Genomic DNA, 72,089 nt, shown 5'->3' on the forward strand with positions numbered 1-72,089 from the left:
TCCTCTGGCCCACAAACATACGGGGCAGAAATATTGGAGGCAGGGAAGGGAGACACAATCACCTCACACGCATATTGTCGGGCGGGGTGGAGTAAGTGTACGGAGGAAATCCTCGTACATCACCAACTCTGTAACCTTCTGCATGGTAGACATACCCCATGTATCACAATGTGTCCCAGTGAAGAGAGGGCAATGTAGTTGTACAATTACACATCACCCTCTGGCTCTGGGGGTTTTAAGGAGCTCAGCAGTGAGAGAGATAGTGACTGTGGAGCAGCAATGGAATGATATGATAACACAAACAACACTCAATAAATGCTGATCTATCACAGCTAGAACATAAACAGCATATGTCCCTCAAAATGCTTGTTTTATTTTAGTTAGTTAGTTTTGTACTATTTCAGTGCAAACTAAATGTAATACTGAAAATAAATAGATATAAATATCTTAACCCAGCCTTGATAATTATGGTAGACACAACCTTGATCACACATCATATCAAATCAATCCACTGACAGGATTCTGGCACATTTTGACCTCTGCATGTTGACATTGTGGCTAAAATGTTAGTTTATATCTCAGGCTGGTCTTTAGAGTGGGGAAATAATGACAGATGTGAGAGCAGACTGAGGGGCTACTGAGCCTCAATCATCCCTGATGGAGAAAGTGGAGCAACATCCTGTTCTTCAATCCAGACAACAGAAGCTGAGCTGACCAGTGAGAGCATCTCTAGGTTGCTGGTTTGCAAGGTTTCTTTATTGCTTTAGGTTGACTTGGTTATAAGTAGGATCGTTAGTAGTGAATAGGTGGTCATACAAACTGGAATCCTTACAGGATGAAGCAAGACCCATGTTGTCTTCATGTCAGGTTTCTGCTCACCCTGTCATGATTTACATAACCACCCATTCACCATACATTATCCCTTTACTTGTATTGGAGGTATGGCTGCTTAAGGTGCCAAGGCTAAATATTGCCTATGATGAGTTCTTCTTAAAAACTTTGTGAACTGTTGCTCTACCTTCTGGTGTTGTAACTGTTAAATAATTGAAATAAAATAATTGAATTATAAATGAATAATAATTGAGGCATTTACAATCAATGAAACTTCTATCAGCTACTGTCAGTTTTGTTATCTGCTCTGTGTTGTATCATTAAAGATATTTCATTGGTTACAGCTGTTCACAGAGTAAACTGTTTCTCAGATATCACTTTAAACTCATAATGTGTGATTAGCATTTATTATAGTTTCAATCAGGGATGATCATTGGTATTCATTTTACCCCTGCTCATCAGGGTTGTGTTTGTGTTGTTCCTAATCTGACAGTAATCTGACGATGACTTGTCAATAACTACATGAGTCTATATGCGGCTGTTTGGCCTGTTAAATATGTAATATGTGATAAATGCAGACACATAGCAACATCCACAGAATGTCAACTGGTTCCTGTAGTTACATAGCAGGACAATACAATTCCACATAAATATTATATGAACACAAGTGTTTGCTGAAATGTATTTAAAGCTCTGAGAAGGGCCAATAATTAGACAATGATTCTAATTTTAGATTGAGCACATTTCACCTCTCAACACCTACTGTTTGACCCTAAATGATAAGAGACTTTTCATAGGAGTGCCACAGCCTCAAGGTAGTGTGAAATACTGACCAGCACATAACAAAAAAAATACATCTTTGATGAGTTAACCTGGCATAAACAGGAGGGTACCCGTAGTTAAACAGTGCAAATGTCTGTTTAGTTGTTGGAGACAGAAATGCTGGACACCTCTGGAGCTGGATTATTTGAGGGAACAGTTTCAGTGACTCTGACAGCATTTGCTCTCCCAGCCAGAGCCTCATGGGAGCGAAAGAGAGGGCAGCGATCGATCCAGAGATCTGCTCTGCATGTGGGCAGGGAGGCAGGAGTGCAATACGCTCCTTTATTTCCCACTAACCGACATGAATGGGTTTTATGGCAGGAGGAGGCAGGAGAGCTTTAGAGTTTGCAGGGAGGTCAGAGCTGAGTCCAGCTCCCTGCTGCAGTAAATGGCTTCATGCCAGGCGCAGAGAACAGATCTGGATGCTGCTGTTGATTTTCTGTCACACCTTTCTCATCTGTTTCGGTCCAGAACAACATCTGCCAGAACCACTGCAGGATCAAGAAGGTCACCAGGGACAGATGTTCCCTCTTTATATAACTGAGTGTTTACAGTGAATGACCTTTTGTTGGCTTTGATAACTGGACTTTTTGGGCAAAATTTAGCATGACTTTATTGACGGTAAGGAACCTAGCAACTGTTTAGAAGGGTGAGGAACTGGTACACAATATTTTTTATATTGTTGATACAAGAACAAGGCCAAAATCACTGAGGTGTTGTTGCATCCCTCATTCATTTTTGACTAACCTCTCTCTATAAACAGATTCTGCATATGAATACAGAGCCTGTTGGGACATCATGTTGGTTAAAAGAAGAAAATCATTCAGGTTTGTGTTTTTTTTTGTGTGTGTTTGTGTCGTATTGTCCAAACCTGTCAGCTTGCTTTGGTTCCATGCAAGAAAACAGTCCATGTGGAGAGCTAAAGCAACACATTCTCTGTACTATATTGATTCCCCCGGGGACCAATAAAATATTATCTTATCTTATTCTATCTTATTCAATTTTTACAACCAGACAGCGGACATTCGATAAAAAAGTATGCTGTTTTATTTAACTTCATGAATAAACATCTATAGTGAGCAAAGATAAGTAATGGATGATATGTAGTGAATGAATGCTTATGCAAATAAGAATCCTGACAGGTTGAGCGGGACCCCGACGGGAAGCTATCGGGTCCTGTCTCACATCACATGTCTCATTGAAGACATGAACAACATGACGCAAAGTATTGATTCAGCCTTAACATTAGCCTGCTTATTTGAGATGATTCGCATTAAACTGAATATTTTTTCTGAAGGCAACGCTAGAAAAGGTGAACGTGACTTCTGCAGGAATATTTATGTTGACATTTCTGTCCTCATTCAGCTCTCCTTCTCTGGGTTTAGCAGTTGACACACCTTTAAACATAAATGAGACAAACGTTACAACTATTAATACTGCTGCTATTCTCTAAGTTACTTTGAAGCAACTTAGAGATGCTCTCACTGGTCAGCTCTGCTGCTGTTGCCTGGATTGCAGGACAGTATCATGCTCCACTTTTCTCTCTCCAGAGATGGTTGGGGCCCGGCAGCTCTTCAGACTCACATCTGTGCCTGGAAACTTTCATAATTTCCTGACTCTCAAGACCAGTCTGAAAGTAATGTTTATGCCACAGTGGTTATCCATTCAGAATGCCAAAAAACCCTAACATTTTTATATCAACTGTTATGGCCGTCCAAGCAACAACGTTGCACAGGCTCAATGAAGGAGACCGTAACATACAAAGAGTACAGAAGGGACGCCACACAAAGATGCCAATCAAAACCAAAGCTTCATCTGTCAGCAAAATCCCCTCCCAAATTAAAGAACCAATGAAATCAAAAGAAATCAGGGAAAATAATAAGGGGCTGGAGACCCCAGCCAAAAAGAACAAAAGATGGAGACATGGTGGGCCAGCCACGCAATGGACCGTGGCTCCCAGCACCTAACCCTAAATTATCCTGAAAATTACAAGACACTAAACCCTAAGGAAAAAGAAAATCGATAACTAGACTACAGGAGATCCCCAGCCCAAACTAATGCACCAATCGCACCCAGGTGCACAGACGGCAGAGAGAGAGAGGCGTGGCCAGAGACACAAGAGACAGAACCCTCAAGGAGCCGTACATAACATCAACTAATATTCTTGCCATAGTGTCAACAGGCAGAGGTGAAACGTGCCAGACTCCTTTCTGTAGTGTGATTTGATGTGATTTGTGTGATCAGATTGTACCTGGTGTTACTTTTACTGTTGAGAATTAGTCAATATTATTTGTTTTGTTTTTTTAACAAACAATGATAATCAAGTATTTAACATATTCAAAAGCGTTTTGGCTTTAGAAGTCGAAGTTGCTCTCGAAATCCTTTATCATGGATCTGTTTCATTCCAATCTGTTGAATCAGCAATGTCCTCAAAAGGCTGTCAGACAAAAGCTGATTTGTTCCTAGATTGAAGACACAGCATCTCTGTCTGTGTGTTTCACTAAAAAATGTATTAAACAGGTGAATATAGCCAATAATAATGAAGATTTAATTTTTGAAAGGCTCTGAATTTTCTATAAGTAGTCAGGGACTGCTATTTTTTCAGCAGACTGTGTTTGTTTGGGAATTTTACCAACTGTAAACTGATACACTACACAATCATTTTGGTGTTTCAGCAGCAGGATAGAATATTTTTTTAATAACTGACACAAAACTACAGCCTTCCTGTTGATTTTAAGATGAACAATGTTATCCAGAGAAACCACACGTCTTGTGTTTTTAACAGTTTTTGGACAACAAATGAAAATACACCAAAACTATAAAGAATATAAAAACACAAAATGTCACCAGACTTTTGATAGAAAATGTATGTCTCCTTTTTTTCCTTTTTATAAACCAATTTTATTGATGTATGAGTATTGGATGTGCAGTAAGAGTCAAAGTTTTTCAAGCAAAGAGGCCACATACATTTTCATCTTCTAGTTGGCAAAGTACCTCACTCGAGGAATGTGTGTGTGTGTGTGTGTGTGTGTGTGTGTGTGTGTGTGTGTGTGTGTGTGTGTGTGTGTGTGTGTGTGTGTGTGTGTGTGTGTGTGTGTGTGTGTATTTGTGTGTATTTGTGTGTGTGTGTGTGTGTGCGTGTGTGTGTGTGCGTGCATCTGTGTGTTCTCAATGAAAGGACGAAACGCTAAGGAGCTACATGAAAATAACTGTGAGCATCATGGGGGTTAAATAAATTAATAATGAAGATACAACAGCACAGATTTATTTCCTCATCGTGCTTTATCCACCCCCATCACAAACACACACACACACGCACACACACACACACACACACACACACAAACCACAGCAACTCTTGCACACATTGTTATGAGGCATCTCCATGCTAATTATTCTGCTTCAATGTTTGTGCACAAGAGCAAATTCCATGTTTCATACAGCAGCTCGTGCCACTTTGAGCACATATGTGGTCCCTGAATACGTTTGCGTTGCTGTGAGGCTGCAGTTATAGCTGGAGGCTGTGATATACACCCCCACCCACCCAACTAACCACACACACACACACACACACACACACACACACACACACACACACACACACACACACACACACACACACACACACACACACAAGCTGATAGTGACTTAGTGACTGTTAATAAGAGCAGCATGGACTCCACAATAGACCTGATTGTGTTTTCCAATAGACTTGATTGTGAAGCTGGGGTCCTGTGTGCTGCATGGCAGCCTTGTTTGTGCCCGTAGAAGCACTCATGCATTACAAGGGCTTGACCCAGATCACAGATAGACATGATACTGCATGACAGGTTGTCCTTTAGAAAGCCCAGGGTCCTAAAAGGCAGACTGGCCACTTACAGGCTCAATGACTGATACCATGGCAGAGAAAAGATCCATCTACACCAAACATAGAATATGTCCCTTTAAACTCCACTGTTTATTTATTTATTTATATCTTAAAATTTTCAGCTGTGTGATGTAGACTTTGATTGAAATGGTCAAACAAGATGTCATGTTTTGATGGCTGCACAGTTGCATTGAAAAGAAGTATTGCTGTGCACACTTTTATCCTTCCTATCAAAATGAATTGGTAATTGTGGACACCAAGAGAGCCCTCATGTTAAGTTCTTCGAAGCTAAGGTCAAGAGGTCGTAGAAGAAAATATCCCCAGATTCAATCCTAATGTTACTGTGTGAGACTTACAACTTTGATGTCATACATGTAAACATCATACTCATAAAAAACCCAGCTAAGATCTTTTCCCAGTTCTAAAAATACCCCTTAGACAGGCACACACACACCAGGATGTCAACTTAAGCACAGTTTCCATGGCATCTGCGAGCCTCCTCAGATTATATTTATTCATTATACATGGGGACGTGTGAGCTCGACATTAAAGATGCATGCGAACAGCTTATCCCACTGACTTTGAAGGCACTCCTCACCAAACAAACAAAGACAATGTTTTATTAAAATAATCTCATGTCGGGAAAGTGTACCACAAATTCATCTGCTTTGAGTTATTCAGAGTTAATGAGGCTGAATTTATCCTCTGAGTGGTGTCAACTGAAGGACATGTGCTTCATGTGGAGAGGAAGTGACTGCTCATCCTGGGAGAAAATTTACATCTCATCGTTCGGGGCGACTAACTCGGCTTGACTTTGTGAGCGTTAATCCAACAACTTTGCTGCTCTGGTTATTTTTAGTCAATAAGATTTAACTTATTTTCATTCTGTGCACTTATTAATGTTGAGGCACAGCAGGAACTTAAGCTTATAGTGGAGGCTGGACTGCTTCTCCACTTCATACAGAGTCAGTGAGTATGCTGAGCGGAAAAGCATCAAGAGGAATCCTTCAACATGATTTTCTGCTATTATCTGAAATCAAAGAACACAAGAAAACATACAAATCGACAAAACACAAGCCGATAAAAAACCTCTCTGACAACTGTTGCACAGCAAGAAGAACAAAATCTGCAGTCAGTTGCAAAGAATCAAGAGAAAGTGTTCAACAGCCTGTCTCTGCACAACATTTTTCAACACTTTTTATGGTTACCAGAGTCGGTATGAAACACAGCAGGCTTTTCAAAAAGGTAACACAAAGCCCATTCAATGAAATAGACCTGGAAATAAAACTTAAAGATTCTCAGAGAGACAGCTGTTGGAGCTCAGAGTAAAAACTGATATAGTCTGATTATCAGAATAGTTCTGTTTTTTTAAGAGGGGTTGTTTGAGGTATTTCTCAATTGTAAGTGTATGACTCACAGGAGTTCCCAGTCAGCTCAGAGCACTTACTGAGAAACCACCACTACATACGGGGTCAACTGTGTCATGTAATGTAAATATTTTTAGAAAGTCTGACTCGAGTCACACTCATGGCAGTAGTAGCTCTCTTAGTTTATGGGCATCCGCTCACAGTTTACACAATTCCACCATCACGTAACTTTGGATCTCCATTGCTCTGAAGTTGGCACATAAGTTTCTCCATCTCTCTCTCATCAATCAATCAATCAATCTTTATTTGTATAGCGCCAAATCACAACAAACATTATCTCAAGACGCTTTTACAAACATATGAGGTCTAGACCACTCTATGTCAAATGATGAACAGAGACCCAACTTCAAGACAGGGTAAGACTCAATCTTACCCCACCTTAATCCACCATGAGCATTGCAAATCACAGTATTTAGCTAGTTACAGAGGCGAGGAAAAACTTCCTTTTAACAGGTAGAAACCTCGAGCAGAACCAGACTCATGTTAGACAGCCATCATTCCTCGACCGAGTTGGGTCTTGAAAGAGGGATAGAGGGGAGTAAGAGAGAGAGGTGATAGTGATAAGACGAGTAGTAGAAGCTGTTGCCGCTGGAGTCCAGCACGTCCGTATCAGCTGGAGTCCGGAACGTCCACAGCAGGAGGACGTCTACAGCAGCTCAGAGGGACCTACGAGACAATGGAGCTCAGGGACTCCAAAAAGGTCTATGGTTAGTAACTTTGTCATGAGTCTTGTTCTTCCTCTGTAAACTCTGATTCATGACCGTGTCTTCTTGTGTCCACAGTAAACAGCATGTCAGTAAAGACTGATGTCAAAATCTCTCTTTTTTTTTTTGTTTGGTTGTATTTTATGTCTCTTTTGAAGCCCACAGACCAAAACAGCTGATCAGTGCACAGCAGGAACACAAAGGTTTAAGATCTGATAAGATATTACTTCATTGATCCCCGGGGGGGAAATTCAGTTGTTACAGCAACCCAGACATAAGTACAATCAAGAAGAAGTTTCAATAAGTAAAATAAAATAATTAAAAATAAAAATAGATAAATAAAGATAAAATACAAATTAGATATATACAATGTTACAAATGGAATTTAGATTAAATGGCAGCAATTACAGGCAGTATTAAGAATGATTCAGTAGTGACAGGTTGACATGGTGTGATTATGGTTGGTAATGACAGATTAAGCAATAAATAAAATAAATATGGGTATGCAATATGACCGTGAGTTGTAGTAAACAATAGTAATGTAGTATAACATCATATAATATGGCAAAGATAATTATATAATACAATGTAATATGCATTATAATGTCATCAGCAGTCAGAGAGTCAGTAAGGGATGAGATGATGAAGTGTGACAGACAATGCAGGGATGGCATGAATCTGTTCATGGGGAGTTAGTTTCTCTGACAAACTGGCTTTCAGACAGCAAAGTGTCAACAAGCAGAAGTGAAATGTGCCGGACTCCTTTTGATATGACGATTGATTTGGTATGATGTGTGGGATCAGGTTGGTTTTGCCTGGCTTTGCTTTAGCTGTCAATGTTAAATTACTATTGTTATGGGGGTCTGGCCAATCAGAATCAAGTATTTCACACAGGTGGATAATAATGTGTTATAAAGTGTTATTATCGTACAATCAGAATCTTAGACCAAAAAATGTCATTAAAGGTGCAGTATGTAGTGTTCAGCAGCAGAACAGACTTGGCAGAAATGGAATACAGCCTCATAAGTATGTTCCAGTTAGTGTAGAATCACCTGAATATAAAAAGGATTTTGTTCTATTTAAACTTAGAGTGAGCCTTTTACCACCAAACATAGGTACAGGTCCCCTTCCACAGAGGTCATGATCTTGCACCACCATGTTTTTACGGTCACAAAGAAAAGACATACTAGTAACACACGTGATTTTGTGTTTCCTGAGTGTTTGCTCAAAATGTATCGCTTGGAAGATGGAGAAGAACAGAGTGCTTGTTGTTTGTAAAATAATTTGTATATTGTACAGGAGCATTTTGTCCTCAAATGCCACTTCCCTGACGAGTGGGGTGAACAGGGGAGCATTTCAGTCTAGCATTTGAACGCTAGATATAAAAAATATTCCTATTTTCACACTCTGTACTTTTATTTCAATCAGGAGAGCCACAATTTGAAGATTAAAGGTTATTTATTACAACTTAATGAATAATGAAACTTGACAGAAATCTTTGGCGTAAGGACTCTATGGGGATAATTTTGCGCGCCATCAATGCAAGAGGGAACTAGCAGGAGAGAGAGACACATTTAAAAAGACAGCAGAAAGTTGATAGGCTGAAGATAAGGGCGTGCCACTGAGCTATTGGATGACAGCCGCCGCTCGAAGCGGGTGAGCTATTGAACGAGGAAGAGGAGAGTTAAACAACTGCTGTGATTGTTTTATAGTCTTCCTGTCTGAACTTTCGCTAAAGCTACATTTAGCTTGTTTTTGAGCACTACAGGTATGCTTTAGATGTTGCGACTACAGTATCTCTATGGCAACAGATAGTGTATCTCAGGCGTGTGTGGAAGTTATTTTTCACTGTGGCCTGATAAGAAACTTGAGTGTTGTGTTCTGTCACTTGAAGCATTTCTGTGTTTGATGTATTTTCTTACTTTATAGCTTTTCCTTTTTCTTGTTGCATTGTGCTTTCAGAGCAGCTTTTTCAGATAATTTGCTTATAACAATAATTGCTTATGCAATACATTAGGTATAAAGAAGAATCGATAACATAATGGCTTACTGACTGGGTGGGTATCTTCAGCTCCTCATATCTGAAATACCTGGTGCATGAAACGCTGTTTTTATGCAGGACAGTGTGTGATGTCTGATGTTTCAGCTGAATCCATGTGCTGGTTAGTATTCATCTCTCTTCATAATCTAGTCTGTTAACGTTTCTGGCTGTCTCCTCGAGCGTTTAACCTTGTCAGAGATAGGCCTGGATCCATTAAGATTTCCTGAAAGGGTTGAGCATTACAGGCTCATTTAGAATGACTTCCATTTTTAATAAACTGCTCGCAGCCCTGCAGATCAGATACCGAGGGGGTGCACTTAACAATGCCTGAGAGATAGATATGCCTCATAATTTATATTACACAAAAGCTTTGGAATTTATCCCTCTACAATTTCTCCATCTTTTATTTTGCTCTGCTCCTTCCTCCTCTTTGTGAAAGCCTTTCACGCTCTTATTTTGACATGTTTAAAAAGCTGCCCCGTCATCTTTTCAGGTTTGCCCCTGCAGGCGCTGTGCTGTGATTTTTTTATAAGCTCTAATAATGTTTACCTTTTCTTAACAGACTCAGATTATTTTGTTTGTACACGGTGTCGCCGCTGCCAACTGCACCTATAACAGTCAGAGTGAGCTTGTTAAAGTGGATCACTGGCACAGGAAGTGTCCTGTGTGGTGGTTCTACATTTTAACAAGTCCTTCAGGATCACATGGTATTTGTATCGCTGCACATTTGCACCTAAAGATGTATGACGTGAGCAGAAAGGTAATGATCATATCATTGAGCTGAGCAGGAGCAGAAATGATTGGATAAGAATAAAGCGGATGGGGTTAACAGACAGTGAGAGGGGGGTGATGGGTGCCAGAGGGGAGGGTGAGGTTAATGGAAGTGGAGGAGTAGAAAGTGGAGAGAAGGCTGTTTAAAGGGTATGAGAATTGAAAACGCCTTTTTTTAGCCACGAAATCAATAAATAGTTTCTCTGTTCTGAGTAGCTGTCGGTTAGCGGAGGTTCTTTTACTACAAAGGTGAGAGGGCAAAAAGAAACACAAAAAGGCCTCTCTATCTGCACTTATACCACAAATCCCACTGCGTAGACATATTCATAAGGCATCTCACATTCTCTGTCTTTTTTCTCTTTCCGTATCAGAGTGTGTCAGCTCCATTGCAACCCTCTCAGTCAATTTAAGCACAGAAATATGCTACCAGCGACATATTTCTTTATCCTCCCAGAATCTCTTGGGTTGACCTGCATGATTAAGTGAAAGCAGCTCTGTGTACCGCATGACTCACTTTTCTTAGATCTATTCACAGATGTTAGCTGCTGCAAAATTAAAGCAGCTTGTGTAAATGCCACCGAGTCAGCGGAGGACAAAGGTAAGAGGAAGGAAGGAAGGAAGCACACGACACGACACAAAGGATCGTTCTCTCTCAGCCTCCAACACAAGGCTGCTGGTGATGCGCTCAGCGGTTCAGTGAGTGGTTACATAAAGTGTAAGAATGCTAACACTTTATCCTACAATACACAGCGGCTCTGACTCATAAGCTGAAACAATTCATTTAAAGAACATCTTTTTTCATTTATTTTTTTCAATTTTGATTGTACCTTTATTTAAACAAGAAGTCACATTGACATTAAAACCACTCTTTAATCTGCTGAGTGTTACAGAAAGGTGAAAACCTCTTAACTTCTTGTTTTTCATTTCAAACTTTAACTACAGGATGCCGAACGAAACAGAAATTTGTTAATCCTGCAGCTTAATAAAAAGTATCCAATCCAGTGACACAAGGATGGCTCATGAGGGGGTGTTCAGGAAAGTGGTAATCCAAAAAAGCTTTAGACTTCTGTAAAAGTGAGAGTAATAACCAAGCGGCAACCTCCAGAGTGGAGTTCTTAAGCTGATGAGGAGGTGCAAAAACTGCATTTCCACAAGTGTCCATTTGAGGCTGGCTGCAAGAGCATGTTAAAAACAATTATGCCTATTCTTACAGCAGAAACAAACATGGTGACAGCCTGCTACATTATGGTCTGAATGACTTGTTCCTTTATTCGCCCGGTGCTGTTTTGATTATATTAAGGCGAAGAGTTATGCATATCTTTGCATGACACGGGGCGTGGCTGAGTTGACTGATGGATGGGTGCACTGCAGCTGTTTGCCATGACTTTAAAAGCCCGCCTCAGCTCCACCTCTTCACCTTTTTCTGGGTTGATAGAAGGTTATGTTTAGTCAGCATTTCCAAAATGGCCACCACCATCAATCAGCTTCAAAGTGTTCAGTAACCAATGGGTGCCCTCACAGAGACAAAGTCTATGTTATATACAGTAAAACCTGCAGGACAGACTAAGAAATCCTGACATTTGGTCAACATTATGGGTCAAGTTTCAAAGGAGCTGGCTCCTAAAATTTCTACCTTGCAACACATCAGTATCTTATTTTATTTTCTACCTTGACTTGTAAAAATGCCAAAATTGAAGTTCAATTTTTCACAGAGGTAAAACTTGTGAAGTCTGTTCAGGTGTTCAGATATAGCCTGGTAAAGCTACAAAACATCAGAAAATGTAATAGTAGTGTGAAGAAGATTTTCTTTTTCATTAAAGGGATAACAGGCAGTTGCAGATGGATAACGTTTTGGGACTTCTGTTCAAAGAAATGGAGTAAGAACTGCAAAAGTACAGCAGAATACAGTCCAGACCCTATTAGTTTAAAAACAGATATGAATGCATTTTGGTTCTTAAAATTCCTGGAATCAACAATACTTTTTATGACACCTTCATTGTGCGTTTAATGTACCATTTGCCCGCGCCTGCAGGGGCAAACCTAAGTCATTGTCTTAGAGCCCAGTATTAACTAATCCCATTCACAGCCCACAGCCACAGCCACTTTGGGCAGTTCAGGGTTAAGTGTCTTACCCAAGGACACTTTGGCATGTGGACAGAAGGACCTGAGATCAAACCCTTTACCTTCAGATTGACGGGTGACTGACCCTTCCACTGAGCCACAGCACCTCCAAAGGTCACCAAAATGCTTCAACATGTCAGAGAATAAAAATGTGTGATGTAGTGTTTGGTTGCTATGCGAAGTAGCTTATCCAACATCCAATTACCATGATCTTTATTTGTCATAATCAAGCAACAACCTCCGGTCTAAAAATAGGAGTCCAATGTGGAAGTGCTAAAAACTGCAGTTCATCGAGGATCTGCTTGAGGCTAGCTCCAGAAGTACCTGAAACCACATATACACCAATTCAAAAAAGACGATCTTTACAGCAGAAATAAACATGTTTACAGCCTGGCACAAAAGACGAGTGTAGTCTGGATAGCTCATTTCTCAATCGGCACACACTGTACAAGGGGTGAATTTTTTTCTAACGCGGCAAATTTGAAGATATTGAGATTACATGTCTTCCAATGAGAGGCTGAGCTGACTTGATTGACAGGCAGGATCGCTGTCGCTGTTGTCGAGGAGGCTTTACGTCACAATCACTTGACAGCAGCAATATGGCTGCCGCTGACTGTTGGCCTCAAAACAGCGCTTCAGAAACAGATGAGTGACGTCATGGATACTACCTCCATATTTTATACAGTCTATGGTCATAATATAAAGATGTCTTTAATCACATGATTCTGCTGCTACAAATACCATTCTAATTTACTGTTACCTACCTTTTTGTTTAACACTGACACAGTGATCAATTCCACATCATCAGCAGCCATCTTGGTTGTTGTACCACTGCCTAAATGGCCCTCAAACCCATCCTAAATATGGTTAACAATATAAAGCGAGGCAGCGAAGTGGAGCAAATAAATCATGAGCTTGCATATTTGTTGGTTCCCAGGCTGTAGCCCAACTCAAGATGATATCACAGTGATGTCATCAGAGTCGTAGTGTGATTCTTGAGAAAATCTCCTCAAGAGTCATAAAAAGGTGTAAAGCTGTTTTCACAAGCTGAGATGTACTCCAAATGATGAGTAAACTGACCTCTGAGGACTGGCCCTTTAAATCTACCTGACAATTAGCTTGTCACATAAACCTCACGTTTGAATTTGTTTTTGTTCTCCTGTCTTAGAAGCCTGTACAGTTTCATGAGTCAATAGTAACGTGTTGTCCCTTTACTTCCCCATGGAGTCAGCTTACAACTCCAACAAATTTTGTGCCTACTGAAGTGTTTAATGGAAGAATCTCAGACAGCATCTGTGGTTTGATCTGCTCTGTAAACTCATCAATAAGTGAATTCCTACAGCCCGATGCTGCTGCTGGTAAATATTTCCCTCATTTTGTCTGTGTGTGCACGTGTGTGTGTGTGTGTGTGTGTGTGTGTGTGTGTGTGTGTGTGTGTGTGTGTGTGTGTGTGTGTGTGTGTGCGCGTGTGTGCGCGTGTGTGCGCGTGTGTGCGTGTGTGTGCGTGTGTGTGCGTGTGTGTGTGCTGCTGACTGAAGGCGGTGCACTCTGTTCTTGGGTCACTTCCAAGCTGCCTATAATTGATGCTTTTGAGTGAGCGCTCCATGCAGATCTGTCTTTGTCATGCTCGATATATTACATTTATTCAGTGCAAATCATCCAGCCAGGGATTGATTTGATTAATGACTCAGTGACACATTATATTCAAGTTATCCATCGCTTCTCCAATGCTCTCTGTGGCTTTCCTGCTGTCTGTCTGCACCCTACTGACCCCCGGTGGTGTGGAATTTATGGTGCAGCGTTCAGGACCACGGACAGCGTCAGAGTTCATGAAACTTATCTCTGAAGTAATAGAGCATTGTGGGTTTTTAATGAGCAACAATTTTTGGCATGCATATATCATCATACACCACATACTTTAATGGCCTGTTTAATATTTCATTAAGCTCTCTCATCAGTGAAAACACTTAGTGTACAGTTTTTAACACAAAGCTTACAAGAGCAGCTGCTCCATCATACAGAACTGCAGACCTTTTTTTATTGCAATATTGCATTTTATTACTTCATTTGAGCTTCAAGGTCCCAAACTAAGAGAAGTAAGAGGATAATGTTGCCCATAGCTGTAAATGCTTGTATTTCTTAGGGCTTTTGTATTTAAGTACATTGCAGATTGTTAGCGGGAAGCTGATAACAGCTTATATTGCACTTTCAGAGGTGTCTGCAGAACTGTTAGTATGCCTAAGATGACTTTTTAATCAATGTTTAATTCCCTCCTAAACATAGTTTTAGTTCACAGTGCCAGCAGAGCTGTTTTTTCTCTACTGTTTGTTGGCTTTCCCTCTTGTTTTGTATAAAAGTGTGAGTTTTATGAGTAAACATTTGCCTCTTCCTGCAGAGACAAAAGTCTTGCCCTTCAGAAAGTGCAGCTGTTTGTTAGTGACGCGATGCCAATAACAGCGGCCTTTGCTGCAGCACGCAGTCGGCAGAATATGTGGAGCGAAGAGTTTGATTAGCCCAGAGGCTCAGCGGGGAATTCATCTGCTGCCAACAATCAATGAGCGGGCAGCAAAGCATGCCAATCAGATTTATTGGTTTCTCCTTGCTTTTGGGTTATCACATGCATTACCAACGCCAATATAATACCACCTTTTGTTGCTCTGTTTAACTGTGGGTCTGTGGGTCGACTAAACTGATATATCTCAACATCTATTAATCTAAAATTAAAGTGTCATAAAGCCTAATGACTGAGGTGACACCCTGACTTTTCCCTGAGCCATCACAAGGTTGACATTTGTGGTTTGTGAGATGTCTGGAAAACTGCTGGATGGGTTGCAATGAAGTTCAATACAAATAACTATTAATGTTGCCAACAAGAGAAACCTACACTGCATAAAACCCAAATCTCAGCTAGTGTTTTCGTCTCCTGTTTAGTCAAAAAATATCTCATTAGAATCGTTAAAAGCCAGATTCATGAACAAGTTCAGAAAAACGTCTTAAACAAAAGAGTACTCACTGCCTAAGTTCAGGTTTGGGACAAAGTTATTGACCAAAGTATTGAGGCGGCTGTGGCTCAGTGGCTAGAGTCGGTCGTCTATCATCGGAAGGTTGACGGTCCGATCCCAGCTCCAGCAGCCACATGCCGAAGTGTCCTCGAGCAAGACACTGAACCCCAAATTGCTCCCTCTGTTGTTCAGAGAATGGGATTAGTTAACACTGATGGTCCCTCACTACATAGCAGCCTCTACCATCAGTGAGTGAATGGGTGAATGTGACGAGTAGTGTAAAAGCGCTTTGAGTGGTCAGAAAGACTAGAAAAGCGCTATGTAAGTACAAGTCCTTTTACCATTTACCATCCATTTTCCAGTGAAAGACAGGGATGTGGCCAAAGGGGCGCTCAGGGGTACTCCCCTTGACATTTTAGTGGCCTAGGTGCCATCCCAAAATCCCATTCCACAAGAGTCCATAAAGATTTTAGCTATGAAGATAAAAATGTTGCCACACTGTTGTGTTATTCGTTAAAGTAAAAAAAAAAGAATATACATAGGAATACAATATCTGTATTATAACGAATATAATTATACAATATTATAATATTATGTAAGACTACTTTAAGGGTAGCTGGGGAAGAGTAGGCAGTTAAGTTCAAAGAGAGGCAAGTAGGTACAAAATTCATTCCTGAGCTCAACTTATTAAAGGTCTGTCACATTCACATAAATATTAATCTTAGTATTTGATCCCTGTTGTGATGTACAGAAACTTTTAATTTTAAATAAATGTAGAATAAAGCGCTTTTCTTAAGCTTCAACTGAAATGATAAGTTGACCCTCCTCTATTAAAGAATAAAATTTTGACTAACAGGATGAAAGAAAACTAACCATCAAAAATTCAGCAGATTTGTCTCACTCAGCTCAGCACTTCCTTTGATCTGTGCTTCTCTTTAGCTCTACAACCCCTTTACAGTCTCTCACAGGCTGCTGGCTCCCTGCTACACGGGACAGGCTGTAATTTAGTTAGATGGTGTAATTTAGTGTCTCGTCCTGCCTGATGAAGGTCTCGTATCATTAGGTGGCCACCGTGTCCTTTTCTGTCCTGCCCTGTGTTGCCGTGTCCTGGTCCCTCTGTCCTGAGTTGTTAATTGGTGTCCTGTCCTGGGTAATCTTTCAAATGGTCAAATGGTGTAACGAGGAGATGAGGCATGTGTAACAGTCTAAATCTTATGTCATTGACCGTCATGGATCAAATCACTGAGAGCAGGAATACAATGTAGGACATTTTAAATTATCTCTGTTTTTAATGAGCACAGAGACAATTTATGGAAGCACTAAGAGGCAAATAGAAAAACAAATCTTGTAATCCATTGACGCAATGTTATCTGAACTGTTTCTCTTTTGCAGTTATTTGCTTAACAACAGGGGATAGAAATGACTATTATAAACTTTCTTAGTTCCTCAAATAAGTTAATTCTCTACACAATTTAAAGGCAAGCAAACACATTAAAGAACGTTTCATTTTCTTAACCCTCCTGTTATGTTCGTTTCTCTGGAACAACAATAATGTTCCTGGGTCAATTTGACCCAGGGTATATTCAATTATCCAAAAGGTTCAGAACCCCAAAAAATCCCAACACACATTTTTTTTAATCTAATTTTTAACTCCATTACTAACCATTTAAATCAAGATTTAGTCCATTGGTGTTCTTTAATTCTCACAGATCATGGTTCAATGAGGATAACTCACTCGTTTTTCATTAAAATTCATGTTAAAACTTTTTTTAATGTACATTACAAAAGCCCTTAATATAAATACAATAGTTTTACATGACAAAGATTTTTGTTTATTTTATTTAACGTTTGAATTTTTTTCATTTTTTATGAAGTGATGTTGATAAATTAACACGACACCTCTTCTGTCACATGCTGCCCAAGTTTTAATTCTGCTTTTAGCTGGTTTAGAAGGCATATATTGCCTAAAATAGACTTTAAAAAGGGTCAATTTGACCCGCAGCATAACAGGAGGGTTAAGAAGAAAAAAAAGGGTGAAAAGTAACATAGAGTAATATTAATTACCACATCAAATTCTCCATCCATGTAAGATATATATTAAAGGGAACTTAGGAAAACAGTTCTAAAATCACAAAATAAAAATCTGAGTATAACATCAAGATCATCCTCAGAAAATCAATTTTTTGTTTTGCCTCTCAGGGCTTCCATACATATTTACCTCTTCAACAAATGACACCCAACTGAGATATCTAGCACGATAAAACGGTACACAGAGAACACAGGGCAGCACACAGCAGCCACCTAATGGTACAATTAACTCATTACACAGACTGAGGTGTTTTACCTCCTGCTAACAAAACAGAAACCTTTGAAGGGCTCGTGTGCGCGTGCGTGCGTGCCTGCGTGCGTGCGTGTGTGTGTGTGTGTGTGTGTGTGTGTGTGTGTGTGTGTGTGTGTGCACGTGCGTGTGTGTGTGTGTGTGTTGCAGCCTTTCAGAAAGATAATTTCAGCAGAGTGGAACTTTATTGTCCAAGATCGGCAGAAAAATCCTCTTTGGTTAAATACAATGCACAGTGGAAAAAAAGCAACAATGAGCTGATGTTATATTAGTATGTTTTTGGGAAACCAATAAAAAGTGCATTAGAGTAATCAAATGGGCTTCAAATAAAGAATGAATGTGTGTTCTTCATCTTTTTGATTTGTAAATGGTCAAACTTGAGTTATGTTTCCAAGTGGAAATTTTTTTTAGTGCTTTGTTAATGTGCAACACAAAGACTTGTAACCTCACAATCTAGAGATTAAACAGCTTTTCTGTATTTTTTACAATGTATTAGGACATCAGTTTTGTCTTCATTTCACTTTTAGAACTCATTTATTCATATAATGCCAGTTTTTAGCTGCAGAGTCAGCAGTGATGTAGAGTTCTCTGTCATCTGTATATTATTGCTTGGCAGTGTTAAATACTTGATGCTGATTGGTCAAAGCTCACAAAAATGGTACGTGACCCCATTTGAAGGCACCAGTTGACTTTGTCTAACATTACCTTCAAAGGAAATGATCAGTTTGATGTAATTCATCAAATAAGTGGGTTGGTTTAACTCGACTGTGACTGTTCAGTTTAATGTTAGTTCATATCCATAGACTGTAAAAAATATGGACGTAGTATCCGTGACGTCACCCATCTGTTTCTGAAGAGCTGTTTTGAGACCAATCGGCTGCGGCAGCCATATTGCTTCTGTTGAGCCAGTGTGACGTAAAGAGGCGGGCTTTGAGCCTCCTAGCCAACAGCTGCAGTGTTCCCACAGTCAGCTGTGCCTCTCATTGGAAGACTGGTAATCTCAATATCTTCGAAATTGCCGAATTAGAAAAAAATTCACCCCCCTCACAGTGAGAGGACATCGAGAAATTAGCTATTCAGACTACACTCATCTTTTGTACCAGACTGTAAACATGTTTATTAATGCTGCAAAGATCGTCTTTTCCCCATTCATGTGTATGTGACTTCCGGTACTTCCGGAGCCAGCCTCAAGCGGATCCTCGATGAACTGCAGCTTTTAACACTTCCGCATTGACTCATATTTTTAGACCGGAGGTTGCCGCTTGTTCATATCTGAAGGGGCTGATAAGAATCTGTCGCCATGATAACATTACTGACCCTGAAATTGAAAGGAAGTTTTTTTAGCTCTAGAAATGAACCATTTTTTAATTTTCACATTTAATCAACCTGCCTATGTCTTTCATTGGTAGCTGGGTGATTAGCAGGATAATGTATTGTGAGCAGGTGATTATGAGAATAAGAATCCCTGTCAGGGTTCTAATCCACTACAAAAGCCAGCTCACAATACATTATCTATCACATAACTCAGACACACATTTGTTCTACATTCATTTTACTATGTTGCAGCATGTATAACAAGAATTACAGTGGATCAAGGCAGCTTCCAGTCACAATCCCAAAACCGATGTTACATTTCAACCCTCACATGAAACTTTCTCTCTGATTCAGATTTCTGTCAGACAAAGACCAACAAACTTTTCAACAGCATTAATACAGATGCCATCGTAATCACATCAGACATTATCCTAGAAATGTTTTTTATTAAAATGAGTCAAAAACAGATCAACATAAATAGAGATAGAGTTGAAGGACTGTTCGAGTGAGAGAAACTGACAGGTGGGTTAAAATCACTACACTTCTCCTGTTTCTCACCACCTTACACACAGTTACTACAAATGTGTCTTTTCTTTATTCCTCTCTCTTCTTTATTTTTTTCAGTGAAAGATTTCAGTAGTCGTGGGGCTCAAGAATTCCAAGGACATCGAACTCGAATTGAAAAACAGCAATGAAAAAGCATGAATCTCAAAAGTCATTACCATCCTGTTTAATATCTTCAGAGTCAGCCTGCTGGTCCCACCTGCTAAACATTCAAATCAAGCGTGCTGCATTTTTGATTAATTCTAATTTTATAGCACAGTATATGACACTAATTCTCTGGAAGTCAGACATCTCAAGTGCCTCAAGTAGTCAGCACACAAAGGATATAAAGCACCAGAGAGCAATAAAGCTTTTATCTCAAACCAAACCCTCATGAAAGCTTGGTGCTTATTTATACCCGGAAAACTTTGGATAAAGACCTCAGGAGGATTTTAGAGTTTTAAATAAATATTTTGCTCACAAATTCTCTTTTTATCATAGAGGAATCATGGCTGTTTAAAGCAGCAGTATTTTAACATGAGAGAAATATCTACACAGGAGTTTCCTTTTCTGTGGAATGTGCATAAACAGGTAGCAGAAGTGTCGACTATCAGTAGGCAGATTGATCCCTGAAGTATCAATATCATCAATACAGTCTTGTTTTAATCATTGGCGCCACGGTAAATAGGATTGATCGATTGTCTTCTGCTGTGAACAGCTTTTAGGCTCAGGGAATTCACATAATGAACATTTGTTATATACAATTATAGCTGCTCTAAGCTTATAAACCAGTCAATAACTGAGAGTTGTGAAAGGAATTGCGTTATATTCTGCAAATCATTTGTTTGTTTTGGCCTTTTGAAAATACATTCTTACAGTGTTTGACGGGGGCAATCGGTTCACAACGGCTTTGACAATTCACATAAAGAAACACATGCAAAAATCCAAAACAAATGCAATAGTGGAAACGAGCTGCAAATGAAAGAACATGTTGCAAAATGCTGAACGGACAACTCCATCTACTCAACTACCATCAAATATGCTGCCAATGCACATACAGTACAATGCAAGGTTTTAAAAAAATCATACAATAAACACATGCAAACATGTTTTTAAACTTGCATTGTCTATGAATTTGCTACCTGTGTCTCCAAATGGAGGTCATTTAAGCCGTTGCAGTGTGATTGACCTTGTCAGCCACCATACATTCCTTTCATGGTAAGGCACTGTCCTATCTTACATAAGGTGCATTTCGACCAATAGTTCTGGGGTCTTTTAGCCCCCGTGTCCCCCTGCAGAAGAGGATTGGGAGAATATTATGTGGTCAGATAAAACCAAAATAGAACTTTTTGGTAAAAACTCAACTCGTCGTGTTTGGAGGAAGAAGAATGTTGAGTTGCATCCCAAGAACACCATACCTACTTTGAAGCATGGGGGTGGAAACCTCATGCTTTGGGGCTGTTTTTCTGCAAAGGGGACAGGACGACTGATCCGTGTTAAGGGAAGAATGAACGGGGCCATGTATCGTGAGATTTTAAACCAAAACCTCCTTCCATCAGTGAGAGCATTGAAGATGGAACATTGCTGGGTCTTCCAGCATGACAATGATCCCAAACACACCGCTCGGGCAACGAAGGAGTGGCTCCGTAAAAAGCATTTCAAGGTCCTGGAGTGGCCTAGCCAGTCTTCAGACCTCAACCCCATAGAAAATTTGTGGAGGGAGTTGAAAGTCTGTGTTGCCCAGCGACAGCCCCAAAACATCACTGCTCTAGAGGAGATCTGTATGGAGGAATGGGTCAAAATACCAGCTACAGTGTGTGCAAACCTGGTGAAGACTTACAGGAAACGTTTGACCTCTGCCATTGCCAACAAAGGTTGTTACAAAGTATTGAGTTGAACTTTTGTTATTGACCAAATACTTATTTTCCACCATAATTTACAAATACATTCTTTAAAAATCCTACAATGTGATTTCCTGGATTTTTTTTTTTTCATTTTGTCTCTCATAGTTGAAGTGTACCTCTGATGAAAATTACAGACCTCTCTCATCTTTCTAAGTGGGAGAACTTGCAAAATCAGTGGCTGGCTAAATACTTTTTTGTCCCACTGTAAATCCTATGAATTATTATTATTATTTTTTTTTTTAAATGGAGATGAAATAAGGGTTTAAGATACATTTGATTCAATTGTTTTAAAGGGAGTGGTTGGACAACAAAAGGGATCTTCATCTGTCAGATGCCTCACCCTGGCAGTTTGAGCATCATTCAGGACAAGCTGTCTGATTACTCGTGTTTCACATTTATGTCTTTTTAATGAGAGCTTTCCCCTTCCCTCTTACAAAGTACTTTGAAATTACTTTTGTCATCGTATCAGTCTAATTGTTTAATGTATCATGTTTGCACTGAGTAGGAACAACTCTATACTTTCCATCACTATCAATTAATCTAAGTGGAGTTGATGTTGACAGCAAAAATTCCATCACCACACACACACACACACACACACACACACACACACACACACACACACACACACACACACACACACACACACACACACACACACACACACACACACACACACACACACACACACACACACACACACACACAAAACACACAGCTATTTAAAAGTCATGTTTATTTTGCACCGACCCAAAAATTATGGTGCAAAAGATAAATTCCCAGTTACAACATCAGTGACAGTGCATCTCAGTAAAATAACAATAATCAAAAAGAAGAGAGAGAGAAAAGAAAAACATCATTAACCACAACAAAATAATTAAACACCAATAAAAGCACAGGTTTTGAAGTACAAATGTCAATGCTCAAACACAAACAGATACCAGATACCTTTCAAAGATGAAGGAGGAAAACAACATCAAGAAAATAATACAGTAACTTGCAATAATGCTTCTTCTGGTACAGAAATATTGGTACAACAAACATCCCAATAACAATCACACTCTCTCGCTCTTTCTCTCTCCTTCTCTTTCTCGCATGCATGCACACACGTACGCACACACATATAATGTTGGAGCACAGCAAGAGCCAATTAAAATTATCAATCCCATTACCACTGCATTAAAATCAATGACATGTAATAAATATCAGAGAAAGCACCTTTAAAGCTGAAATGTGTTAAGTTGATCAACTGACTGTGCAACATGTAAAAAAGTAAAGTCCAATAAAAACATAATTACATCAGGACACTTATATACCATTGAAACTGATGTCAAATTAAAAACCATTACACCTTTTTCTTTTGCTCTTTTTCAAGGATGAGTATATACACAATCATTCTGCAGGATGGTCACATTGGAACCATGTTAAAGTCATTATTAAGTGTCTCATTCTGTAACATTTCAAATTCAAAGCCGTATAATCTTTTAAAACCACCTCTGGAAAATAAAGACATCACTAGGTGAGTGGCCCAGGTTACAACAACCTGAGTTTATCTGAAGGGGAAACAATCTCTCATTGTATCAAATCCAACTGTGATTATGATTGCTGCACATGGCGCAGTCTGGTCTTATGGGGCACCAGAAAGCTGTGATACCCTTTAGGATTCACGATGACATGCAAAATCATCAAAATGGATTTTGCTCCAATCTACATGCAATCAAGCTGCTTTTAGTAGAATGAAAACTTTCAGGTTGACAGCTTCTTAGGTAGTGAAATATATATATAAAAAAATGAATCTTACATTATAACAGATTAGCATGCTTGAGATTTCAGACCGGCACAATAATGCGAGTAATTTACAGCAAGAACATGAAGAAAGTAGAAAACCCCTCGTTTTTTTCTGTTTTTTTTCTCCCCATGTGTTTCCACAGTCGTGTAGCACTGCAACCTCTTCAAGTCAAACTCTGATATTCTCTCATAACACTCTAAAATCAGGACATGCTCTCTGTGTTCTGTTGAATGGGGTTTGTAGAGTTTGTGTGTTGGAGACGTCAGTGCTGTTTGAAGTCTGTCCTGACTCAGAACTGTACACAGACTTCAGCAGTTTCCATCGTTTTGCTGTCTCAGGGGTTTCACACATCACAATCATCTCCCTCTGCACTAAGTCCTTCCAGCTATCTACATTTATTTTGTATCATTTGTTCTTTTACATTCTCTGCTAATAGTGCAAACAGCAGGAATTTTGCTCAAACAACTGAGAGAGGCAAAAAAAATATGCATGTTTCCACAAACCCAGAAGTGTTTGCACGGCACTAGTGTCCAAACTTTTGCCTGTTTTGCCAATTTTATCTGTTTGGCAACCTGAAAAAATATCTTAATACATGTAAAGGGTTAAGCCTGCTGAATCCTGGTCCTGGAAGGACTACTCATTTGCTGTGTGCAAATTGGTGTGTATTCAAATCGGCTTAACTGGTAAATGCACTGCTTTACTGTTTGTATGGCTTCTGCTCATTTATGGCTCCTTTTTCCCTTTATCCCTTTATAGCCAGGCACTGTTTTTACCCACAGTGAACAAAGGTAACAACTCATTTTTTACTTTAGTGTGTGATATCACCATATTATGGTGAGTGAATACTGAGTAAGTAATCATTTTTCTCAAGGCCACAGATTTCTGTACATCATAAAGATACTAAACTAAACCTCCACCATCTTCTCAGTGAAAATACAGGTTTGGTTTGGGGAGAATACGTCCTGATGTATGAAGTTGCTTTGCTGTTGAAAAGTTGAATTCTATGTTGTATTGAACATTTAATACAAACTTTAACCAGTCTTTTGGCGTGTCAGAGTGTGTTTTTTTGGAACTGGGTGAGCCTATCACCACTGGAGGACACCGTGTTGCCAGTAGAAACACACACACCACTTCATTCTCTCCCCCTGCTGTTCAGGCTAGCTCTGCTTTGGGCTCACAGTTTGCTTTGGCTGTGCTTTGGATGCTTTTGCAGAGGCTGAGGCTGAAGAGGAGGTGGAAGAAGAGGAGGAGGAAGAGGATGAACTCCATCTGGTCTCTACTCCTGTGCTGGTCATCTTCAGTTTTCGGCGTTTTGCGAGGGGAGCATTGTCGACACTTTTCAGAAAGAAGCCCTCTCTCTTACCGCGGTTAAAAGCCTGATGAGAGAGGAAATAACAAAGATAAGAGGAAAGGAAACATTAAGTCATCCAATCTAAATCTATGCTATCCTGCTTTAAGAATAATACTTTTACCTTGTAGGTGGCGTTGACGTAGGTGCGTACAGTGGGCCCGCTTGACTCAAGCACATCAGGGGTGCACAAAGGAGTGGTGGACATGGAGGCTCCACCCTGCAGCCAGCTGTTCTCTTTCAGATCAGACAGTTTGAGACGTCTCTCTGGATCCACTGTCAGCAGGCCTTTGATTAAAGGAGTAAGAATTACAACAGAGACAAGACAAGACAATTAGGTAGAAGAGATGCACATAGAACTCTTGATGACTTGCAAAGAGGGGTTGTAGAAGATAATCTCTTCAATTGCTTAAGTCTGAAAAACTGTAAGAAGTGCTTGAGAAATCCACCATCGGATTCTCAAACAGAGAAGGAAATGAGTCTAATAAAACTAATTCATGCACTTGTAATTTACAAAAAGCTGAGTTTTTAAAGTTTATACAGATGATTTTTCATGCCTTTGTCAAGAGCATAGGACATTAAATAGAGTAGGACAGCAGGAAGAGAGAGTGAGGGAGGATATAAAGCCACCGTCTTCAAGGAATTGTCGCCTGTTCATGGGGCGCACGATTTAATCACTGAGCTACAGCAGCACCCAAAAAGGCTGATATATCTGGGATACTATGGGACTATCAAAAGTGTATGGGTATCAGTGTGTATGTCTTTTTGACATGCACTCATATGACAGGGCATTTTACCTGGTAAAATAAAGGTAAGATAAATAAATGGGAAAACTTTTTACATGACATATAATTCAGAAAGTGCATGAACCTCAGGAGATTTTAAAATAGTGTCATCATTAAGGGTGGGAAGCAAAAACCGGATCCGACTTAGAACCGGTTCCAATTGATCAATTCCACCGAAATTGTACACCTCAAATGTTATCGATTCTTCTTAACGTTTCATTTCCCAGCAGGATGAAGCTTGGGGTTCGCGTCGGGCAGAAGTGGAGAAGGGTTCCATGTGAACATGTTCGCGTCGGGGAGGCGAACCCCCGTCTACCTCTCCCCTTTCGGAGTTGTGATGCTTTCCCTCAGGCTCGATGGGCCACGTCCGGACTCACGCGGCTGAAAATGAGGCACCGAGAGCGGGTAAGATACCTCCGCGATGACCCTCGGAGGAAAAGCGTTTTTCCTCTCCAAATTCAAAGTATTTTCCTCCAGGCTCAAGGGGCCACGTCCAGACTCACGCGGCCGAGAATGAGGTCAACCTATTGTTCAGTATGTTCAAGTTGAATATGTTCATGTTCACTCTTGTGCAGACATAATTTTGGTAAAAATAAAATGGTTCCTTTTGGTGCAGAAGACTGTGTAGAACTACTATTTTCCCCTCAAAGAAATACGTTAGGAGAATTGATAAGGAATTGGATTGATAAGCAGAATCGACAACGGCATTGACATTGATGCTATCTTATCAATTCCCACCCCTAGTCATCATATAGATGGTCAAGCAAAGCCTGCAGTGATTTCATTGTTAACAATAGTTTCAGCACAGTCTGAAGCACATGCAGCATAGCATCACAACTGAACACACCATGTTCCACCCTAGAGTTGATTGAAAATGTATGATAATCTACTCCCTCCATCACACACCTTTAACAAGCTCTTTGGCATCCTCAGACACTCCCTTCCAGGCCTCCCCATCCAATGAGAAATCACCCTCTTTTATCTTTTGCATGATGTCAGCAGCATACGATGAGGTCATCCCACGCTGTTCGCTCAGGAATGGCACCTGGCCTGACAGCATGGTGTACTGATGGAAACCCACAGAGAAAGTCATTAAGTGCTGCAGTTGGATTTACTGATGAAACAGAATTAACAGATTCCAGTTTAATTACCAGGATGACCCCAAGACTCCAGAGGTCGCAGGCTTTGTCGTATCCTGCGCTCTCAAAGAGTTCAGGTGCGGCGTACTGCAGTGTGAAGCAGGGAGTCTGCAGGGGGGCGCTGCCTGCAGGGCACAGCCGAGCGAATCCAAAATCTATTACTTTCAGCACCGCGTCCTCCCCCTCATCGGCAAACAGCACATTCTGTGAGGAAATAAAACACATGAGCATGCTCTCTCATTTCTCTGGGCTTTTTACTCTCCTCAACACTGCATACACCACCAGTAAACACTACTATAACTCCCATTTGGCATTTTCCAAATCGTGGTCTATGCTTTCTCAGTGTGTGTGTGTGGCATTGTCCTACTCAGTGCAGCAACAGATGGGATTGTCCTTTGAGCGTGCCATCCAAAATAACTACTTGCTGAATATTACACTAGATGCCTCTAGACAGGAGTTATTACCACATCTATCTCTTGACCAGAAATCGTTTGGAAATTGTCATAAAAACAAACAAACTCATTACTAAAGATGAAATGTGCAGCAATGGTAGAATGATGCTGAAAAAACATGTTCAATCAAACCCTCCTCAGTCAGTGAGTGAGTCTAGATTGGCATCAAAAATAAAAGTTTATGTGATTACGACAGTCGTCTCAGTAAAGCACTAAAAGTTAATGGGTGATTCTTGCCGCTATCTGTCATTAACAGCAGCTTTTGACTATATAAAAAAAACTTCTCCTCAAGTTAATTAAATCCCACAGCCATTTGAGGATGGCAGGATATGTGTGATAAATCTGCAGCGCTCATTTGGAAAAGTGCTGCGCCGCAACAAGGAGGCATTATGCGTTGTTGTCCACTGTGTTTACAACGATTAAATCATTCATGTGCAAATGATGTAGCAGAATAATCACAATAACACCCTCGTACGTCTAAATAGCTGGCTTTAACTTTATGAAAGACGTCCTTGCAGTACACAGGACATGTGCGCTTGTTACTGAGAGGATTTTAACTTCACTCGTTTGTATTTCCTATCACAACATTTATGCCAATAGCTCTGGACGTTACAACTTTGTTTACAGCTTTTCTGGCTATTTTTAAATATTTACATTTATTATAAAGCTAATGTAAGACTTCAATTTTAAATAGCATTGTACTGATGCTTTCATGAGAACATTTTAATGTATAAATGTATTTACAAAGGACGCTATTATGTTCTATCAGTAGATTCCTGCCACCCACCTCCGGTTTGAGATCCCTGTGCACGACTCCAGCTTCGTGCATGAAGCTGACAGCTGAGACCAGGCTCTGTAACAGCTGACTGGCCTCTGCCTCACCAAACAGTTTCTTTTTCTTGATCCTTTCCAGCAGCTCCCCTCCGTGCAGGAGCTCCATCACTAAATATGTGTGATACTAAAAGAGAGAGGGGCGTTCAGACAGAACAGTTAATACTATCACCACAGGTCGACATCCTTAAAAGGACATTAAATATATTCAGCATTGTTTGTGCTTATGTTATGACAATATATGCACATGCCATCCTTTGTGGGTTTCCTCCACTGTACCTGATCAGTGTAGACTTCATGCAGCTTGACGATGTTTGGGTGGGACTCACACTGCCTCAGAGCAGCGATCTCCCTCTGAGTGTTTGCCTCCATTCTAACATAATCCAAAGCAACATTCAACGTTAACAAAGACTTTCTGTGAAATACACAGAGGCACTGTACATTGCAGCAACATCACATCTCCACTCACCTGCGGCTGACGATCTTGACAGCGTACTCAAGGCCACTCTGTTTGTGCCGGCACTTCCTGCACACAGAGAAGCTGCCCTCGCCCAGGGGTGGCCCGTGAAGACACAGCTCATAGTGCTGGAAAAACTGCGACTCCTGAGCAAAGAAGAGACAGTGTGACTTTTATTGAGCTGTTAAGGGAGATGTTCTGTATATTTTTCTTTGAATCCTCCAGCTAAATACTTGGCTTTCAGCAGTATAGGATGCCTCTGACTTTTGAGTGCACTGACCAAGAAGAGATAAAACCTGGAAAGTCAATATTTATGTCCCTGAGAAGGGTTTATTTAGGAACACACTTTGATTTAAACACATACAGTTTGAACCTACACTCAGATGAAACAGTATTGATCAGTCTGGTCTTAATTATATGTCATTGTCATACGCACTCCTGTTTTTTCATGGCTCACAATGGGCAAACCCTTCATTTGAATGATGTGATTCACTGCATTAAACAGGTCTTTCAAAGGCAGCATGAGGACTGTCGTGCACCCCCACATGTTTAAGAAAAAACCCTTTAGTGTGAGACTCTCTTTGCCGAACTGAGTCGTGACAAACATTATTATTGTTAAATCAAGTTACTGGGTCAGATCTGTGTAATCGTTTAGCTTTAAATCACGTTGATGTAATTAACACCAAGTGTGAAACCTGGCTTTGATTTTTACATTCCTTAACAATATTACTAGAAAAAGTCATCAAAACAGAAAGTCCTTCAAATTGTGATATCAATCAATCAATCAATCAATCTTTATTTGTATAGCGCCAAATCACAACAAACGTTATCTCAAGACGCTTTTACAAACATAGGAGGTCTAGACCACTCTATGTCAAATTATGAACAGAGACCCAACACCAAGACAGGGTAAGACTCAGTCTGACCCCACCTTAATCCATCATGAGCATTGCACATCGCAGTATTTAGCTAGTTACAGTGGTGAGGAAAAACTTCCTTTTAACAGGCAGAAACCTCAGGCAGAACCAGACTCATGTTAGACAGCCATCATGCCTCGACTGAGTTGGGTCTGATACATCTTCTTTACTGCATAGTGCTTCATATAAATGCAGACACATGCTGTGAAATGAAGAAAACCAACTTTAGTAAATTAAGTAGGTTAACTAAACTAGTTCCTCTTCCTCTCTTCCTTCCTGTGTGTTCGGGATCCTGTCATTCAGAAAGCCTCTCAAACGAGTTGCTAATATCAAAAAACAATTTTAGAATGACTTTCAAACTTTGGGTAAAAGGAGGTTTTATAAGGAAAATGCTACTGATTTAAAATGCATACCTTTAACATCGCACTGCGCTGAACAGAAGCTGAACCCGGTCGATCAGCACCAACCTGAGACTCAGCAAAGTCTCCCATGACAGCGTTTTTATTGAAGAGGATGGAGGGAGCAATGAAGGAGTAACCCTGAAATTATAATGGTGATGTTAAATGAATGACAAGGTAGTGCAAAAGAAGAAGTCCACTTTGGGAGAGACAGAGAGAAAGACAGAAGCAGAGAATGAAAGGGGGGACAACCATTTAACCCTAATACATTTCAAAAGCAATAAATGAGTTCACTCCATTCACATACCTGTATCAAAGAAAAAGGCTTTCCTCTTTTTTTCCACCCATAATTAAGTTTCATAGACCAGCACCCATCAGAATGTTAATGATTTCAAGTTGTGAGCGTGATGTTTTGGAAACCAGGCTTTTCCAAAAGGTCCAGACTATGACAGTAATGACTAACCTGGAACAGGCGGTCAGTGCTTGGGGGTGTGCTTGCAGGAGAGTAAACAGGATCCATCCCTGTGAACTCCTCAGCAAAGTTCCCCGTGTCCAGTTCACTCTTCAGCTCTGGCTTGAATGGACTGGCCACCTTCTTCTCTGCGAGGTCAGTCCAGCTCAGGCCCTGTTTGAAAACAACAAGGGACAGATAAGGTTAATGGATGAATGAGATAAGATAACAGGTAAGGATGCCAGTGTATTACAAGCTGAAAGGTTATCAACCCCTTAGAGAGAATATTTATTATCATTTATTATACCAATAATACATCTAATCCAATAAAAACAAGTGATTTAAGTTGCTTTCATTCACTTATTAGCAAGCCTACACATTCCAACACTGTAGGTGGCGGTATGCGATCTGCCATGACAGAAGAGAAGGACAACAAGAGCAGCTGCAACAAGCAGACGAGAGATTACAAATGGCATCACCCGTATGGCTGTTTTTCACTGTTTCAGGGGAGGATAGCATGATGTCATTTACATTTCAAACACAAGCTGCAAGTATTTCAAAAGGAGGAAATAAAAAAGTCATCAACAAATCTTTTGAGTCACCTGAAAAGTTGTCATTGCAACAAATATGTTTTTATACTTTGAAGTCAAACGAAGCAGCGGTAGCACCAATAGCGCTGATTTAACAGGTGCTTGTGAGCTGCACAGAGTTTACCAGAGATTAGGGATGGGTACGATTACTCGAGTACTCGAGTACTCTCCGTTGACCCCATTATTCGAATAGCATTTTGTTATTCGCGCACCTGGCAAGATAGTCATATGGCGTTACATGTGTGACACGTTATTCAACCGAAAGCGAAAGCACAACAAACGAACCGTCTGCGACACCTGCGACATGTCAGTTATAAAAAGTAATGTCTGGAAGTACTTTGAAAAAACTATGAAGATAATGTGCAGTGCGAGATATGTGGCGTTAAACTTGCATACCATAGAAATACTAGTTTGATGATTAACCAAATGCACTTAAAGCACAAGGAGAAAACAGCGGAGACAGATAACAGGCAGTCTCACATCACGTCTTTTGCTCGCCCTGTTAGCACACGTCGTTGTGAAGAAACCAGAGCGGAGAAGATTAGCCTGATAATAACCAAAATGGTAACTGGAGATATGCTCCCATTAAGATTTGTGGAAGGAGAGGGCTTCAAAGAGCTGATCGCATTAGTCAAGCCGGAGTACAAGCTACCATCACAGAGAACAACAACTACGAGAGTGGAAAAGATGTATGAAGAAAAGGCAGCAGAACTTACTACAACTTTGGTCTGGTAGGTCCGTGTCCGATGGACTTTTATTTATTTATTTTTGTTTATGGTTTAAAAAAAATTATAATTGCGAGTACTCGAGTAATCGTTCATAAGGAAACTCGAGTAATTGATTACGAGGATTACGGTAAATTCCCATCCCTATCAGAGACAACTCAAAGCTAAACATTAAAGAAAGAAATCACTGAATGTACAGCACTTCATGACCCACCATTCTTCTACCAAGGTAGAAGACCAAGGAGTTCACCAGCATATTGGAAACACCATCCCTAGTTGCTGCTACTTTGCAGATGCATCCCTACCTGTCATAACCATAAAGTGATTCCTACACACATTCACAGTCTTCATCAACATTACTTTGACCTAGGGCTGAACGATTTTGGAAAATAATCTAATTGCGATTATTTTCCTCAATATTGTGATTGTGAATTATTCTTGATATGGAAAACGTTCATGTTTTTAAATGATTCATTGATAATTGATCGTTAACATTTCCAAAGATCGATCACGATAAATACTTGAAATTAACATCCCTACTTTGTGGTGTTTTTTAAAGTGTTGATAAAGGTTTATAGTGTTACCTCGTGAGATAGAAACAGTAGCCAGGTTCTGCACAATACCTGTCGTTGCACAGCATCTTCTTTTTTTATAGCCAAAGTAAATCCACACAACTGACGTGCTGCCCCTCGTTGGTACTAAACTTTCTGCAGTGTCAGTTTCTGTAGAGCCTGGGGCCATTGTGCATCAGGTTAAAGTGCAACGTGGACTTCTCTCCCTGCCTGCCTGCCTGCCTGCCTGCCTGCTCTGCTCTGCTCTGCTCGCAAGCCACGTTGACCAGATCATGTGACCAGTCAAATCGCAGCCAATGCGGTTAGAATATCTTGTTTTATCATATCGCGATTTAATCGCAAATGCAATTAATCGTTCAGCCCTACTTGGACCACAGACAAATTCGCCTTCTAACATTTGATGTCCCAGTGGCTGATATATGCGTAATCTAAGTTCACACTGCATCCCGAGTAACAGAAGTAACAGAATATTTGTGACAGGAGGTTGAGGCAGTAAAGACCTTGAAGAAGGAATGTGCTTTGATGTCTTCAGCCCCTCGTGGTCCAGAACCCAGCCTCCTGTGAGGGTCTTTAACCAGCAACTTCCTCAGCAGGTCCTGAGCAGTTGGTCCAATCATGGAGGGGAACGGTGGGTCACAGCGCAGAATACGTCTGATGTAACAGAGACAGAAATAATTCTCATTCAGTAATCTTTGCAACCTAAAAAGACAGCTTTCACTGTTAAATCCAGGATGTGCTCGGTAGATGAATGAGAATAGATAACTCTACTACAATGGTTGACATAATTCTTTGACTTTATGATATTCTATGTGAAGAATGACTGCTGGTGTAAGAGTTGTGTACATGTTGTGTACACGGTGGAGTCAGTGACACTCACTTTGACACCTCACTCTGGGAGTTCCTCTCTCCCTCCAGGGTGAAAGGAGACGCTCCTGTCAGCAGCTCAAACATCAGGATCCCAAGGCTCCACCAGTCTACCGACTGCAAGGAGGAAAGGTTAAAAAAGTTTACATGAAGGAAAGAGAACAAAGATGGGAAGATACAGCTCCCAATGTGTAGTTTTTCAGTGAAGCCTGAGTTATTGGTTATTATATCAGCCTCCTTTCATGACCAAAAATGTCAACCCTATCTTTGATCTAATCTGATGATCAGCCTATATAGTGTTCAAAGTAAAAGCTATTTATAGACTGTCTTTAATGTTACCTGCAAAGGCACCCGGCAACCATAAGTTTGATTTACAGCTTTCAGTGTTTACAGGCAATTTAAATAGCTACAGCTTAATGCTCTCCAAAAACATCCTGACATATTATGCAATAAAATGAAGGAAATGAACACCTACATTACAGGTCCACCTAAAATAAATGAACACCAAACAACAGTGATGCACTACAGCTCTTTCATTACCTTGCCATGCCCAGATTTCCCCCTGATGATCTCAGGTGCCATGTACTCGATGGTGCCACAAAAAGAGTACGTCCTTTCTTTCTGTAATGAGGTGAAAAATACCATCAAGTGTATCAGTAAAGAATATCATTCACGAGCTAAATATATCTGTGATTGGGATATCCTTAATTTAACTTATAATTGTCCACATGCAAATAGACATTTGTGTTCATTAGAATCATTTTCACATGCCTCCTTTTCAAGAAACTCTTTGCTGAGTCCAAAATCTGTCAACACCACGTGGCCTTCACTGTCGAGGAGAATGTTTTCCAACTTGATGTCTCGGTACACGATCCCAAGCTGAATGGAAATACAGAAAAACTGCAGTTACACTCATGCTTGGTGGAAACATTAATCAACAGAGTTACAATTGTGTCAAGCAAAAAGACAAAAATGATCTACAATCTAAAAGTATTTCAGCCTATTGAACATCCTAGCTGTGAATTCTTTAGACCAATGGTGTGATACTTTGAGGGTGCAATTTGATGTTAAAAAAATTACATCAACTGTGTTGTAGTGCTTGAGATCAGTCTTAAGACCACTTTTAAGGTCTTGGTCTTGTCTATGAGTTGAAAGCATTTTTACTCAGTCTTGTCTCAGTTTCGGACTGGGCAGACTCCAGGTTTTAAATCAAGACTGGTCCAGACCATCACTGATAGGCTATTTGTCAACATCATTACTGTGAGTAGAAGGAAAACGCCTCTTTCTACAGCAACTAATAATTTAAATTAATTTGTAATTTGTTATTTTTTCCCCTCTGGTAACAGTCACAACCTTTCCAATGTAACAGTCTAAGTGAGTGACATGCTGCCTACACACAAGCAGGAGTGGATGGACACAGGAGGAGAGGTCTGTGTGTATACCTCAGTAGTCTCAGTAAGCATGGTTTTGACTACAACGCTATCAACTATGTTTTAGTTAAACTGGACCATTCATTTGAATTGGGCTTTTTCAAAAAGCTTCAAAATCTAGTGTCTCCAGTCATCCAATACAGCCCCTCGCTCCAGTTTCTTATGTTACAAGAATCAGGACTCATATGGGACTACCGTGTCACTTTGTGACTGCTAAATTGACAAGTGCTCCCAACATGTCAGACACAACAGTTATAGTTAAGTGACGTATTGGTGCAGTGTCTCTGTGAAGTAGCATTGTCTTTCTTCTGTCTCCTTGTATCCAAACATCAATAAATGTAGATTTAATATACAGAGCTGAAAAGAGTGGCACCCACCTTGTGCAGGTGCTCCAGAGCCAGGATTGTTTCCCCGATATAAATCCTCACCGCCTCCTCAGAGAAGTGATCCCGCTGGTACAAATGGGTGAACATCTCCCCTCCACTCACATAGTCTGCATTCACAAACACAGATATATCAGCGGCTTAAGTAGACATGATACAAAAAATACAGAAACATACAGGCACAAAGTTCCTACAAACAGAGACAAAGTCATAGACATATACATCTAGAGTAGTAGGAGTAGGAGTAGGAGTAGGAGTAGGAGTAGTTCTCCGTCACTCACCCAGGATGAGATGAAGTTTGCTCTGCGTCTGGAAGGCGTAGTGCAGTGTGACCAGGAAGGGTGACTGGCGGATATGCTCCAGCACCTGCCTCTCAGTGCGAGTGTGTTCTGTGGTCTTTGCCTTCTGGACAATGGCTGCTTTCTTTAACACCTAGAGAAGAAGTCAAATAAACTCCTCTTTAGTTTTGTTTTATTGTGAGTTTCCCACAAAATCTTCAGTCATCATTGGAAAACCCAAGATATCTTGGGTAAAGATCATGAAAAGCATTGTATGAAGTTATCGATGCTTCTTTACATACAGAAGCCACAAGAGCCCAACAGATAATATCTTCCAGTAAGGATAGTTCCCTGAAACAGCTCAATAATAACTGAGCATGAACCGTTAATACATATGATGCTGTCAATCCCAAGCAAGCGGCAACCTCCGGTCTCAAACTATGAAGCCCATGGGGAAGTGTTATAAACTGCAGTTCATCAAGAATCCGCTTGAGGCTGGCTGCAGAAACACCGGAAACCACATAGACACCAATTCAAAAAAGACGATCTTGGCTCTACGTAGCTAATTTCTCTATCGGCACACACTGTACGAGGGGTAAAAAAAAATTCTAACGCGGCGGTTCAGAAGATATTAAGATTACAAGTTTTTGCCCAAAACATGACTGACTTGACTCCCTGTCGGGAACACATAGCTGTTGACTAGGAGTCTTAAACTCTGCCTCTTTACGTCACACTCTTCCTGGTTGAGTTCCGCATTTCCAATATGGCTGCCGCAGACGATTGGCTTCAAAACAGCGCTCAGGAACAGATGTGTGACATCACTGATACTACGTCCATTATCTATACAGTCTATGATCCCATGGCAGTCTCACTATTCAAAAGACAAAGCTCTATTAAAACACATCAGGACTTTAAAAAGCATAGGAGGACAAGCTAAAGAGCCAGGCCTGTGCTGATTGTCAAAGAGAATAAATGATTGTTCACAGAGTATTGGACATTGTCTTTAAATATCACAGACTCTCTTTCTCTCTTTCTTTGATCTGCTCATTGCCATCCTTAGAGCAACAAACTTCTCAATACTTGCCAATGATCATTAAAAAGGTGGGAAAAAGTAAAAGTTAAAATAAGGACTATGTGGACCTGTATGAATTACGGTTGAAAGAAACAGAAAACAACATCTCAATCATCTCAAGAGGCCAACATCTCTCAATTAACATAAATAAGACTGTGTTAAATAAGGTCTGGTACACTGTGCTAAATTTCCTTTAGTGTAAGGACTGATGTGGTGTGTCCAGTGTAAAACACCTCATTGGGTTTTTTCATTTTATATTCCCTTTTTTTTTTATTGTTTACTTTGTTTTTTAAACAATTTCAAGTAAGCTTGACTCTATATTTAATCTTATAACTAAGGATGAGTTGAGGCTCATTACTTCTATACTCTAAAAAGGCACAATATATTTTCCTCCATTTCGTCTGCAAGCTTTCATTTAACGTCAGCTCAGTCGACCTTCACTTTGCTGCATATCATTTAGATTGAATGACATCTCGTTATGTGCTTTGCAAGTATTACGGATACATTTTAAATTCAAAACATGGCCCTGTGATTTAAATATCTAACTTGTACTTATTGTCATGATAACTCTCAGTGCAACGTAGAAGTCTTACCTTCATAGCATAAAGCTGTCCGACATCGTGACCGGTGTTCTTCCTGACCAGAAACACTTTTCCATAGGCTAGACAAAGACAAAGAAATGTTTCATCAAATTATTTTAGTATGATTTAGTCTGGATTATATATACAGGCACATTCCTGTACACCAAATCAAACCAGGAATTGTTTTGTTGATAGAAGCAGTGTCTCAGATCTCTCAAAGGTATTCATTATGGATGAGATCTAATAACAGAGACGTCTCCAGCATATGGTCTCCCTTATAAACATTCACATGGTACTCATGCTGTTTTGATGATCTGCAACTCCCAAATCACTATGTAAAGAAATGCTTTACCACAACATCTAAGCCCTCTGGGACATTTTCTCTACAAGCTATGAAAATTAATTAGAAAGACTTTCCCCTCAAGATATTAAACCACGGCAGGAAAACACTTATTTTGTGCTTTGAGTAAACCTCACACTGACATCTTATTGAAAGTTTTCTACAGGTTTGACAACAGCTGTATGTGCACTGAATATATTTGTTGCTTTATGAGGACACTTACCTCCAGTGCCCAAGACTTTGAGCAGCTCGAAGTTCTCCATGCCGACCTTCTCAGTGTGACCTGTGAGGTTAGCTGGTGGCAGAAAAAGAAAATACTACAATTAGAACAAACGGTGTAGATGCTACATGTCTTTAACCCTGAAAACACAGCTATTTTGTTTTTCCTTTGTTTTAGAGAAGATTAGGTGGTGCATTTAAAATCTGTACATGTTTAATGAAATGTGTAAAGATGGCTTTTTTGTGCCACGTTGCCTTGATTAGATGGGACAGCTGAAGAGAGACAGGAAATGTGGGGAGAAGAGGGTGGGGGTGACATGTAGTTTAAAAAAAAAAAAAAAAGCAAACTCGAGATCTACCTTTTTAGTCTCGCTTTTAACTAAGTTTTATTCTTAACAGTTTTATTTATTTATTTATTTATTATCTATTTAAAATTTTAGTCACTTTTATTCTACTTTATTTATCTATGTACTTAATTATTTGTTTTATGTATAGCACCTATGTTCTTTTAATGGTTTAATATTTCAGTGTTTTATTATCTTAGAAATGTATTTTATTTTGGTGATATTAATTTCCTGTGTTGAGTTTTAACATCTTATTTTACCTCCTGTGTTTACTCAATAAGATATCATGAGAGCGTTTCCTCAGTTTGTTCAGCAAATTATTTTTAATTTGTATTTATTTTTTAATTTAATTGTTTTTATTACTATTGTTGCCTATATTGTTTTCTTAACCTTAGGATCGTGGGTTTGGGGTTGGGGCTGGTGTGGGATCTTTTTCTTAATTTATTCTATTTTAGGTTGTTTTTAGTGTAAGGACTGATGTGGTATGTCCAGTGTAAAACACCTCATTGGGTTTTTTCATTTTATATTCCCTTTCTTTTTTATTGTTTACTTTGTTTTTTAAACACTTTCAAGTAAGCTTGACTCTATATTTAATCTTATAACTAAGGATGAGTTGAGGCTCATTACTTCTATACTCTAAAAAGGCACAATATATTTTCCTCCATTTCCTCTGCAAACTTTCATTGAACGTCAGCTCAGTCGACCTTCACTTTGCTGCATATCATTTAGATTGAATGACATCTCGTTATGTGCTTTGCAAGTATTACGGATACATTTTAAATTCAAAACATGGCCCTGTGATTCAAATATCTAACTTGTACTTCATCATGTCACTGTCATGATAACTCTCAGTGCAACGTAGAAGTCTTACCTTCATAGCAAAAAGCTATTTTATTTTATTGTTTTTATTGCTATTGTTGCCTATATTGTTTTCTTAACCTTAGGATCGTGGGGTTGGGGTTGGGGCTGGGGTGGGATCTGATTCTTAATTTATTCTATTTTAGGTTGTTTTTATGTACAGCACTTTGTGTTACAATGCCACTGTATGAAAAGCGCTTTATAAATAAAGTCTCATTGAATGATTGATTGAAAGGGTTGTGGCCAGGAGTTGAACCAGTGACTGATGCATGGAGGACTGCTCCCTGTTTATGGGGCACATGTTTTAACCACTAAGCCAAACCAGTGATCCGCCAGTCAAACTTCTGAGAGATGAAAAAAATCATTGCTTTACTCAGTTTTGTGCAACAAGTTAACAAAGCTCAACTTTCATTATTCCACATGAAATATCTAACATCACACAGTGACAGCACCTTAAGTTATATCAACAATAAAATACATTACATCATTTCAATTCACTACTATAACTTGACACAGTACTGCCTGTTCTACCGCTCTCTGTAGATTAAAAGGCGGTTGCACTTTGCTCCACATCCACACCCAAATCAATCACAGCAAGTACAGTATTACTTTTCTGCTGTGACAGTTAAGTAAAACACGATCTTGCCTCTGCTCAGGGTGACTAACCCAACAGTCACCCACAGGAAGAATAATGCAGCAATTGTTGGCTTAATATGAATATGGGTGTTTCTTTTTTATCTACACTATGTATTCTATTTAAGGGCTCATACAAAGTTTTTTTTAATTTTTTTAAGTAAGACGACAAAAAATACTTTATTCTTTGGTCCAGAGTCCACAACAAAGGATGCAAATGTAAAGAGTAGCCTCTTTTTACCAGTTACTTGGGTTTGTTACACAGATGCTGCAACGTTTGGCTCCAAGGGGAGCTGTGAGGTCTCTTCAAATGAATGACATTAAAATAAATATCTATCCATGATCTACATGAACTGAGTGATGAATTGTAAAATGTAAAACCTGTTGAAAGCCACTAGATGTTGTAACCCTGACAAAAAACAAGCATACTTTCTATGTATTAATTGAAATAAGTAACTGTTTTGATAGAATTTAAAGGTTTAGCATTGGTGTTCTACAAATTTTTAGGTTTATCTTTAACCTACTGCCCTCCTGTAACAAAGATGTAATCATACAAACAAACACATATGTGCCAATAATGTGTTGGTTAAATGACAAAGGAGGTATCTTTCTATGGTTAAGCCCTGTTAATATTGATAACAAATAACATAAGAAAAAAACCTGAAACCTTTAATAAAATTTGGGATCCCTTCCTTAATATTCCTGGACCAACATAAAGACCACCAGCTGAAATATGTTTGGACGAATGTAGGTGAAGGCACAAAAAATAAACAATTGAAAGAGCCATACAAGAGCAGGGGGTGGGAAATGGGTGGGGAGGGGGTGTTAAAGCAGCGTCTAATTTTATTTTATTTCTTCACTTGATTGCAGTTGACTCATTCATTAGATCAGGGGTTCCCAAACTTTTCAGCCCGCGACCCCCAAAATATAGGTGCCAAAGCCTTATGACCTCCACTGTCCCTCGAAATGTGATTAAATGTTGCTTCATACTTAATTTACTTCCACTTCAAAATTAGTTTACCTACATAATTAACTGTTAGCTAACCCTAACCCTAACTTTAGGAGTCATCTGGCAACAAAGAAAGGCAGAAAACTAATGCAATGTTCTTATTTATAGGGTTTTATTTAAAATGTAATTACAATTTTTGTCAATATTTTTACAATAATGGGTAAAATAAGCAAATTTAGATTATTTAAAAAATATATAAAAAACTGGAAGACATCTCGCCTGCCTCCATTGGTGTCCCGCAACCCCCCATGGGGTCCCGACCCACACTTTGGGAACCTGTGCATTAGATAATTCAAACTCGACTAGATGTGTGTTAAGTACATTAATATATATTCTTTTTTTTTTTCTCTTCATGATTCTTTAATCAATACTTTGAATATACATTTATTTTCTTATTTGTATTACTATTATTACTCTTAATTTAATTATTATTGTTACATTCATTGCTTTATTCAGCTATTTACCTGTTTAGTTATTAGAAGTACATAAATACAATTATTGTATTTAATGTTATTATCTTTTATATTAATTGTATTTTGTGTGTATGCCTGTATGTATGTATGTATGTATGTATGTATGTATGTATGTATGTATGTATGTATGTATATACAGTATATATTTATTCATTATTTCAATTTATGTATGTATGTGTGTATATTATTATCATTTATTTTTCTTTTTTGTATGCGTATATATCTATATGTGCATACATATGACTATGTTTAACCCTCCTGTTATGTTTGTTTCTCTGTATCAGCAATATTGTTCCTGGGTCAATAAGCCCGGGGCATATTCAATTATACAAAAGTGTCAGAACCCCAAAAAATCCCAATAAACATTTTTTTAAATCTAATTTTTAACTCCATTACTTACCATTTAAATCAAGATTTAGTCAATTGGTGTTCTTTAATTCTCACAGATCATGGTTCAATGAGGATAACTTTTTTTAATTTACATTGGAAAGGACTAAGTATAAACACAACAGTTTTACATGACATAGATTTATGTTTATTATATTTTACATTTTTATTTTTTTATGAAGTGATGTTGAGAAATTAACACGACACTTGCTGCCCAGATTTTTATGCTGCATTTAGCTGGTTTTGAAGGCATATTCTGCCTAAAATAGACTTTAAATAGGGTCAATTTGACCCGCAACATAACAGGAGGGTTCAAAACAGAAAAGATGTTTGAAATAATGGACCTGTATTGTATAGTTTGCGTTTTGCCATCAAAAAAAAAAATCTTGAGAAGACAAAAAAATAAAAAGAAACAGCTCACTTGACTTACCATTGGTGATTTGATGCTTGACGGTGCAGGCCTTTTCATTTGTTTTTGAATCGGAGTCATCACTACTATCAGATGCGTCCCCAGGCATAACTTAAAGCAAAGTTGACTACTACCTACTTAGACTGTGTTAGATTAAACGAGAAACTATCCAAATATCTCTGTATTTATGAGCTAATACGCTACACGCTCCGAAATAATAAAACCTACTGTATATGCATCACCCAGGATATAGGGATTATCGAAATGACCGGGCAGCTGTGTTTTCCAAACAATACTGCTGCCCCATCGTTAATCCCCATGTGTTTGACATCCTGGTGTTTCGCATTATTTATCTCATATGATTGGCCGAAATCAATAAGAAAACACAGGCGTTTAACTACACGGATGACATCTGTTTCCGACCTTGTTGCCTTTTTTATCGTAGAGTAAGCTGGTTAGCTCTGATTTTAAGTGCCTGTGTGTAAGTTACGGTGAAGTTTAAAGAGCTAGCGTTAGAATTAGTCATTCATAAGTTAGCTATCGTAATAACGTTAACACTAGTTTTATATCAACGTCTGAACCAAACAACGCCGTATCAACAAATAACACTTATAATACTAGTATGTTAGCAAAAAGTGCTACAATAACAAACATGTAAGCGCACTAGCTTGAATGGCAGGAGTAAATGTGCAACAAGCAGCTAGCTTACAAATTCTGTAGCTCATCAAAGTTTGAACGTTAGCTAACGCTAATGTTTGGTTAGCTGTTATTGATAGCCTCTCTTCAGATAACAATAGTCAGACCGTGTTGGAAAAGATCAGTCTATGTAGTTCCCTTTCTTCTTTTTCTTCTTCAGAGCCACGGTATTAATCCACCCATTTTAAAAGTATTTATACAATTCGTTTTAATATTTGTCAACGACTAGCTAACTGCTAACACCAGGATGCTTTCGACACAACCTGGGCGACGGTCAGTCACGTGAGCATCGGCGTAGGCGGAGTAACGTTGCTCAAGTCCTCAAGTGAACTGGCCAGCATTCAGCTTCAGTGATAACATTACACATTTTACATAAATACATTAATGTAATATCATTTTTAAAAAATGATAAACAACACGAACGTCCAGAGGACTTATAATCAGTGTTTCTGAGGCAACACATTTGTGTCTAAGGAGGCACGACAATTTTGTGGTGCTACTACCATACACTATTTAGTCAGTGGGTGCAGCCTAGTTTTCAACCACATTTAATTAGTTAAAAAATACAGTCTTCCTGTCTCTGCTTTTCTGTTTTTTTAAGTCTGACATTCAACTTTTCGAGGAATAACCAGCTTTCGCATTGTATGCAGAGGGCCCCAGATATACAAGGAGCTTGACGATGGGTTAAAAATGTCACACTCCATCTCCATCTTCAAGAAAAAGCTAAAATTGCAACTTCTGGCAATGTATGCTTAATTTACTGATCATATCAATGTACCCACTAATCATCTATGTATGTAACCACAACACTGGGATTGTCTGTTGTGTTTGTTGTCTGTTTGTATTTTGTTGTTGTTGCTTGTCTGTTGCCACCATAGGTTGCCACTTTAATCGTGGGATATTGGTCCCACTATTAAACGCTTTAAATAGCTTCCTCAGGGTCACACCTTTCCACACATCCAACCATTGTGAAAATGTTTACCGAATATATATAGATGTACATTTGTGATGATGTGTGTGAATAAACTAAACTAAAAATTGAAGGCCTACACACTGTACAGGAGTCTTTGCCAATATATCTTGTACACAGGGGAGCTATATAGGGGAGAAAAGCTATGGTGATTTTTAAGGGCCCCACAATGTATTAGAACATTTTCTGTGGTGAAGTAGTGCCAATGCAATATCTGTCATGGTACCCCTACCCAGCAGTGTCTATTAACACTATATTGTAGATGTCATTTTAAGCTTAGTGTGACACTGACAGGCATAAATATCAACACATGCTTATAGCACTTCTTCCATTGCACTTTGGAGTGTGTCTGTTCTATGTGGTGCTAAAATCCTTCAATAAACTACAGTATGACTAAATGAGCAAACCCTTTTAGACAGAAAAGTCACATACATTCAATTTACATTCAAATACTGTATTTTGAACAGTAAGTAACACTTCTTGGGAAAGTTTACTTTACATCATGTGAAACTTTCATATTTGATGTGTCCAAGTTATTATAATGGTATTTTGATGGAAGAACATCCACATCCCCATTCCAGCTGTGTTGAGTGACAAGTTTAACTGAAAATCACATCCATCTGCTGTGAAAATGAAAGGGGGAAAAAAAGGTTTTAAAGATATTTTCTTACGAGTTTGAGTCTCTCAGTTATCACAGCACAAAGATACTATGACCATGTGGTGACTTTGAGGTATCTGAAGCCACATGTAGCATACTGCTTGTAATAACATCAACATTTAAGATGTATCTTTTCCTGAATTTTCTTTAAATGGAAGAGTAGTAGTTTGTTGCTTTTAAAGGCTGGCTAAATTTTACTTAAAGAATTATTTGCTGTTCCAAGTACACATTAGAGAGCAGGGACTGGTAACACTGAGGTTTCAGTGCCCTAAGGCAGGACAACAAACATTTAAGATGCACCATGAAAAGAGAAAACTTGTAATCCCCATACTCAACCAGTAGACGAAAGTTTAGCAACCTAAATCTACCTAGTTTATTGAAATATTTATACCAGGAGGGTTGTTTGGGTGCTTAGTCCTGGGAAAAACAAAATTTCAGCCACTTAATCTTTGCTGATATTTCCACCTGCATAACAGATTTAATTTCTATTTTTAAAACTGGTACAGAAACATTGTGGTAGCCAGAAACGCTGTATGAACTTTATATAATGGACCAATCTTGAAACTTTTATTATGGCAAATCATCCCTACATTCTTAAAAAAAAACAATAGGTTGTATTCTTCCAGTCTTGGTTACAGTTTGTCTGGACCTGTCCTGTCAGCACCTGAATCCCAGAAACACTCAAGAATTTCCTGGTTTTATCTTTATACAAATATCACCAGTTAGGCCAAAGACCAAAGTGTCTCGAAACAGGGCTTCAAATTATTTTGCACAAGAACAACAATAAGACCAAGAACACCTAAAGATCTATGACCTGCACATTGGTGGTCAATGGTTAATGATTCAGCTCTCCACCGGAGTTCTGTGAGAATGACAAAAGAAAACAAACTTGACACCCAAATTTTGAAGCACCATATTTAGTCAAGCCTGAAGTGGACAACACCAGAGTAAAGAAGAAGACTATTTTTGACAATTCCAATTTGTGATCTACATTACAATCTTGATTTTGTGTGTTGATCTGTAATTCTCATTTTATATCCTTGAACCATGAACTAATAAGAAAACGTGAACTGCTTTAGTGTGGATTTCCTCTTTAAACATGGAGCGTGCTGGTGCACTGTACTGTACTGAAGCATTTGTACACGTATATCCATTTGTTCAAGGTTAGGCTTTTTGGAGACTCCAACTTTTCCAGATGACAAGATACAAGATGCTTTCTTAAATACGATGTAAAAGTTGTGAAACTGATTAAAAAAAAAAAAAACATGACATACACACAAAGTCTCAGTGAGACTCAGGACAGTATAATTTTGAATTTGAAGGCAAGAAGAGAGGGTGTAATATTTTGGAGGGATTTGTTCCACTGTTGCCTTGGGAGTTTCTTGCACACTTCTGCGTGTTGGTTTTCATCAACGAATGGCTATCAGTCCGACATCAATGAGTTTCTGTATCTTCTGAGCAATAACTGGATTCTTTAAGTGGCTGAGGAGCAATTAAAAGGAAAACATTATTAATTATCATTTCATTATAAAGGTTTTCATGCAAAAAGAAAGTTACACAAAAGCTGAAAAACCTACTCGCTAAGTGCCTGCGGGTCCTTCTGCATTTGCTCTAGGATCATGCGCATGGCGGGGTCACTCATAATCTGCTGCACCTCAGGATCAGCCATCGCTCTTTGCTTCACCTCCTCGGGACTGTCATTCCTCATGGTCTGACTCATCATACAGCGCTGGATGCCTTCTGTCGCTTCCTGAATAGGGAAAAGGCAAATGGCCAAAGGGTAAGGTAGATTTAAAAAAGAGCCAATAAATCGCTGGCTTTCTTTTACAACTAATGTGTTCTTTGAAGTAACTCTGAAGTAACCTGTAAAATACCTTTGAAGAAGAATCCAGCTCCAAAGCCTTCTGGTATGCATCCATAGCTTTTGAAAAATCTTTAATGGCCTCCAAAGCAGCTCCTTTACGTGTGTAGCCTTTTACTGTGGGCAGATGTGTTGAAAAAGGGTGTAAAATCAGAGTGAGCGGTACTAAAACTAAACGTTAACAGTTATCAATCATTAAAAAATCCTTTATGAAAGCTCTTCAAGCGAAATAATTGTATACAATTAAATACAAATGTTTCCAACTTACTGAAAGAGGGCTCAAGTTTGATGCACGCTTCACAATCCTGAAAAAAGTACATCACAAGGTCATTAATGAAATTGAGAGGCTTTTTCTTTGTGATGTTAGAAACTCATTAACTGGCTGATGCTTCACACAGATGCACCGTACCTTCAGGGCAAGTTGAAACTCCAACAGCTTTGTGTAGCATGCAGCTCTGTTGCTGAACAGTTTGGCATCATGGGGGTTTCTCTTGATGGCCTCACTGTAATGTTTCATGGCTAATGGGTAGTCCCCTGTGGCAAGGAAAAGGGGAGTTCAGATTTATGATGGATCTTATAAGAATCCAAGATAATGGCCGACCAACAAAAACAACCACTATACACACCTTTCTGGAAGGCATCATTGCCCTTGCTCTTCTCTTCCAGGGCTAAGTCAGGGTTGATGTAGGCTTGTTTTTCCATCTCCTTCACTATCTTTTCTGCCTGTGGAGCCATTTACAAAATAAAAGGTATAAGTGAAGCTCTCATTCATGCTTACAGGTGCACGGCAACGACTTATAATGTGAAAAAGTTCAATATTTTAGATAAGGGAAAAATGAAGTATTCTAGACTTTTTACATGTAAACTAGGAAAAGGTGCACAAGTAACAGGGATGGTTGCAGATTTGAGAGGATTGTCAAGAAATGTCTTTTCTAGAACTTGAGAGCCCTACAACAAGAGTGGACTGAGGCTGGTGTCGATGCACCAAGAGCTGCTATGCACAGATGTCTTCAGGAAAGGAGTTATAACTGTTCCTGATAACAAACCACTCCAGAACCAGAGACGTCAGGAGTGTCCTACCTCTTTCACTTGGAAATCAAGGTGTCTGGAGGAAGAGTGGAGAGGCACATAATTCAAGGTCTTTGTCTGGTCTGTGATGATTTGGGGTACCACCTGTCACCTGCTCGTGTGTTTTATCAACTCCAAAGTCAACACAGCCATCTACTAGGAGATTTTAGAACACTTCATGCTTTCATCTGCTGACAAGCTTTATGAAGATGCTGATTATCATTTCCAGCTGGACTTGGCATCTGCCCACAGCACAATAACTACTACCAAATGGTTTACTGACCATTACATTATTGTGATTACTGTGACTCATCTGACCGTAACTCAATAGAGAGTCTATGGGATACTTGTCACAGGGAAGATGAGAAACACCCGAGCCAAAAATACAGATGAGCTTAAGGCCACCATCAAAGCAAACTGGGCTTGAATGATACCTCAGTGGGGCTACAGGCTGATTGCCTCCATGCGACACAACATTGATGCAGTATTTCATATTAAAGAAGCTTCAACCAAGTATTGTGGAAAAATATACTCTCTCCAGAAGCTGGGCATCTCTGTACTGTAAATCTTTTTTTGAGTTGATCTTGGGAAATATTCTGACTATTTCAGACACCAGATTTCTGATTCTACAAGCTATTAAAATTAAAATTAAAACAAAAATAAGGCCTGAGATATTTCACTTGACATGTCATGACTGTAAGACATATGAAACTTTACTTTATTTCAATTAAACTGAAAGAAAATAACCTTTTCACAATATTCTAATATCTTGAGATGCACCTGTAATTTTCTGTTCACATTCAGGGCTGACAACTTCAAGAAAGTGTTTCAGCTTCTAAAATCTGGATGAGTGAAAACATGACTCAGTAAGTTGAATGTGAAGCTAGCAGCACACCTGTTGACACTTCTTCAAGACGTCAGGAGTGCGGTGCTCTGTCAAACTCTTGTTGAAAAACTGAACTGCTTCTTTGTATTTATCCTCCTTGAAGTACGAGTTGCCAATCCGAGCCAAGGCCCTTTATAAAAGAGAGAAGGGAAAAAATAATGATGTTACATCACGGTGACATCATACAACCAACACCTGTGAATGTGGAACCCTTTCAAACAGGAAAAGAGAGTTCAGTGAGTCCAGCTCTCATTTCACAAAAAACACAGTCACAGAAGCTGCAGCAGTTGTGCTCTACAAGAAAATTATTCAGTTCAATAGACATATGACTGGATCCTTGTATAACATTTACATCTGTCATGGAAAAGTTCAGTGAGAAATAATGAAGCAACACTGCCACCCAATGGTTCTTGTAAAGCACAACTTGACTTATGAAATGCTGGTTATTGGACACAAATCACCACACTTGTTCAGAGCCCAAGAAGAACCCACAGAACAGCAGTCCTGCTCTCCATGCTGGGGGGCAGCGCATGGATCCGTATGATTATGCAAAGACAGAAATAATAAAAGACTGTGCAAAACTCACTTTGCAATTTGTCTGTAGTCTTCTCGGTTCTCTCTGCCAACATCAATGGCCTTCTCGCAGAGCTCTCTGCACTTTTCAAAGTCTCCCTTCTCGAAGTACACAGCTAATGGGATAACAGAAAGAGTATACATTTAACATTGATGGGACACAGTAAAGTTAAAAACAGGTCAAACATTTGTTGAGTTAATATTTATGATGCATTCCTATCTCTGAAGATAGTGATTCACTTTACAGCTTCTGGGCCTACGTCATTATTTGCATTTAAAATGTGTTGTTCATTTTTATTAGTTCCAAGCTGCAGATTCACTTGTGGTGATAAGTCGAGTGTCAGTGACTCCAACGGACTCAAAGTTTGATGGGAAGGAGACTTCTTTCCAGAGACAAATTCAGTGTGTTCACTTGAACTACATTTTGAATGATTTGGTTTCTAAGCCCTTTGGTATCAGTTTGATCATATATGTATGTATTCACATGCCAACGCCTGAGAAATCATACCTGCTTGATTAGATATATACGTCATGTTTGTGGGGTCGTGTTTGACTGCCTCTTCATAATGTTTCAATGCTGTTGCAAAGTCCTTGTTCTTATATGCAGCATTCCCGAGCTCCTTTTCCTTTAAGGCCTGTTAAAAAATGGAAATAAGAGGATTAAAAAGTAAGAATAGAAATCCATTAGGTGGGACAATATGGCTGGAAATTGATTTAGGTGAAGGGTGTAATGAAGGGATTTACCTTTCTCTTGTTTTCAGGAAGGTCTTCCTCTTTGGGAGGAGGCGGCTGAGTCTCTTTTGGTTTGGGTGGAGGAGGGGGAGTGGGCTCCTCTTCCTCTTCCATCTCGGAGAGGTTAAGACCCAGCAGAACAGAGAGGGTGGTCATCACTCTGGGGTCCTGCAGCTTTCTGTAAGGCATTCAGGAAAACAAATGCATTTTCTAACGTCCTATTCATCGCTACTCAAAGTTTTACAATTTGAAAGCTTATAATAACAGGTTTAAATTGTTAGGATTTAGACTCATTTTGGATTTATAAATACTTATGATATATTTACAGAACAATTGGTGACCCTTATTGTTATCTAACCTCATCATTACCTAAACAGATGTATGAAATAGCACTGGGCCTACTTTCATATTTCATATTCTATTAGCAATTAGAAACAATATTCATCAGTACTACCATTCATGTTTTTCACAGCTGAAGATTGTGTCCAACCCATCATAAACTAATAGAAATATTTTGTTTAGTATACACAAGGTGTACTAAACATGGGAGTAGAACAGGCAGGATATGGGGGACTCATTTACTTTAAAATCCATAATATAAGTCTCACCAGTTTACAAGACAGTCTATTTTGGAGAGTCCCCAAGGGAAAAAACTGACTTCCTGTATAAAGCTTCCTATTGCCTTTGGTCCACATTGTGCAGATTCTGTGTAACTGTGTAGCTCTTTCTAGTAACATCTGTTTTCATCATGTCGAGTTCGAGTGCGTTAGCTGAGCCTAGCTTACAGCAACACTAATGGCCCTTTTTCACCGGCCCGTCTTAGCCCTACTCTACTCGACTTGACTTGTGTTGCGTTTCCACGGGCTGTACCCTGTGTCAGAAACCACTTTCTCGTGCCTGCTCTGCTCTGGTTCCAAGCAAGCTGAGCCGATACTAAAAGGTGACGTCAACGGACTGCCACTGACACTGATCGGTCAGAGAATGTCGTCACCGAAGAGTCATGAGCGCAACGCCCAACACAGGAATCAAACCCGCCATTTTTTTAAAAAGTACTGTACAATGTTTGCACGCAAAGTTTCTCCGTGGTCAGTTGACAAGGTTAGGGTTAGCAAGTACACAATTGCCTTTATGTCCTCCATTGTTTGTGATTGTTGTATTTGTGTCGCGTTCAAAATGACGTGAACGCAGTTTGCACAGCTGTGTTATGACGACCCCACCCACCGTGAGTCAGTACTCGGGCTGGTGGAAAAGAAACCCAAACCGAGTAGAGTCGAGGCAAGTCGAGTAGGGCTGGAACTGTGTAGTGGAAAAGGGCCATAATACCTGTGAGATATGGATCTATTGCCAATGACCAATTTGCCAAGACTCGACCACCCACTTCTGCTGATCACTTGTCAGCAATGTGCAGCTCCTGGCGTTAATGTCAGGATAAAATCAGTGGAATGTGAAGAGTGAAGTAAAAGTGTGACAGGCTAATAATTTTGTTATACCCGCTTCAGGACATTTTTTTTTAATCTTAATTCAGAAAAAAATAGATAAGCTACATACGTGCCAAGCTCTGATGGTTTATTCCTGAGCTGTTCCAGGAGCTCTCTGTAAGTGGGGTCTGACAACAGCTCACGGGTTCGAGCATCATTCTCCAGCTTCTGATACAGGTTGGGCATGGCGAAGGGATTCATCATTGATTTCTCTGGGGAATGGAAAACATAAGGGTTATTAGCTGGATTAACATGATCAAATGATGCCGTAATATACTCAGCCATCTTTCATCAGTCCAGGACCAACTTCCAGACACTTCTCTCTCCTGTGTGACCCCTACTACTTGTCCTTTATCTATATGAATCCCAACTCTCAAATCCTCTGAGGCTGCCGACTCTCTTTTTAAAAACCTGCACTCACAATATGATTTACTTTAGTGATCCCTCAGCAGTCAACTCTAAATCCTCTAAGCAAGTAGGAGGTATAAGTGAGTCACACAGTTTTTATATTGTAGTGCCACTTTCACCGTGGAAAAAAGAGACATAAATCCCACAGTCTTTTACCTGCAAGCCGGGCCTCAATGTTCTGTAAGCCCTCCTTTAGCTGCTGATTATTTGGCTCTTTCCGGATTCCCTCTTGGTAAGTTGTTTTGGCGTCCTCCAAACGGCCAAGAAACTCCAAAGCTGCAGCTTTTCGGGAGTAGCCCTGGTTATCAAGAATGAAAGAATTTGAAATGCCAGTTTATGTTTAAATTCCTAAAAACCTTGTCAACAGAATAATGGGACAACAAAGACTTCTCACCTTGCCCAGTCAGGCTTGATCTTGATGGTCTGACATGCATCCTGGAGAGCATTCTCATAGTTTCCTTTCTTGGCGTGGGCGGCTGAGCGGTTGCTGAAGAGGACATGGTTTGAAGGGTCGAGAGCCAAGGCCTCAGTGTAGCAGCGTACAGCCTCATCAATGTTCCCTGCACTCAGTGCCTTGTTGCCCTGGTCTTTTAATGCTGAGACCTGTGACAGAGTAAGGTGCAATTAAATCAAACAGGAAGGGAAACATTCTTCAGACACTTTATCTCTCCGGGTCTGACTTCTATAGAACTCCTACACAAAAGAAAACAATCCCCCAATATAGATCTGACTCTGGAGGAGACATCTTAAACAGCTGCTGCTAGCAGAACTGCAGGAAGAAACAACCACTCAGCTGTTCATGATAGGTGCGGTAGTGATGGCAAGTGATAATGCGTCTTCATGTTAAATGCACTTTACGGTAAGGAGGGCAAAACCTACTCTGTGAGCCAGAAAAGAAGATGACCAAATTGTTAATGATAAGTCCATTAGTGTAGAGATCAAATGAGAAACAAAGAATAAAAGACTAACACTCATAACAGGAATGAGCTAGTTAGAATAAGAAGAACATTTTTAAGAGCAAACTCAAGACCTACCTTTTTAGTCTCGCTTTTAACTGAGTTTCATTCTCATAACAGTTTATTTATTTATCATCTAGTTCAAATTTTGGTCACTTTTTATTCTGTTTTATTTATTTTTTAAGTATCGCATCTTATTTGTCTTTATGGCTTAATATTTTAGTTTTTTATTATCTTAGTTATGAATTTTATTTTGGTGATTTTAATTTCTTGTGTTGAGTTTTAACATTTTATTTTACCTCGTGTTTCCTCATTAAGATATCATGAGAGCATTTCCTCAGTTCGTTCAGCAACTTATTTTTAATTGTCTTTATTTATCTATTTTATTTTTATTATTATTGTTGCATATATTGTGTTCTTCACCTTAGGATAGTGGGTGGGTTTTGGGGTCGGCTGGGTTGTGATTAGAAGGGGGGGGGGGGGCTTTTTTTCCCTTTTTTTGTATATCTTTTTTTTATTAATTATTTTATTTTTTATCATTTTTGTACAGCACTTTGTGCTACAATATCATTGTATGAAAAGCGCTTTATAAATAAAGTCTGATTGATTGATTTAAAAATGTCAGCCCTAGGAGGTAAACATTTGCATTCTTCTTTTAGCTCTGATGTGTACTTCAGATGCATACTACTGTTAAGTACATGATATGAAGAATGCACACATTTTGAGTACACTACTTTGTTGTAAAATTGCTCTTTGAATTTTTACCCCTTCTCCCCAACATCCAGTTTAATCTATATTGCTAGGTTTTAATATTGTTTAAAACATTTTGAGCACCACTCACTGCTGTGCTTCCTTTGTGGATTAGTAAATGTGACGTAGCATGCACTGTGCAGAAAACTGAAGATCAATATTACTTTTTCATATTACAATGTTACGATGTCATTTAGCAGACGCTTTTATCCAAAGCGATGTACATACGAGAACAAGAACAACACAAGCAAAGATCTAGACAAGAGGAAACAAGATAAGTAAGAGTAACAAAGTGCTTCAAGTCCATTTGGATGCAGGTATTGCCAAGCAGTGTAAAGGCAGTGCACAAAGTAAATAAGGATTTTTTTTGTTTGTTTTTTGTAAAATAAGGAACATCTACAATGAAGCAACGAAACTATTAAAGACTTTCCATTATCATCATCAACAATTAACATCACCAAACTAATGACCAAAGTACCAAGTGCTGGGTCACTCAAGAGCTGAACACAGTTTCCCAGAGTATAGCAGGACAGTGAGGGTCAATTGTAGCTGGACGACATGATCTGCCACTGAATATTCCACTGAAAATACTTTTTCCTAGCATACTTAATAGTGTTGGTGTATGGAGAACTGGATTGCAGCCAGTCCAAAAATAAACTAATTTGGTAGCTTAGGACATTTTAACTGGCTAGAATAGACAGAGTGTTTCAATGTGTGCTATAGCAACAAAAAGAGAAAGTATACTGTCACTGCCACAGACAGTACAGACTGAAGAATTCTATTAATGTACGGACTGCTTTGCAACATCTTGTCACTTGTTTGCCTGTTGTATTTTGACAAGTTATCAAGCTGCTCTGCAGAATGTGACAAACACACAAGTAGGAGAAAGCAGTACTCCGTTATAAAAAGAGGCTCTGAAACCCCTCTGGCTTTATTTGAAGACTACACAATAAGACACTGACAGTTCATGACCGCAATACCAATCAAAGAAGAAGTGTTGACTGGCACGGCTTTCCCTCCCAATCAGTAGACCAAATTTAAAGTGCACACTCTAAAACATCAGGTAGAGGTAGAGGACTGGCATTAAATGCTCTGTGAGGTTGTGATAAACAATAGGCAACAAAAACATGAGTTTTAGTGTGATGTACTTTTGCACAGTTAAAATGTCTATTTCTGTTTCACTACAATTCTGTATGTTGTAGTTTATCGAAACATCCAACCAGATCCAACTCTGACAAATTGTGAGTCAGACATAGTCACATTAAGAATGACACAAAGTCATTCTACCAAGTAGCTGCTTACTTGAAAAACAAGGGCTATACTTTAAACTACTTTCTAAAACACTACTTTTTTTTATTCCTTAAACCTCAAACATTAGCTGCACAAGAAGATCCATTTAGTGAGAGCTGGTTGTTTTTGGTGATACTTTGTAAAATGTCAGTCCATGATGCATTATCCATGTCACACACACCAATAGGATGACTATCAAAAACAAAATGGGACCTTGTCTTACACTGTAAACATGACAGAAAATGGTTTTCATAACCTTTACGGGGCTACTAATAATAAGTTTTAATAAAGTATTCATAGCAAGCCATATCTATTTTTATGGGGTGTAACGATTAATCTACTACATCGATGTATGGATTTATATTCCTACGATCAGACTACATCAATCTGTGCTCAGCAAGTTGGCCTTCCGGGCAACATATATCGATCTAACATCATTTTAATAGGTAATAAATCGATTGTATCGATACTAGGAAATAACGCATTGGATTTAAGCACGGCAGACTTTATATGGATGTGTGTTTTTTGCTCATTTAATGATAAAGGCGTTAAACGTTACTCAATTCAGGCTGCCTGTCTGTGATGTCATCGCCACGCACCAGCAGACAACAAAACATAGCGTGGCAGATGGCAGAGGAGAAGCTGCCGAGCGAGAAATTATTAAGCCACACACACTGGACCGTAATGATTATGGTCCAGATGTTCTAAATAAGTCGCTCGCTGTTTGTAGGATATGTAAAAGTCAAATAAAGTACCACAGCAACACAACAAATCCATCCAACCACCTACTAAGGCGCCATGGGATTTCCCACAACGCCGACTGTCCAGGCACCTCTCGCAGCATTCCCACTGCAGCAGCAGCGCATGGTAACATCAGCGCTGCAGAAGCCTCAGGTCTTGTTTGTTTATATCATAGACTGTAAATAAAAATGGACAGTGTTGCTCCGCCTCTTCGGTTCTGAAGCAAAAAAAATCCCTCTCCCGGGCGCCGCCATTGTGCAGCCAGAGCCTGTGAAGCCACTGTAATAAGCTCCGCCCTACAGCGTAGCGTAATAAGACGCTGTGTTTCACTCCACGGCGGCTGTGAATCAAAGGCAACCCGGAAGTAAAACCCGTTTTTTTAAACTCTAATAACTAACGAAAAGAAACTTTTCAGAAAAAGAGGCCTTGGACACAAAACAGTCAAATATTAACTACATATCACCACAGAATATGGATGTGAGAAACATTCGTACGACGTGTATTTATTTTTCAAAGTTTGACAGATTTTTTGACCTATACTGCTGCCAGCCACCAGGGGGCAGTCACACTGCTGAAAGCCTCACCACCAGCCACCGGAACCTCTCCCTTGGTTTATATCCATTGTTAACATATACCTGATTCCCTTACAAGAAACATCAGGAATCTATGACTGTCCGGTATCAAGGTATTTATTTCACAGTCACACTGGTTGAATTTTTGGCTGAAAAGTTACTGAATCGATTTCAATTCACTGAATCGTTTCGGATCATCTCGTTCTAAATCAGGGGTTCCCAAAGTGTGGGTCCGGACCCCCTAGGGGGTCGCGGGACAAAAGTGTGGGGTCATGAGATGTCTTCCAGAATATTTGTTTTTTTTTTTCCAAATTATTTAAAATAGTCCATTTTACCCATAATAGTAAAGAATATTTACAAAAATAGTAGCTAAGCTTGAAATGAAACCTTGATAAGAGAAAATGTAATGAATTTTCTGCCTTTCTTTTTGTCAGTTGACTCCTAAGTTTAGTGTTAGTGAACAGTTAATTATCAAAAGCATCAGTAGATTAATTCATAACAACACATGAAACACATCCACATGCTCATATAGGTAGGCTAATTTTCTGCAGACCAGCTAAATGAAGCCACATTAAATCACTTTGAGGGACAGTGGGGGTGCAAGTCTTTGGCATTTATATTTTGGGGGTCACGGGCTGAAAAGTTTGGGAACCCCTGATCTAAATGAACCAATATCGTCCTTTAATCGTATCAGCAACCACGAATCGTGAATCGAATCGTTAAAAAGAATTGTTACACCCCTAATATTTTCAATGGGAACAGTAACTATAAGTTTAATGTTCAATGTAACCACAGTTCTACAGTGAGGAAATGAAAATCTAAGTGAACTCAGGATTGTTTATGTTCTCTTCTGGCCCTGGCTGTAATTCTTAATAGTACAAACTCCTTTATCTGCCCTCACGTGCCCTCTTTTGACCTGTACATCACTGAAAAGTGACAGTACCGAAGATTGTGACCACTGTGCAGGCATGAAAACGAAAAAGAAGATGTTTCATTCACAAAAAATGTCTATCGAGCAATAAAACATCTTGAAGTGTCTCCACGGGACGCAGCCAGCAGCTCGTGTGCATCTAGAAAGATCCTCCGGTCTGAGTGCAGACAGTGGAGGGCAACACTGAGGCCGAGCCAAAAATACTCCTGCAGCATGTGCCACACACTGCCGCAGTTTGAAGTGTAGGTCCACCAACAGACCGTTTTAGAAATGCAGATTGAGGTTTAATAGTGGCTTGTCTGTGTCCGTTGTGATAAATGACAGCGGTCACATTGGGAGCGAAAGTAAGGTGTGAAACGGCGATTTGCTAACTAGGAAATTACATTAGATATGATGTCTTGCCGGTGATAAACAATAAGTGAGCCATCTTCTTTGTTTCATATATTAACCATGGAATGCAGAACCATCCATGATATTGTTCCGATGACAATGCAGCTATGATAAACTTCAGTTGTATGCGTTAGCTTAACAGCGAGCTAACCTTGTAGCGAGCAATCACATATTAGCCACAATCGCAAGTTACCCAAATGATCCACTACTAGCTAAGTTTGCTCTTCATTTAGTGTCCAGTTCAGTCACGTTTCAGGTTAACCATCCAAACATCTCGTGTCTAACAACACAGTCAAGACAAATAAGGTGTAATAAAACACATGCTAAATAATTACTACCAGATTCATGCTAACTAACACGCTGGCTAGCAGTGGGATGTTAGCAAACAGTCAAGTACCAGTTTAAAGAGGAAGCTAACCACATCTACTATGAACTCCTTGTAGCGGAGCTTCGTTACATTTGAGATTCTTTGGGGGATATATCACTGTATCTCAAGATACGACGATAAGAAAAGACAGATTATGAAGAGTTACAGGGCACTCACTTTCTCCATGGTGCAAGCATGAGGTTCCTTCCAGAAACTACTGCGGACTAGCGCCTCCCCCTGAACAACATGCAGGTTGCCAGTATAGGAAGTAGAAATCAGTAATCCACTTTCGGATTCAGGGTTCATCGAGGGAAGATATGTGAGACTCAGAAGAAAAAAGGTTTTGATATCATTATTTTTTCTAGATAATATAAGTATTGTGGTTAAAAGAAACACATTACAGCAAAACACATTCCAAAAATGTTGTTTATTTAATTTGTATCATCTTCACACATTGGAAGAACAAGTTGAAGGACAGTTTCTATATGGAGAGTATAACTGCGAGATTACAGTTAAAAACTGATCTTTTCCAGATAAGGTGGGCGCCTGTTGCTTCGTTTCTTTTTGTCTAACTCTCTGATGGGCTGATTTGTGATATACATAATTATTACTATTTTATTTTATTGACTTATTTTTCTTTAAGTTTACTGTGCGTTTTTTATTATTATTATTATTATTATTATTATTATTATTATTATTATTATTGTTGTTATTATTATTATTATTGTTATTGTTGTTATTATTTTTATTATTATCCTAATTACTATTTATACAATTATTTATTTTTAATTGTGTACTATCTATTTATTTATTCAGACTATCGACTAGGTGTCAAAAATCTTGTTTGTCTTTTTGTCTCTGAGTCTGATGGCTGCGTTGTTTTTCTGTGATGTTGGCTGAGTCCAAAAAAAACGTTCAACGATTAGTCAAGGATTTGTGTATTTACGTTATCAAATGTGAAGATTGGAGGTAAAAAAAAAAATGCTCATTATTAGCCACAGTTGAAGAAAATCTTATCTTATCTAGATAAGAAGTATCTATTTTAAAAACAAATGTGAAGATCAGTCAAGGATTTGTGTATTTCTGTTAAGATTTCTGGATATTTCATGAATATTAAAACACTTACATGGTGGGAACACATCAGAACATTAACATATAATTTTAAACTGCATTCTCACCCGTTAATAGTCACCTAAATCAAAATCAAACTTTTAACTGATTGCATGTATGTATGTGCGTGCGTGTGTGTGTGTGCGTGTGTCTATGCGCGCGCGCGCGTGTGTGTGTGTGTGTGTGTGCGCGCGCGCGCATGTGTACGTGTGCATGTGTGATTCGTGTGCGTCTGTGTGCAGGTAAAATCCTCTCAGCCTCACTCAGCCCTCTGCTGGTCAGCAGTACTGAAATTGGTTAAACACAGATGTATTTAGTCCTGCTGACCACTACAAAGGACACTGAATAAAAGTTGTGTTTTGAAAGGGTTAAAATGACTTTACATTTGTGAAATCTTACTAAATTGAGGTTAAGACTCTTACATTGAAGAATCAATTTGATTATTAGCAAGAGAAACATGTTATCTGCAAAAAATAATGATTCCTCACCTCCTTTGGTGCCATAAAATGTGGAAGTTGAGATTGCAGCCATTTTGAAAAGAGAGTTATTGTGCTCTGTTGGCCACACCCCCACAAGTGAGACATCATTAGAAGGCCCAGGATGTCCTCTTGACAGGACAGTAGTGATTTTACTGATTGCATATATGGTGCTTAACTTACATGGCTAAAATTCATGTCCTCCACTGAGGACAAAAATGAATTGCCAGGTCTCAGGAGGATATATATATAGTCCATAAATGGAACCTTCTAGAGGATGCCAGCAATAAACCGTACACAAGATGTGCTGCTCCCCTAGCTGTGCAAATTAATTAGCTGATTGATAATGCGTCAGGGGGAGATGAGGAAGAAAAGAGCGAAACCCAACACATTCACATCAATTTTTCAGTTGTAAAATTGGGAGCTACGACGACCAAAGCTTGGCAACAATCTCAATACATTCATGAATGTAACTCAGTGTATCATACGAATTTAATAAATCTGGCGATGCAACTATACATCATCAAGCTCTTTCAAGTTCTACCAAAAAACTGAGTGTGGGGGGGGCTAAAATGATTCTATGAGCTTGTGACTGGCAGGAGCTTTAACAATATTAACCTTTATTTAAATTACATTATTAACAAATTGCCACGAGTGAACATTGCCTTTACTGTGTTCTTATGAATGTAACTTTTTCTTTCACTGTTCTTGTTCTTAGCAACAAAACACAAATAAAAATCCCAAATTAACTTCTACTAGGCTATGTGAAATAAACTACCTTCTCTCACCTTAGTTTCTTACACCTAGTTTCTTCTCCCAAGACATTTCTGTGTTTCTCTTTTATATTATTTAAGCCTATTAAATCACTTTTACCTGCCCCTGCCCCTACTAGGCCCAACAGATTCAGCTTCAGGCTCAGCTGACCTGTTTCCAAATATCAAACCCCTTCAAATGAACATGTATTGATGGAGGCTGTTAGCAGAATTGTGTGTAATTTCAAGGGTCCCCTTGAGAATTATTGTTTTTTTTGTTTTAAAATAGATAAAAATGACACTGTCAAAAAGCTATAATAATTTTCCCAAATAGTTATCCTAGATTCAACAAAAACAGTCTTTATTGGATGCATAATATTTGGTTATGATGTTATTGCAGATGATGGTATATCTTGGATATATTATCACGTCTTTCTTGAAATGAAAATGATAGTCGTGAGCACAATTCTTAACAGTTTTGATTTGAACATTTGATTATATTGTATGCAGGATATTGAATCAATGTCTGCACTGTACAGTGTTATAATTGTAGGTTTATTGTGGTTTGCAGTGAAGGGCCTAGTGTGATTTTTTTTTTATTAGGGACTCAATCTCAGACAATCACAATAAACAGTGTGTAAACATGCACACCAGTCTTGAGAAGATAATCAATAGGTTTGAAACGCAGAGGATCCAAGCATTTTGCAGGACAGAAGACCAGATGTAGCCTTCAGAGAACAGTAGCACATTTCAAATGAAAATCCAACACTGATGTTGGAAGCTGGAGGTAAAAAATGCTCATTGTTAGCCACAGTTGAAGAAAATATTATCTTATTTATATAATGAGTGTCTATTTTAAAAACAAATGTGAAGATTAGTTAAGGATTAAGGTTTCTGGTTACATTTCCCATGTTCAATGTCAAGTACCAGTGACTGATTGGCCCATTAGAAATATTCAATGAGCTACCACAGAGGGAGATGAAGAAAACAAACAAATTTCTAACTTGGATTATGTCCACACAAATTTGCAACTTCACCATGCATCCAAAGAGTTTCTTTGTAATATCATGATCCCCTAATATAAGAGACTGTATAAACACATTCCATATAGAATATAATGTTGTAGGATTGAAAATATGAACTGCAGATTTCCAATTCAATTTTAAGTTTCATGACCCTGGAGCAGGATCGAAATTGTGTAGAGTGTTGTAGTGAGCAGCTGACTTGCTGAGATTTGTTTCTCACCTGGAACCAAATCTCATCAAATACGCAACTTGTTTCCCTGATTAACACTGCAGTTCCTTAAAGGCGAAGGACGGAGGCCATTCTGAATAGCCCATTGATGCTGCTGTTGCCATGGATTCACAGACTGAGTTAACACAAGACAGAGACACCATGCTGGTCGAGATCAAAGAGTTGCCTTCAGAGTCTCAGCAAGGATGTACAGATGCACTGAGGCTGAGATTAGCCTCAGGATGTGTACAAGGCTACAGCACAACTGTTGGATCTGTAACCTCTGCTCTGGTCTCTTCTTATAGAATCTCAAACAGAAGCCCCCATCTCTATTTGTATCATCAATCAATCTCAGTGTAATCCACATGTGGGCAGATGTAACAGGGTAAACCTCTATCAGTCTGATCACTATTATTATTGATCTACGGCAGCTATTTAATCATCACATCATCTCATTAGCAGGTATAGACCTTATGCTTGTTTGTGTGTTTGACTGAAAATATCTGTTTGAGTGATTGTTGGTATGATGCAGAAATGTTTGTAAATTAGTGAGTCACTTTCTCTGTTCATCATGTGTACAGAGAGGGGGTGTGCTGTGGCATGTGCAAGTCGATGTGGCTGGGTTGGCGTTCAGAGAGCTGCATGGTCCTGAGTCACAGCTGACTGGAAGAGCCCCCAATAAGGACTACACCCGTCACTGACATTACAGTGGGTCAGCCAATAATAATCACACAGCAATCCTGTCATGCCAGTTGGCTTGACTGCATGCGGGAGAGGAAGCTGAGTGCATCTGGCCACAGACATTTTACCTCACTCCCCCAACTGTAAGACTTTTAGCTCCCTTATCAGAATCCTGGTCTTCTAGTGGTACCTATTGTAATTTATTGAATTACCGTTGTCCATAAACTTGTGAACCCTTTTTAACAGTCTGTTGTTTGTTACCCATTCTTTCATAGGTTGGCTAATTCAAACTGTGGTGTTACACAGAGCACTACAGACATGCTTAAACTAACTTACAAATGAATCTTTATCATGTGCCTATCTCCTTTACATGCTTTAGATTTTTACCAGATAGGTAATCTGTTGTTTTTTTGTAGCATACAACATAGTTACTAATTGGGGTGAGTGAGGGAGACTGAAATAGCCTGTGTCCATATAGTATTGTTACCCTTATCACTGAAAAATTGGGGTATCTAAACTTCTGAAGGTGTAAGGTTCACGTTTAAGACAATAACGTGTTTTCAATATTTTATAACATTGCTAACCTTAATGAGTTTGTATTGATTACATGATTTAAACATGTGTAACGCTTACAGAATTCACCACCCTTTATATATGGTTGTTGGTATGTTGTGTGTTTTGTGGATAAACGGACATGAGGTTGTTCCACTATACTACGCAGATAATGCTTTCAGTAAATTGCAATATCTGGTGTTCATTGTCATTTGTGACTCTTACGTGAATACGTAAACCTAAAACTGTTTCACTGAAGAGTCTAAACCACAGGTGTCAAACATGCGGCCCGAGGGCCACAACCAGCCCGCCAGAGGTGCCAATCTGGCCCGCGGGATGACTTTGCAAAGTGAAAAAATTACAGAGAAGTAAGTAACTGCAATTTTTAATAAAAATAACTAATATTTCAAATTAGTCCTCTGGGGGTCACAAAAAATCGAAGTGCTCACGGAGCACACCAGAACGGTGCTCCACGACTTTTTTTCTCAAAGTAAAAAGATAGATTACTTGCTGTTTGCATAATCCGGTAGAAATACAGAAGACTTTTTAAGATTGCTTTATGATCCAATCAGCACTAGAGTTTACGCATATGTACATTTGTCACATTTGAACGGTGGATCCACAATCTTCGAAAGGGGCCACATATTGTGTGCGTGCTAACCATAGACTGTATAAAATATGGACGTAGTATCCGTGACGTCACCTTGTTCCTGAGAGCTGTTTTGAAGCCAATCGACGGCAGCAGCCATATTGGTAATGTGGAACTCAACTAGGCAGAGTGTGACGTAGTGTGAGCCTCTTAGCCAATGGCTGTGTGTTCCCGACCGGGAGTCACATCAGTCATGTCCTTATTTGGGAAAAACTCGTAATCTTAAGATCTTCTGAACCGTCACGTTAGAAAAAAATTCACCCCTTGTACAGTGTGTGCCATTAGAGAGATTAGCTTTGTAGGGCCGAGCCGTTGTTTGAACCAGGCTGTAAACATGTTTATTAATGCTGCAAAGATCGTCTTTATCCCATTCATATCTATGTGGTTTCCGGTGTTTCTGCAGCCAGCCTCAAGCGGATTTTCGATGTATTGCAGTTTATAGCACTTCCGCATTGGCTTCATCGTTTGAGACCGGAGTTTGCCGCTTGGTGCTAACCATACATGTGCATGCGTAACAGATGCGCTCCATCACTGCTAACACTAGCACTACACCCCTGCATACAAACATATAAACATTTCATTCTATGTCAGGTGAATGGGTAACCTATGTGTTTGGTGTGTTCGCAGCAGGTTTCAGGGCTTAAGAGTAAAATATTCTGCCCCACTATGAGACTCATCATGGCGAAAATACAACAGCTGTTTTTGTTAGAAAGATGGTTAATTAAATATGAACATTTCCGAATGTACTTCTACTTTTTTTTGTACTTTTTTTGCACTAAAACAAAAGGAAACACGTAGAGTAGTCGTTATTTATAGGTTATTATGTTATGATTTTACTGTTCACTTCAGATCAACTTGGGCTGTATGTGGCCCCTGAACTAAACGATTTTGACACCCCTCTAAACTAAAAGTCACAAAGAATGATTCTCTATTTACACTTTACCCCAAGTTCTAAACCTACTCAACGTCCGATTTTTCCAGGGGAACTTGAAGGCGACAGTCGTCATCAGAGAGTTTTGGCGCGTGCAGCTTTCCAGAGTGCTGAACTAAACAAGACTGGACTGAAGTTCGTTATTTGAAACAGTTGCTTCATCTTTTGCCAACAAAACAAGGTTTATGCTTCAAAAACAACATTTATTCCACGTTTATTGAGGAGACTTCGGACAGTGAAACATAGACCGCCAGTATTTGATATACTTTTCTACTTAACGGTGCCGACCTCTGAGGGCTGTCTGAAGTAACTACAGAATTAGCTTAGTTAGTTTAGCTAACTAACGACAGATAGTGTACTAGTTGCTAAGAATGAAGTAGCTGACCACTCCAGCTGTTTATTTTATCATGTTAGCCTACCCCTTTCAAAAATGTTGAACCAATAAGTGATACATACTAATAATGAAATAAGTGTAATTTTTGTGTTATTAACTGCATTTCTTCATTTTGCTAGTACTATTTGGAGGAGCTGCTTTTTTGGATAAGCACAATGAGAAGACAAGAAAACCTGCAAGCCAGACCAACATCAGGTAAGCAAATATACATATTTATCTCTACACAACAGTTTATATGATACATCTAAACATAGTGATTCAATTTAGTTTTTAGTGATCTAGCATACGGTGGCCCTGAAATGCAAATCACAACGGCAAATCAGAAAACACAACAGCAATTTAGAAAACACTACGGCAAATCAGAAAACACTACAGCAAATCAGAAAACACTACACAATTAAGAAAACACTACGGCAATTCAGAAAACACTACACAATTAAGAAAACACAACGGCAAATCAGAAAACACTACGGCAAATCAGAAAACACTACAGCAAATCAGAAAACACTACACAATTAAGAAAACACTACAGCAAATCAGAAAACACTACGGCAAATCAGAAAACACTACAGCAAATCAGAAAACACTACAGCAAATCAGAAAACACTACAGCAAATCAGAAAACACTACACAATTAAGAAAACACTACGGCAAATCAGAAAACACTACACAATTAAGAAAACACTACAGCAAATCAGAAAACACTACACAATTAAGAAAACACTACGGCAAATCAGAAAACACTACACAATTAAGAAAACACTACAGCAAATCAGAAAACACTACACAATTAAGAAAACACTACGGCAAATCAGAAAACACTACAGCAAATCAGAAAACACTACACAATTAAGAAAACACTACGGCAAATCAGAAAACACTACAGCAAATCAGAAAACACTACGGCAAATCAGAAAACACTACAGCAAATCGTAGTGTTTTCCGATTTGCCGTTGTGTGTCCTGAATTGCCGTCGTGATTTGCACTTCAGGGACACCGTAGTAGCACTACAACCAAGAACAAGAAAAAACACCTAGTACACAGTATATGATATTGTTTGTATGTGCATATACACATCAAGGAGTGTTTTGGTTTTGTTTTGTCTCGGATATGCCCAATGTAAACTCTTCTGTTTCATCAGGCTGCCTGTCTGTGCCACTCTTCAACAGAAGAAAAGAAACAGAGTCCTTTGACATCTGCCCCCTCTGAGAATGAATTCTTCTCTCACAGTGAATACACAGCAAAAACCAGCTCAGCTACACCCAACAACCAAACAGGTAGAGAATTCCTTTGGGCTCTTTTAGCTTCTGCTGTACTCCATCCACTAGGTGGCAGTACATCCAAGGCAAAACACAAATGCATTTCAAATAGCAAGAGATAATTGTTATTGTCAGGTTTTCTATATACAGTGTTACTTATCCTGAACATTTTCTCCCTTGAAAAAAAAAATCTCCCACACAATTAAGACCATTTTACAGAACACAAAGGACAGAGGGAGATATAAAATAATATTTGATATACAGTTGTGCTCATAAGTTTACATACTCTGGCAGAATGTATGGTTTCTTGGGTAGTTTCTGTTGTCTTTATGACATAAAAAGAGTAAACACAGTTGTTTGATAAAAAATTTGCTTCACCAAACCACTAACCATGAGTGAAAAAAGTTTTTCTCTTATCATTCATATTCTCTGAAAAATGGCCAAAAAAATTACAAATTCTGCCAGGGTATGTAACTTAAGAGCACAACTGTATATCCTGTCATGTTGGAAAGATGGTGGAAGGACCCATGTGCTGAAATTAAAGATTAAATAATAAAAGAATTGGATTGTCCAAAACTTCTTAAGTTTTGGAAGAATATTCAAAAAGAAATTCAACAAATCCTGGGTATCAAATGTACTTAAAATCCTTCTCTCTTTATATTGGGCATAGGCCCTGATAATATTATTGAAGAGACTTAATTTAAAGACTAAGAATTTTGCTTTTAATATTAAAACAACAACAACATCCTGGTTGAATATGCTACAACCCAGCGTTAGAGAGGCAGAGTTAAATCTGTTGTTATCATGGAGAAAATCACAGCGAGTGAACAGCTGAAAACAGTTTTTTTTAATACATGGGCACCAGTGATACAGACAATGCCTGAGCTCTAGTCACCTCTTCAATTTTCTTCCTTGATTTGATTTGATTTGATTTGATTTGATTTGATTTGATTTGATTTGATTTATTGTCCTTGGATTAATTTCAGTTCAATTTTACCCTGAATACACTTGTGTAATTTACACTATGTATGTATATTATGACGTAAGATGATAAGAATGTAGTGACAAAGATTTTAGATGTAGGAAATTGTCTCATTAATGATATGTAACGACGAACAAGTGTAAAGGGAATACATCTCCTGTATGTGTGCTTGTTGTATGACAATTGGAAAAATAATAACAAATAAAAAGTTCCAAAAGAAAAACAGATACAAACAAAACTTACTAAAATGTCCAAAAACTTAATCCAAAAGAAAACACTGGAAACGCTGGAAAACAGAGGGAAAAAGAAACACACAGAGAACACAAGAGAGAGGAACAATGATCCAACACAGGACAGGGGAAACAGAGGAACTCAATACACAGAGTATTTAACATAGGTGTGGAGCACAAGACACAGGTGAAATAAATCAGGCTCATCAAAAAGGGAAGGAAATACACAAGGACAGGAAGTAAATCTAAACTCTAAACACAGGGATCAATAACTATGAAATAAAACCAAGAAACACGAAAATACAGCAAGAGACATGGGTCACTAAACACACTAGGGAGAAAAAGGATAACTTATAACACAGAATACACAGGGAGAAACCTAGGCAAGAAACAAGGATAAAACTAAACATCAACTCATGACATATCCTCTGATAATATATTTTTCTCAGGTTCCTATGGGGGCTACCAGGCCTCAGGTCAGTCCTCTTGTACTCCACAAAGGCTCCAGTGGAACAGACAGGATCTCTCACAATCTAGTCCACCCCAGCAGTATGGGAGTAACAGACCTGCTCCTGGACCTGCACCTGTAATGAAAAGCTATGCACCTATTCCACACCCATACAAAGGCGGGGGCACAAGGTACATCATTGTCTTCCTGCTGGTTAGAATGACACACTAGTTGTTTGACTCATTTGTCTTGAACACAAGTTGAAAAACTACTTTAAAAAAATCTACTTTCCCTAAATTACACAAGCTGTTTGAATTAAACTGTTAATTCTTATTTTGTTCTAAAAGAGCAGTGAATGGACAAGATATAAGATGGAAAGCTTTACTGTAACATGGACACAACTATGTTGATTCCTCCAGCAACAGGATAATACCAAAGAGTCTGTTTGAGATATCATTCAAAGTCATTTTATTTTGACTTGACTACAAATATTGTGACCGGCTAGCACTAGAAACACGTTAAAAACAAACCAAATAGACAACAGGGATGTATTTGTAAAAGTTGTATAAGTCAGTGCATGTAACTGTTGTTTGTTGCAGGCTGAATTTTAATCAAACGTCTTATGATGTGAGATTTGGTTTATTTTGATTTTCAGCTCAAAGCAGGGACAACCCAGCATCCCTGCTAGACAGCAGCCTTCCAACCCCAGTGTTAACCCAAGAAGCAGCCAATTTCAAGCCCCCCACACCAGTCACAGTGCGCCAAGCAAGCCATCACCTCAAACTGGGTTTTCACCAAGCGGTGAGCAGTCCTCTTACAGGCCACCCAATCCTACAGTTCAATATTTCCAGCAATCCAGACCTCCACCTGCTCCTGTCCCACCACCGAGGAGACCCTCTGCTTGTGAAGTGCAGCCTCAAAGAAACTCCTGGAAGTTCACTAACAGCTTCGGCCCACAGAGCTCCTGCTTTGAGGGAAACAGGAGCACAAATCGACATCAGTCTGCACAACAAACTCAAATCCAGGTAGAAAAATGGGTAAAAAAAAAGGATGAGGATACAGTACAAAGACATCAAGATCTTCCATTAATATTTCATGTTATGTTGAATTATCAGAGCACTTATTTTAACTTTATTTCTTTACCAGGAAGCATTCCCAGTGAAGCCAGCTGTTGAGAACTCACTGAGGATCCTGACTGCAGTGATCGACGGGATGAGACATTGGAGCCAGTTTAAAGACAAAGTCCTGTACTTCTTTGAGATATTTGGTCAGTTGATTAGGAGTTACTGTTGTCACTGATAAGTAGGGTCACGCATTTCTTTAACACCTTAAAGTGATAGACAGTGTCAACTTTCTTCTCTCAGCTACTCTGGACTCTGCGGTCACTCTGGGTCGCCATGGAGCCAAGAACTTTGTCATGAGAGACGGAAAGCAAGTTGTGCAGTGTGTCTTCTATGAAAATGTAAGTTGGGGAAAAACATGAATTAATTAACCTTGCGTGTGTCTGGAGAAAATGTGTCACTATACATGTAAACCTGTTAATAAGTTGGCCAGACAATGCTACCATCATCATCATCATCATCATCATCATCATCATCATCATCATCATCATCATCCCCGAGGTTGTTTTGCATTTGGAGGCTTTTGTATCTAATAAAACCAAAACATCTTGCATTATTTCTGAATGAAATGGATTCAGACTATGAAAACATTGTTTTTCTCCTTTTTCACTCAGCCACATTTGTCCGTTTTCCAGGGTTAACATCTTTGATTCATTTTGTGTTATTAATATTTTAGTGAGTACTTGCTTGGTACTGCTTGTCAACCTGTTTATTTGACATCCCCCTTTAAAGTTTTCCTGCACTAGGCAACACCATCTGCCCTTCATAAGGGCTGTGGGCTCAGCACTGTCTTTTGGAACTATTGAAGAGTTCTGATAGAATAAACAGCCCTGACAGCAAGAAACAAATCAAAAGGCCTAACAAAAAAACAAACAAGGGGCCTAGCGGTCTAAGTGCCCCACAAACAGAGGCTATAGTCCTTGTTGCAGGAGTCGCCGGTTCGATTCCCAGCCGGTCGACCATTTCCTGCATGTCTTCCCCCACCCTCTACCCCCCACATTTCCTGTCTCCCTTCAGCTGTCCTATCAAATAAAGGCAAAAAAACAAAAAATATATCTTTAAAAAAACAAACAAAAAACCCTCAATGTTCTCCCGTCCAACACCAAAAGTGAGGTGGTTCACATTCATGCATTTCTCTTGCCTGTTGTTCCAAAGTTGCCTACTCTGGCTTTAATCCCTATTCCTGCTTTGTGTCCAACAGGAGCAGGAGCTCCCCCGTCTCATCCGAGGTCAAATGCACCGGTGTGTGGGAAACTATGACCGCAGCAGAGATGTCTTGGTGTGTGTGTCCATCAGACCCGGCCTCCCTTCCGAGCTGAGGAACGCTCAGGAGGCTGTGAAGGTCTGTGATGCAGAAATGAGGGTGCTTGTCAATCTCTAAGTGAAGTCTGAGTATGAGCAGGTATCTAATAAGTACACAGGTATTTAATGAAAGTACATGAGGGTCAAATTATAAAGATGACTTACATAGTTATAAGATAACTCTTGTTATGGGAGAAGACCTGAGGAGTTTTAAAATGTTAGTTTTAAGTTATTATTAAACTTTTGACCACTATTTATTTGCTGTGTACAAAGAAAATCTGCAAGTTCTGTTAAGTTCACTTACATGTTCTGACATTTGTATATCTGCACTTTTCTGAAACAAATGCATAAACAGATGTCTTTAATTCAAAGTCAAGCCTCTCTTTTGTTAAATTGTTTTATTACAAAGAAAATTCACATAACAGCAAACATCATTTAGAGGTTAATTCAGGTAAAGCAAACACAATGAGGTAATATCTCAAAATATATTTTTGAAAAACTGGGCAGTTAAGAATAACGTGATATCAAGTACAGTTAGTTTATTTACAGTCAAACATCACGATGGGGGAAAAAAACAGTTATTCTACTTTACCAAAACATTTTCACCAGTGCTGAGACTTTACACACAAAGGTTCAACAAACAAGGGAATTAGTCCAGTGCAGTCAAGCCAGTCATTCCCACAGTCAAGCACAGTATGAGGTCCAATACAACACCAACCACTCTCCTGACCTTCTTTCAAACATGGCAACATAATCACAGTTATTTTCTTCATGTCAGCAAATGTTATTATGGGAACAGAATTTGGGAAATATTAAAGATGAACCCATTTGCAAAATCCAACTCATTATTTTACACTAATACAGAAACACCCACTAGAACAGGGAGTCAAGCTGGATGAAATTGGCAGTGTACAGGGAAAGTTAGTGGAGACATTTTGTCCATGGAACATGACAGGAATGGTTCCGGCCGTCAAAGGAGAAGTGGGTTGACAAAAAACACAGCAACATATTAGCTTAGTTAAGGAGTTAATTATTTTAAGCCACGTTTCACACATAATGTTAATGGTGTCGGCTCAGCACAGATAACCAGAGGGGAAGTTCAATTTGTACAACTCCTTCCGCCACAACTCAATTTAAAAATCACATAAGACAAGGGTGCCAGGAATGAATCTGTAAGCTTCATGTCATAACCTTTTAATATAGCAATTCAACTTACCTCTTCTACATAATTGGCAAAAATGTCTGAGGGCATAACTGAACACAAGTACACTGATTTTCTTTTTTCTTCTCTGCTGTTACCCCAAAGGATTAGAAGACGTCATCTTTTTTTCATCCTCCAGGAAATTTGCTCTAGTTAATGAGATCATACTGTATCAAGTCCAGGAGAAACACTTCACCTCTGAGAGGAAAATATAGAATTAAAAAAAAGCATGTCACACAATAGGATCCACAGTTTTTCAGCAGAAAAAGATGATAACCTGATACTTGTATTTAACACTTGTCATGGTTATGTTAAAAGGCACGAGTTGGTCAGATCACATTTAAAATCTAGATCAGTTCTACCATTAACAAAGCCCATCTTATCATGCATTTTTTGACAAAATTCCTACTTCTCCCTGCCTTTGCAATCATTTTTTCCTGAATTAGATTAGTGTTTAATATTGTGTGTTGTAGACAGAAATAAATTGCTTTTGTTTTTCAAGCGAGTCACATTACACAAACATTTCTGGTGAGAAAGGTTGACAAAAGGATGCAGTATCCCAACATGACATTTTTGACAACACTGCTCTCAAACCACGACTTATTATTATGATTCACTTCACTGTTACTGGAAGAGAGTTCCATTTGTTCTCACGGCAGGTTCAACGCTGTGTCTTTTCTTTTTTTGACAGTTAGTAAATTCACCATCTTTGAAAAGCTCAAATGTCTTCTTGACTCCCCCTGGGTCACTGCTGGGTCACAAGACTGGGGGCAGAAAAAGTCTGACATCAAAGTATCCTTCAAAGCGTTACGCTTGCTCCATCTTCAGTGTTTCACTCGGAAAAGTCAGCTCTAATAAATCCAGACCATATATACAGTCCAAAAGCTTCAATACAATGCATCGTCAACTCCTTTATGTCTCAGATGCATGACTCGATCCATGAGTGTTCTCAGTGTTCAGCCATTCAAAGTGGCTTTTCTGGTGTGTCAGAATAATCCTCAAAATTATCAAAACACCTTTTGATTAAACAATTCCCACTGCAGCATTGTCTCATGCTCCCACTGTCTTTATGCAGCCAACTTCCACTCTGTTTGGAATGTTTTACACATCGACATGTCATCCACAAAAGGATAGAAGGAAAGAACCACTTTTTTTCAAAACATATTTTAAGTTTGTGGTAATTTACTGTAATCAAATAAAATCAGTCCTTGTACTTTCTAACTGCATCGTCTCCAGAGCTTACATGAAGAAACAGGTAAGTCTAACATCAGAAAACTCATGATAGATTTGAGGATAAAATGATAACCACATAGCGTAGTAACATAAAACATTCTGTTTAAATGAACTTAGTTTCAACTAATTACATAACAGATGCAGGAAGACGGTGTTTGTTAATGAGTGTCAGCTTCAGTTGTCATTTAGAGATGCTTCCCAAACAGCATCGCCTCAAACAAAAAAAAAAAGGATGCAGGTGTCCCTCCATGACATCAAGCCCAGGTTAGACAAAGGGATCAGGAGGGAGAACAATATATATCCCTGCACTATAACAGCGTTGGCAGAGGAGTAGGGGACAGATGCTCCTTTGGTGCATATTTGGCAAAAAAGGGTAAGAAGACGGTAAGCATGACTCCAACAATTGCTAGCATGTAGCCCCAGCCGATCTGGCACTCGCCAGCATAGTAGATCTCTGAGTTCCCACAGAAGGACCTGACAAGGGACGAGTTCAGGCCGAAGGGGTAGACCAGCAGTCCGGCAGCCATGATGAACACTGCAAAGGGAGAAAAAGACAGAGGAGCGAGCGGTTAGACAAAGCATCATTAAAATAAAAACTTTCCACAAATATGAAAGATGTTCATATGCTACATCATATGTTTATTAACCCTCTTATGTTCGTTTCTCTGGATCAGCAATAATGTTCCTGGGACAATTTGACCCGGGGCATATTCAATTATCCAAAAGTGTCAGAACCCCAAAAATCCCAAAACATTTTTTTTAAATAAAATGTTTAACTCCATTACTAA

The 72,089-nt window shown here is 39.1% G+C and overlaps 4 protein-coding genes across 4 annotated transcripts in view; 1 reads left to right on the forward strand and 3 right to left on the reverse strand.

The window, feature by feature from the left end:
- Positions 1-22,405: 22,405 nt before the first annotated feature.
- Positions 22,406-42,428, reverse strand: rps6ka4 (ribosomal protein S6 kinase, polypeptide 4). The gene is made up of 18 exons (XM_034684274.1): positions 41,442-42,428; positions 37,312-37,383; positions 36,761-36,828; positions 35,099-35,249; positions 34,812-34,927; positions 33,776-33,883; positions 33,545-33,625; positions 33,018-33,121; positions 32,641-32,791; positions 30,266-30,427; positions 29,818-29,943; positions 28,500-28,633; positions 28,310-28,403; positions 27,987-28,157; positions 26,760-26,951; positions 26,515-26,674; positions 24,948-25,111; positions 22,406-24,851 (listed from the first exon to the last, which is right to left on the reverse strand). Exons 1-18 carry the CDS (start codon positions 41,527-41,529, stop codon positions 24,633-24,635), a joined length of 2,361 nt encoding a protein of 786 aa, XP_034540165.1. The 5' UTR covers positions 41,530-42,428; the 3' UTR covers positions 22,406-24,632.
- A 1,490-nt stretch (positions 42,429-43,918) lies between these two features.
- On the reverse strand, positions 43,919-57,050 carry stip1 (stress-induced phosphoprotein 1). The gene is given in 14 exon segments (XM_034684276.1): positions 43,919-45,226; positions 45,322-45,494; positions 45,619-45,722; positions 45,874-45,910; positions 46,015-46,139; positions 46,232-46,328; positions 47,569-47,689; positions 48,146-48,248; positions 48,641-48,767; positions 48,877-49,042; positions 50,413-50,554; positions 50,907-51,048; positions 51,138-51,353; positions 56,925-57,050. Coding segments are annotated over 14 exon segments (1,635 nt in total). The 5' UTR covers positions 56,934-57,050; the 3' UTR covers positions 43,919-45,153.
- Positions 57,051-63,177: 6,127 nt separating this feature from the next.
- On the forward strand, positions 63,178-69,238 carry LOC117813114 (spermatogenesis-associated protein 22). Its single transcript, XM_034684209.1, is given in 9 exon segments — positions 63,178-63,312; positions 63,645-63,720; positions 64,667-64,709; positions 64,711-64,802; positions 66,446-66,635; positions 67,100-67,469; positions 67,591-67,711; positions 67,809-67,906; positions 68,767-69,238. Coding segments are annotated over 8 exon segments (1,134 nt in total). The 5' UTR covers positions 63,178-63,312; positions 63,645-63,680; the 3' UTR covers positions 68,947-69,238.
- Positions 69,239-69,257: 19 nt separating this feature from the next.
- The window catches only part of LOC117813115 (transmembrane protein 211), a 163,805-nt gene continuing 160,973 nt past the window's right edge, over positions 69,258-72,089 (reverse strand). Inside the window, exon 3 of the mRNA XM_034684210.1 lies at positions 69,258-71,836. Within this exon, the coding sequence (XP_034540101.1) occupies positions 71,610-71,836 (227 nt within the window). The 3' untranslated portion in view covers positions 69,258-71,609. The remainder of the gene's footprint in view (positions 71,837-72,089) is intronic.

This window comes from Notolabrus celidotus, chromosome 5 (assembly GCF_009762535.1).
Source record: "Notolabrus celidotus isolate fNotCel1 chromosome 5, fNotCel1.pri, whole genome shotgun sequence".
Lineage (NCBI taxonomy): Eukaryota > Metazoa > Chordata > Actinopteri > Labriformes > Labridae > Notolabrus > Notolabrus celidotus.

Excerpts from the sequence above, each read along its gene's own strand:
- rps6ka4 (XM_034684274.1), bottom strand. The coding sequence starts at position 41,529 with ATGCCTGGGGACGCATCTGATAGTAGTGATGACTCCGATTCAAAAACA. Across the intron at positions 28,634-29,817 it reads AGCGCAGTGCGATGTTAAAG|GAGTCGCAGTTTTTCCAGCA; the intron begins GTATGCATTTTA and ends TTCTTTGCTCAG. Across the intron at positions 26,952-27,986 it reads ACAGGGATCTCAAACCGGAG|AATGTGCTGTTTGCCGATGA; the intron begins GTGGGTGGCAGG and ends ATTTCCTCACAG.